Genomic DNA, 60,948 nt, shown 5'->3' with positions numbered 1-60,948 from the left:
TGCCTTCAAAATCCTCTGCCGTCAGAGCAAAGCTTAGTCATTTCTCTTAATTTGCCAGTAGGGACATGGCCGATGCCAGAGAAGACAGCCTGTCATTTCAAGGATTCAGGTGATGGCTCTGACACTGGGATCCAGACACCACTGTCATTTAGGCTTGTTTTCCCCTCTGAGCAATAACAAACAGCTTCATTTATTAGGAGCAACAGCTATTTCAGCTGTCTTGTCTCTTGTGCAAAGGCTGGCCAGAAGGCAGTCTTAAGAAATAACATATTGCTTTTCTAAAGAACAGGAACTCAGAGTGGCTGATGTGGGGCAACAGGGAGAATACTGGATTCTAATCCCAACTGTTGGCTGAGGTTTTCTGGAATTCAGTGTCCTTTTCTAGAGGAGCAAAGATTTAAACTAGATGAAGGCTAAGTCCTTTCCAGTCCTTGCCCTCCTCTAAGCCTTCCCCCCGACCACTTTTAGGGGATAAAAATGGTTCTGGATAATGACACATTTATAAGCAAGTGTTTGAATAAAAGAAGACACCCAGTTCCTTCTGATACTGACTTTATTTGGCAAACTTCACTGGGCTTATTTATTTTTTGGGACAAAATTTTTTTTTTAAAGGGAATGAGGGAGTTCCCATTGTGACTCAATGGGTTAAGAACCTGACATAGTCTCTGTGAGGATATAGGTTTGGTCCCTGGCCTTACTCGGAAGATTAAGGATCTGGTGTTGGACGAAATCTGTGGTATAGGTCGCAGACGCGGCTGGGACTCAGTGTTACTGTGACTGTTGGGTAGATCGGCAGCTGCAGCTCTAATTTGACCCCTAGCCTGGGAATTTTCAAATGCTGCGGGTGTGGCTATAAAAAGAAAAAAAAAAAGAAAAAGTGTTGGGGAGGGAGTTCCCTGGTAGCCTAGCAGTTAAGGACTTGGCCTTGTCACTGCTGTGGCTTGGGCTCAATCCTTGGCCAGGAACTTCCACATGCTATGGGATGCGGCCAAAAAGAAAAAAAATTTGCCCACTTCCCTCCTTTGTTTCTTCTCTATCAGACGAGATGGGGTGAAAAGTTTTGATTTTTGTTCATAGAATAACACTGTCATACGTGGTTATCTCATGTAATGTCCCCACTTTAGGGATGGGAAAACTGATGCCCAAAGGGATGCGACTTACTAAGGTCCATGCTCTGGGCTGCGAGCTGTCCATGCCTTCCTCTGGGCTGTTTGTCCAGCTAACAGCATTTTCTCCATGTTTGTGGGTTTACACTGAGAGGAACCTGTAGAGGGCGTGATGAGCAAAGCAGGTTTCTCAAAGTGGGGAGCCGGGGAAGAATGGGGCTCCTCGGATTGAGCCCACGTGCCCCTGTGTTTTTGTGCAACCCTCAGTCATGTAGGGCATTCACAACAGACCTGTTTGTTCATGTAATAATGAAGGAAAACACGGCAGCTAGGACAGCACCCATCTCTGAACTTTAATTAGATGTGGTGACGCGCTGGCCATGAGGACCACAAAGTTGTTAGTTTAATCATTTCAAAGGCTGCTCTGTTTTATTGTGGCATAAAATTGGGAAGTCTCCTATTAGCATGTACCATTAAGTGTAATGAATAAATTGCTCTGGGCCAAGGAGAACTTTTCCCTTCTTCCTGCATCCAGCCGGGTCCCCCCCTCCCCATCTGTGAACTGCAGGTTTTCAAACTCTCTGAATCCCTTTGAGGAAAAGGGAGGGTTGGGCTCTTTGAAAAACAGTGTGGAAAAGATAATCGGCAAGTATATCCGCATCGGTCTGCAGTCTCAGGGCCGGCTACTGGTTGGGGTCAACCTGTCCTACCTGTGTGACTTGAGGCTGGTGGGACAAGAAAGCAGACTCTGAGGCCTCGTGGCATAGGTGGGCTCATCTCTTGATCAAATGAATGAAGCCATAACAACCACCACCCTTCCTGCTTCCTAGTCACCTGTGGAAAAAGCCCAAATCTTTCGGCCAGGGACACAAAAGCTTTGCAATCCAGTTACCTAAAAAACACACCCTCAAACAGCACCCTTTCTTGCCTTTGGAAATTTGTTCACCCTGCACCCTTTGCCTGGAATCCTCGCCCATCTGCTTCAAACTTTTGCAGAATCCCGTGCATCCTCTGAAGCTGTTGGTCCACCCTGCCAGGCCTTCCTTTATCTGTCCTGGCTGCAGAGCCCTCTCAGGACCCCATGCTTGCAGGAGGTCAGGACCTGCTTCACTTTGGGGATGTTTTCCGTTGGTGGTTTCTGTATCTCAGACCCCTGGGACTGAGCTCTGGGGGCGGGGGCTGAAGGTCGTTTCAGTCTGTCTCTGCAGACTGTGGGTTCCCTCGCTCAGTGCCCACCTGGAGCCCAGCTGATGGCCACAGAGGTTTGCTGGGACATTTGTTCATCTGGACTGTGAGCCTAGCCCATCACTGTGATCCTACCTGCAGAACTCACCTGGGAATAAAGGATTTCACCTGGAGGCTAATCCCTCCTGAGAAACACAGAGGCCCTCACGCACAGGGGCCGGCCAGGAGGATGGCATCCTTCAAATATGGAGAATGTAAGGAATGTTTTCTTCATTATAAAAGTTGGAGTTCCCATCGTGGCTCAGTGGAAATGAATTTGACTGGTATCCATGAGGTTGCAGGTTCAATTCCTGGCCTTGCTCAGTTAACTCTGGTTAAGGACCCAGAGTTGCCAAGAGCTGTGGTGTAGGTTGCAAACGTGGCTTGGATCCTTAGTTGCTGTGGCTGTGGCGTAGGCCATTGGCTACAGATCCAATTCAACCCCTAGCCTGGGAACCTCCATATGCTGCAGGTGTGGCCCTAAAAAGAAAAAAAAAGTCAAATCAATTATAGAAAATGTGGAAAAAATATAAAAGGCAAAATTACAGGGGACAAAAGGTGGCTCATATTCCTGTCACCCAGAGGCAGGTCACTCTTCCTCAGAGGCTCAGCCACATCTGCTGGGCAGGGGGAGCTGAGTTCAGCCCAGAGCAGAGGGGTGGCCTCAATGACCCATTGGGTCCAGGTGAACCAGGAACCAGCTCACTTAGACTGGATTTCTGTGGTCTTTATTTTTTTGTCTTTTTTGCTATTTCTTGGGCCGCTGCCACGGCATATGGAAGTTCCCAGGCTAGGGGTCGAATCAGAGCTGTAGCCACCGGCCTATGCCAGAGCCACAGCAACTCGGGATCCGAGCCACGTCTACAACCTACACCACAGCTCACGGCAACGCCGGATCGTTAACCCACTGAGCAAGGGCAGGGACTGAAACCGAAACCTAGTCGGATTCGTTAACCACGGCAACACGACGGGAACTCCCTGTGGTCTTTATTTTTGATAATGCTTTCAGCAAGGCCTAACTTCTAATTGCATGGAAAAATATTTCACCAGTTGAACAATGATCTTCAACTCTGTCCAGCATAATTTTTTTTTTTTTGTCTTTTTAGGGCTGAACCTACAGCATATGGAAGTTCCCAGGCTAGGATTCGAACCATAGCTGTAGCCTCTGGCCTACACCACAGCCACGGCAATGCCAGATCTGAGCCTCTTTTGTGAGCTACACCACCATTCACAGCAACGCTGGATCCTTAACCCACTGAGCGAGGCCAGAGATCAAACCTGCGTCCTCATGGATACTACTCATATTCGTTTCTGCTGAGCCACGAAGGGAACTCCTGTCATAATTTGATATGAGGATTGCTTTTTGTGTGTGGGAAAATACACATAACAAACTTTACCATTTTAACCCTTTTTTTTTTTTTGTCTTTTTGCCATTTCTAGGGCCACTCCCGTGGCATATGGAGGTTCCCAGGCTAGGGGTCCAATCGGAGCTGTAGCCACCGGCCTACGCCAGAGCCACAGCAACGCGGGATCCGAGCCGCGTCTATGACCTACACCACAGCTCACGGCAACGCTGGATCCTTAATCCACTGAGCAAGGGCAGGGATTGAACCCACACCCTCATGGTTCCTAGTCGGATTCGCTAACCACTGAGCCACGATGGGAACTCCCCCGTTTTAACCCATTTTAAGGGTACAGTTTGGTGGCACTGAGTACAGCCATAATGTTGTACAACCATCATCACCATTCATCTCTAGAACTTTTGAATCGTCCCAAACTGTAACTCTGTCCATTAAACACTAACTCCCTGTTTCTCCTTCCCCCAGCCCCTGACAAGCCCCTTTCTATTGTCTGTCTCTATGAATGTGAATATTTTAGGCACTTCATTTCAGTTGTATCATATAGTATTTGTCCTTTTGGACATTTAGGTTGCTTATCCCTTTTGGCTGTTATGAATAATGCTGCTATGGACATGGGTGTACACATATCTGTTCCATCCCTGCTTTCAATTCATATATATACATATGTGTGTGTGTGTGTTTCTGTGTACATATATACACAGCAGAATATATATATATATATATATATATAGAGAGAGAGAGAGATCTATCTAGAAGTATAATTGCTGGGAATATAGTAATGCTATATTTAATTTTTGAGGAACCATCATATTTCTCTCTACAACAGTTGTGTCATTTTACATTCCTACTAGCAACACACGAGGGTTCCAGTTTCTCCCCAGCCTCTTCAACAATTACTATTTCGGGGAGAGCAGTCATCCTAATGGGTGTGAAGTGATACCTTATTATGGTTTTGACATTCAATTCTCTGATGACTAGTGCCGCCGAGCATCTCCTCATGTGTGTATCGGCCGTTTGTACATCTTCCTGGAGAAACGTCTACTCAAGCCCTTTGCCTGAGTTTTAATGGGGTTGTTTGTTTGAAGATTGCTTTTTCAGGCATGAAATCCTCTCTCCTCCACCCACTGCTCCCAGGCTTGACAACCTCCCACCAAACAGCCTCCCGGGAACACTCCTGACTCTAAACACCTCATCATCATCATCATCAGGAAGAGAATGCCGGGATGAAGAACAGTCTCATGACACTTGCCTTTGGAGAAACACCACTAATAACCAGGTATGGATGGGGATGAGTCTGGGAGCTGTCACCGGGAATTTTAAGAAGGGGACTTTCTGCTTGTTGGGTCTATTTTCATTATTCTGCATATTTTTTGTGTTTTGTTCTTCCCTCATGAGAATGGTATGCAATACTTTATTTTTATTTTTTTTTAAGTTTTATTGAAGTGTAGTTAACTTGCAAGGCTGTGATCATTTCTGCTGTACAACAAAATGACCCAGTCATACACATACACATGCCTATTCTCAGATTCTTTTCCCACATAGATCATCACAGAATACTGGGTAGGGTTCTCTGTGCTATACAGCAAGTCCTGTTTGGGCAATCATTCCAAATACCTCAGGGTGCACATGCCAGTCCCAAACCCCCAGTCCATCCCTCCCCCCATCCTCCACCTGTCCCCTTTGGTAACCATAAGTTTTTCAGTCTATGAGTCTGTTTCTGTTCTGCAAATAAGTTCATTTGTATCCTTTTTTAATTTTTATTTTTGTAAGATCTTAATTTTTTATATTATAGTTGATTTACAATGTTCTGCCAATTTCTGCTGTACAGCAAAGTGACCCAGTCATCCATATATGTACATTTTTTTTCTCACATTATCCACCATCATGTTCCATCGCATGGGATGAGATATAGTTCCTTGTGCTATACAGCAGGGTCTCATTGCTTATCCACTCCAAATGCAATAGTTTGCATCTACTAACCTCAAACTCTAAGTCCTGTATCCTTTTTTTTTTCTTATATTCCACATAGAGGTGATATCATATGATGTTTGTCTTTCACTGTCTAACTTCACTTTGTATGATAGTTTCTAGGTCCATCCATGATGCTGCAAATGGCATTATTTCATTCTTTTTTTATGGCTGAGTAATATTCCATTGCATATATCTAACGAGGATGATGTACAATACTTTATTTTTATTTTTTTTAAAAGCCCTCCAAATGCAATTTATTACATTAGGCTGTACAACAAAAGTTTGGCTTCTCTTAGCTCAATACTTTAAATAGACCAAATTCCACTGCTTGGGGATAAATAGGAGGAATAGAAAGTCATTTTGGCAAAGATTGCCTTTTTCCTTAAAAGTGAGAAGCATCCCTCCTATAAGAAGGGGTGAGAGGGGAAGGGAAAAGGGCCCTCCCACCTTCTGAGCATCTACCAAGATCAGAACTGAGCTGGGCTTTTCACACAAGATTTTCCTTCTTATCCTCTCCTCAGTCATATCAGGTAGGTTGTCATCTGAGTTCACACACAGGGACTAGGAAGCTTGGAGAGATGACTCCAGCCAGTGACAGGCAGAGGTGGCAAGCGTGCCAGAAGCCTGAGTCTTTCTGGGACAGTGAGGGCTCCTGCTGCGGGTGCTAGGACCACACCTGATGCTGGTTTCAGGAACCTGTTGCAAGAAGAAAATATCTTTCCCTCTAAGTCTGCTCTTCGCAATCCCTCCCTCTCTGCTAGATCTTTCCACGTAACCTCCAACATGTTTAATCTTCTGCTACCTCAAATTCTCGTGTCCCTTCCAGGATCGGCCTTTGCTCCCAGCCTTCCCTCTGGTCTCCCAACCCCACCCCTGCTCCTCTGCTGCCTCCACACCACTGCCTGTACTCTTGGGTCCCATCCCTCATCCCCACATATTCTTAAATTCTGCCCTCTGAACACTCCATCCTGCTGCTCCCACGACCTTCCTCACTGATTTATTCCCCCCCTAGGGTTAACCCACTTACCACCATAAATAATCTATCACCGTTTTTACTCCTTATGTAAATTTGGATTCAGTCTCCTCTCCAATCCTCAATGTCTTGGCTTAGCTCAGGCTTTCCTTACCTCCCATCTGAGGACCTGCATTAATTTTTTTGTCAAGGCCCACCCCTCTCCCCAAGCAGCCTGAACTCTGTTCTGCTGCCAGGACTCTCCATCCTCTACACCAGCGTTTCTCAACCTTGGCGCTCTTGACATCTAAGCCCCGATAATTACTTATCGTGGGGGCCTGTCCTATGCACTGGAAGATGTTTAGCAACACCTCTGGCCTGTTCTCAAGTAGATGCTACTTGTATTCTCCCAGTTGTGACAGCCAAAAATGTCTTCGGTCATTGCCATATGTCTCCCAAGAGGGAAGAAAATTATCCTTGCTTGAAAATCACTGCCCTGTACCACCTGACTACCTCTCCCCTTAGCTAAACCCTTCCATGGCTTATAGAATATGTCCAGCTGATAGGAACTTTCATAGGGTACATCTTGAATTCTTCTCAGGATGGTGTTTCCATAGAGCCCTCACACACACCCTACCCCTTAGTCATCTTTTTTTTTTTTCCTCTTTCTTTTTTGGCCTCCACACAGCATATAGAGTTTCCAGGCCAGGGATCAGATCCAAGCTGCAGTTTTGACCTATGCAGGAGCTGCAACAACATTGGATCCTTTAACCTACAGTGTTGGGCCACTGCCTTCCATTGGACCTGCATCCCGGTGCTACAGAGACAATGCTGATCCCATTTGCGTCACAGCAGGAACTCCTGGTTATTCTTTTTTTAAAAAAATTAACTAATTAATTCAAAGTTTTATTGGAATATAGTTCCTTTACAGTGTGGTATTAGTTTCAGGTGTACAGCAAAGAGATTCAGTTATACATATACATATATGTTCATTCTCTTGCAGATTCTTTTCCATTATAGTTTACTACAGAATCAGTAGAATTCCCTGTTCTATACAGTAGGTCCTTGTTGATTATCTCTTTTATATACAGTAGTGTGTATATGTTAATCCCAAACTCCTAATTTATCCCTCCCCCCAACATTTTCCCTTTGATAATCATAAGTTTGTTTTCAAAATCTGTGAGTCTGGAGTTCCCGTCGTGGTGCAGTGGTTAATGAATCCAACTAGGAACCATGAGGTTGCGGGTTTGGTCCCTGCCCTTGCTCAGTGGGTTAAGGATCCGGTGTTGCCGTGAGCTGTGGTGTAGGTTGCAGACGCAGCTTGGATCCTGCGTTGCTGTGGCTCTGGTGTAGGCCGGCGGCTACAGCTCCGATTGGACCCCTAGCCTGGGAACCTCCATGTGCCACACGGGAGTGGCCCTAGAAATAGCAAAAAGACCAAAAAAAAAAAAAACTGTGAGTCTATTTCTGTTTCATAATAAGAATTGGATCATTTTTATTAGCTTCCACATATAAGGAATATCATATATTTGTCTTTGACTTACTTCACTTAGTATAATCTCTAGGTCTGTCCATGTTGTTGCAAATGGCATTATTTCATTCTTTTTTATGGCTGAGTAATATTCCATGGTATATATATACCTTTTTTTTTTTTTTTTGCTTTTTATGGCTGCACCCGTGGCATATGGAGGTTCCCAGGTTAGGGGATCTAATTGGAGCTACAGCTGCCAGCCTACACCACAGCTGCAGCAATGCCAGATCTGAGCCATGTCTGCAGCTTACACTGTAGCTCACGGCAATGCTGGATCCTCAACCACTGAGCAAGGCCAGGGATCGAACCTGCAACCTCATGGTACCTCATGAGTTCCTGCAACCTCATTCGTTTCCACTGTGCAACGACAGGAACTCCCAGTACCACTTCTCCTTTATGTATTCATCTACTGATGGACATTTAGGTTGCTTTCAGATCTTGGCTATTATAAATAGTGCTGCAATGAACACTGTATGCACATATTTTTTCAAATTATGGTTTTCTCTGGTTATATGCCCAGGAGTGGGATTGCTGGGTCATATTGATCTATTTTTAGATTTTTAGGGAACCTCCTTACTCTTTTCCACAGTGGTTGTACCAATTTAAATTCTCACCAGCAGTGTAGCAGTGTTGTATTTTCTCCACCCCCTCTTGTTAATAGAATTTTGATAATAGCCATTCTGACCAGTGTGAGGTGATACCTCACTGTTGTTTTGATTTGCATTTATCTTATAGTTAGTGATATTGAGCATCTTTTTTTTTTTTTTTTTGTCTTTTTGCTATTTCTTTGGGCCGCTCCCGTGGCATATGGAGGTTCCCAGGCTAGGGGTCCAATCGGAGCTGTAGCCACTGGCCTACGCCAGAGACACAGCAACGCTGGATCTGAGCCGCGTCTGCAACCTACACCACACCTCACAGCAACGCCGGATCGTTAACCCACTGAGCAAGGGGGGCAGGGACCGAACCCGCAACCTCATGGTTCCTAGTCGGATTCGTTAACCACGGCAACACGACGGGAACTCCCTGAGCATCTTTTTATGTGCTTTTTGTCCATCTGTCTGTCTGTCTTAGAGAAATATATATGTAGATCTTCTGCCTATTTTTTTGATTTTTTTTTTTTTGATACAGAGCTGCGTGAACTGTTTGTGTATTTTGGAGATTAATCCCTTGTTGGTTGCTTCATTTGCAAATATTTTCTTCCATTCTGTGGGTTGTCTTTTCACTTCATTTATGGTTTTCTTTGCTGTGCAAAAGGTTTTAAGTTAAAATTGGTCCCATTTGTTTATTGCTGTTTTTATTTTCATTACTCTAGGAGGTGGATCCAAAAAATGTATTTCTGTGATTTATGTAAAGAGTATTTTGCCTATGTTTTCCTCCAAGAGTTTTATAGTGTCTGGGCTTACATTTAGATCTTTGGTCCATTTCGAGTTTATTTTTGTGTGTGGTATTAGAGAGTGTTCTAATTTCATTCTTTTACATGTAGCTGTCCAGTTTTCCCAGCACCACTTACTGAAGAAACTGTCTTTTCCATTGTATATTCTTGACACTTTTGTTATAGATTAATTAACTGTAGGGGCTTGGGTTTATTTCTGGGCTTTTTCCCCTGGTTATCTGGACTATTTGTCACATGCTGGATGTGCCATGGTCTCTGGTGTCTTTGAGCTTTTGCAAATGCTATTTGTTCTACCCAGAGTGCCCGAATGCCTGCTCATCTTACCAGGCTTAGTCCAAGGGTCGCCTCCTTGGGGAAGCCTTCCTTCCATGGCCCTGGCAGGCTGGGTGGCTCCTTTGTGTGGCCCCATCTCATACATGCCTCATGCTTGAATATGACCATTCGTGTGTTTGAGTTCCCCTCAGACAAATTCACTTCTGTATACAGACCCCTGGCCAGGGTCTGCCACTTAGTGAAAGCTCAGTTTGCTCAGTGAATGCTGGACCTCCAAGGAAAACAACCAGGACAGTGCAGGAAAGTGATGTGTCCACAGATGCAACCAAGGAGGGGCCTGTGGAATGGAGTGAACCTGCTTATAGACCCTAAAGGTCTGAGGGCTTGGCCCACAGGCAAGGGCGGGTATGGTAGGGGAGAAAGAGCCCATTGGGGGAGGGTCCAGGGAGCCAGGTTTAAATGCAGTAAATAGAAACATGAAAAAAAAATAGAACTTTGTCTATTAAAGTAGCTGTTCTGATGATCAATTAGATGCAATTCAGGGAACGTATGTTTGTTTGTTTGTTTGTTTTGCTTTTTAGGGCCACACGCATGGCATGTGGAAGTTCCCAGGCTAGGGGTCGCACTGGAGCTACAGCTGCCAGCCTACACCACAGCCACAGCAACTCAGGACCCAAACCACGTCTGTGACCTACACCACAGCTCACGGCAACGCCGAGATCCTGAACCCACTGAGCAAGGCCAGGGATTGAACCTGCACTCTCATGGTTCCTAGTCAGGTTTGTTAACCACTGAGCCATGACGGGAACTCCAGGGAATGTATGTTTATTTAAATGAAACATAAACTAACACAGAGTTGCAACTAGAGATGCTCATACTCAGTGAAGTAAGTCAAAAAGAGAAAGACAAATATCATATTATATCACTTACATGTGGAATTTAAATTACGACAGAAACGAACTTAGCTACGAAACAGAAACAGACCCACAGACAAGGGGAAGAGAGTTGTGGTTGCCCGGGGTCGGGGGAGGGTGGTTAGGAGAGGGAAGGGATTAGCACATGTGAGCTATCATACACTAAGGGGATAAACACAATATCCTATGGTATAGCACAGAGACCTATATTCAATGTCCTATGATAAACCACAATAGGAAAGAATATAAAAAGTGTCTATTTATGTATAACTGAATCACTTTGCTGTAGAGTAGAAATTGACACAACCTTGTGAGTCAACTACACTTCAATAAAAAAAAACACAGTTATAAAAAAAGCATTGCCCCCTCAACTGTAGCAGTTCCCTGATCTTTTTATACATATAGACAAAGATACGTGTATGTACGCATGTGAACACGCATGCACATAGAGATGTATGGCTGAAAATTTCTCTCATCCACACTGTTCTCTCTTGTGTCTCCTTATCTCTACTGGGGAGTTTTTTGTTTTTTTGTTTTTTTAATATATAAAACAGAGTAAATCAGCAGAGGCTTAGGTGGCGGCTGCATTTCAGTCCTGTTAGGATTCACTGTGCCCGTGAGCAAAAGACATGCCTGCTTGCCTTTGAGATGCACTGCTGAGGAATAACGCTAACCTTCCTCCTTCAGAGAACAGCCAGGGCTGTGGGAATGAGCTGGGAACCTCAGCCACACATCTGGAGCTCAGGGCCCCATGGCCTTCTTTTCCTCCTAGGCTACAGAGCAGGTGGTGGGAATAGTGTAGGGCCTCCTGGGGAATGAGAGATGTGGGGAGACAGGCAGGGACAGGTGCCCTGGGTGCCCATCCCAGGCTGACACGGTGGGTACTGAAGGGCCATTTGATGGTAGAAACTCAACTTTGGACCATCTTTTGTGTGTGTGTGATTCTGATTGACAAATAGACTGTTGTCCTAAAACTAATGAGTGCAATCATCTTAGGTATATTAGCCTGCTTAAAATATCATATATATTTTTCTCCCTCAGCAAATAAAGATGAACCCTATCTTTTAAATTGGCTACTTGGGGAGTTCCCGTTGAGGCGCAGCAGAAATGAATCCGACTAGGAACCATGAGGTGGCGGGTTCGATCCTTGGCCTCACTGGATTAAGGATCCGGCGTTGCCGTGAGCTGTGGTGTGGGTTGTGGACGCGGCTCAGACCCCACATTGCTGTGGCTCTGGCGAAGGCTGGCGGCTATGGCTCCAATTGGACCCCTAGCCTGGGAACTTCCATATGCCGCGGGAGTGGCCCTAGAAAAGGCAAAAAAGAAAAAAGATGAAATAAATAAATAAATAAATGGGCTATTTGGCATGTGTTTTAATGACGTATGGAATCACTGTCTATGGACAGACATCTGCATTGTTTACAATGATCCGTTATTGTAAACAAAGCTGCTCTGAGATTTATTGAATGTATAGCTTCAGCCACACACAGTCTTCTCTGTGTATGTGGCATTGACCCTGGTGAATAGGTTTACACACTTTGAAGTTTGGTTGTTGGTTTTTGGTTTTTGTTTTGATTTTTTACGGCTGCACCTGCGGCATATGGAAGCTCCCAGGCTGGGGTTCCAATTGGAGCTGCAGCTGCCGGCCTTCACCACAGCCACAGCAATGCAAGGTCTGAGCCACACCTGCGACCTATGCTACAGCTTGTGGTGATCCCGGATCCTTAACCCACTGAGCGGGGCCAGGGACCGACTCCACATCCTCACAGATGCTAGTCAGGTTCTTAACCCTCTGAGCCACCATGGGAACTCCAGTTTTCAATTTTGATACCCGCTGCTCTACCAATTTATATTCCCATCAAGCTTGAGTGAGACCACCCGGCATCCTTGCCACAATTGGTGTTCCCACCTTTCTTATTCTGCCAATCTACCAAGGGACCTCGCTGTGTGGGCCTGACATTCCCACCCCTGAAGTGGACCCTGCAGGGTCCTAACTTCATCTCTTGAGGGGGCGGCAGAGGGGTGTCCTCCCTGGTGGGGAGGCTAGATCTCGTGACCTTCAGTTCCCTGGGTTCTTTCTGTGTTTAATCACCAGACTGGAGAAGCCTGCGTGGGAGGGAGGGCGCAGAGCTCTGTGAACCCTGAGGCAAGCTGGCCCTTCTGGTTTCCCGGGGGGCTGATGTTTACAGAGCTGTGGGTGCTGAATCAGGCTTTTACTTTCACCAATAATAGATCTTGCTTCTGGGGGCTGACTGGGGTCATTTTGCTTTCTCTGTAGGAGAGAGTATGTTCCTTTGCAAAAGAGGGGCTCAGTGAGCAGGAAGATCAGACGTCCTATAGCTGGATCCTCACAAACACTCTTTTATTATTTTTTTCACTTTGTTTTTTTGGTTGGGCCTGCGGCCTGTGGAAGTCCCCGGGGCCAGGGAGGCAACTCATCCTCCAGCAGTGTCAATGCGGGATCCTTAACCCACTGAACCACCAAGGGACACCTATTTCTTAATTTTTAAAGATTGAAGCATAGGTGATTTACAATATTGTGTTACTTTCAGGTGTACAGCAAATGATTTGGGTGTATATATGTATGCATATATATTTATATATGTAAAACCAAATATATGTATATATTTTTTTATTCTTTTCCATTATAGGTTATTAGAAGATGTTGACTATAGTTCCTGTGCTATACAGTAAATCCTCATTGTTTATCTATTTTATATGCAGTAGTGCATATCTGTTGCCCACAGACACTCAGTCTGGGGACCAGTCCCTCCTGTATGGCCTGGTTACCATATTAAAACCCACGTCCTGTCCAGAGGACCAAAGAACAGGATGGAAGTGGTCTGCCAACTGTTTTCCCCGTGGGTACCAAAGGGCTCTCCATGAAACATGGAAACCCGGCCGTTCTTCACCTCCTGCAGTGTGGCTCTGACTGTGTCTCTCTCCTCCTCCAAAACCTTCAGTGGCTCCCTACTGCCTGCGGAAGGACATCCCACTCCTCAGGGAGCATCCCAGCCCTCCCCCACAGAGCCCACGCTCCTCCCCCGGGGTTCCAGTCCTCTCTCCTTGCTCTGGCCCTGACTTTCCTTAACTCACTGCCCCTGCTTTTCCGGATCCTGCTCATCTTTTAAAGCCAGCTTTTCTCTGAAACTCAGGCACTATCCCTTAAAATGCACCCATGTGTGTCAACTTTACCCTGAGGAAGCTTCTCTCAGTGACCTCACTTCCCTGGACCCCTCACAATCCTTATTCTGCACCCATCCAAACACAGCCACACATCCATCTACAGTAGGTGCATCCAAGCACACAGTGCTCGGGTGGGATTAACAGGCTGGCATAGGATCTAGCGTAGCAAGGGATCTACAGTTTAGAGTTTGAATCCAGGTTCGTCTGCTTATCGGGTGACCTTGGGGAAATTAGTTAGCTGACCAAGGCCTCAGTTTTTCTATCTGTAAAATGGGGGCAATTATTCCCACTCACAGGATTACTTGGTAATCAGTGGTCCTCAGTCATGTGTGTGTGTGTGTGTGTGTGTGTGTACTCCCTAGGTGACATTTGGCACTGTGTTGAGACATTTTTGGTTGTCACAACTTGGGAGGGATGCTACTGGTTGATATCCAGTGGGTAGAGGGCAGGGATGCTCTAAGCACCCTATGATACCCAGGACAGCTTCCCACAGCAAGGAATCCTTTGGCCCCAAGTGTCGAGAGTGGTGAGGCTGAGAAGCTTGGTGTAGACAAAGTAATGTGTGGATGAAATAGGTGTCTGGGCTTTCTGGTTCACAGTGGGTGCTTCATGGGTGGCCATTCTTTCTTTCTCCCTGCTGAGCGTCAGCTCTTTATGGGCATGAAATGCATCTGAGTCATTGCTGTGCTGTCCACAGACCCCAGCCCAGGGCCTAGCCCAGGGTGGCTGAATGTCAGGACTGGGAAGGAAGGAAAGACGGTAAAGAGGGGATCCTCTTAATCTTGCAGCTTCTACAGAAAGGCAGTTGAAGTCCCTGAATTTGGGGATGTGGCGGCTCCAGGGGAGGAAGAGGGAGAGGGTTCTCCACGTGGAATGTTATTTGGAAGGGAGGCTGGTGGTTGAAGAGATGGGCTAGGAGCAGTGCGGAGACCCCCTCCAAGCAGTGCCTGTGCCTCTTGGGCCAGTGTCACTTAATGGACCGGACGGTTTTTGTGTCTAGCTCTGAATCACAGTGCTGCAGTGCAGAGGTACGTGGCATGATTCAGGCTGAAGGGCTTGACGACGGCAAGCCACCCAAATGACTATTTCAGTAATAACACTACGCACTTTTATGTCTTCCTTTCATCACAGCTCTCAAAGCACTGTGCAAACATTAATTAAGGCTCTCGGCCTCGGATGAGCACGGTGTGTAAATATCACTCTCCCCACCCGGCTGAGAGGGTAAACTGAGCCAGGGGAGGGCAGGTGGCTTAGTCCTTGTTGAGGCTCCACCTCGGAGAAGCTGAGGTTTAACAGCCTCCCTGCCCCTCCTACCATTACTTCTTTCTCCCCTTCCCAGGCCCTCTTGGTGATGCCATGAGTAGAAATGATTTATCTTCCACGGGGGCACCAGGACGCTAACTCCCAGGCAGACATGCCTGGCACAGGCAGCCCCTCATGCCCAGATATGCCCCTGGACTGCTGCGTGTACCCACTTCTGGGAGGGGACAGTGAGGGGACAGAGGCTGATGTCAGAAGGGAATTGAACATTGTTTTTAGGAAGGACCGCATGGGGGTAACTTTATCTTTCCTTGGACATTTTCCAAAATGTTAACACGTGCATTGGGTTAAGCAGATAAGAGTGTTCCTTGTGTTATTCTTGCCATTGTTCTGTGAATTTGAAATTACTTCCAAATAAAAAGTTTCAAAGGAAAAAGAACGGATGCCTTTTCTAGAGACAGAGCTCTTTTCTGGAACCGCAGTGGCCAAGGCAGAGAGAGTCCAAAATAAACACTGGAGGAAAAGAGAAAAGTGGAAAATGCGTTCTTAAAATCAAAAAACAAAAAACCAAACCAAACAAACACACTGGCAGAAGGAAGCCCCTTCCGCTGCGCGCGCAGGCTTGCCTGTATGTCTGGTGCCCTCTGTCCTCGCACGTCGGGGCGCTGCAGGGGCGCGCGTGCCCCTCCCCGCTACCGCGCCGACACTGCCCCTGGCGGTGACTCACGCGAGGCATCCCTTAAATACCGGGAGCGCCCGGCGAGCCGCACTCATGCTGCAGCCTTGAGCCGTCCCTCGTCTTCCACTCCGGCTCCCTCTGGTCGACGGCAGGCGGGCGGGCGCCGAGCTGCTGGTAAGTAGGCGGGCCGGCCTCCTGCCTCCTCCCTCCCTCCCACCGGCCTGGAAGGACCCGGCTATCCCGTCCCTTCTTTTCTGCTGACCCCGCTCCCCAGGGATGAGAGTCCAGAAGGGGCAGGGCTGGCCCGGTGCCTGGGGATGCTTTAGGAACCCAGCCAGTGGAGCCTGTGTTGGAGGGGCGCGTGGCCCCACCCCATGCTGCCCAGGCGCCTGCGGCCACAGCCCCTCTCTGCGGATTCTGGACCAGCCTCTGGAACCTCTGGCCCTGACGCAGCCCTGATGTCGACCTGGGATGCGAAGAAGTTTTAGACCTGCAGGATGCATTGCAAGTTGACTAAATTATCACAGCAGTTACCCAGGAGTTTACCTCTTTCAGGATACCACCTCCACTGGGAGAAGAGTCTCTCTTTTTAAGATTCAGGTTCTTTGAACCAAGGTTCTCTGCCCCAGCATTTACTACAGCAGCCACTAGTGAGTGGCCTGTCTTGCGTTTAGGTCTGTCCAGGACAAATGGAGGTTTCCTGGGTTAGAGAGCTGTACTCTCTTCATAGACTGACTTAGAGTTGCTACAAATGCAGCTTTAGCAGCTGTGCCGGTGCCTGGGTTGGATTTGCAGTTTGGAATTCAGCTGTGGGCTCGGGGTTGTTTCAGATTCTAAGTTTGTGTGTGGCTTGGGCGGCCCCATTCTGGCAGCTTTCCCCTCTGGCCAATTAGACCATGGGGCTTGGCTGCCTTAGCTGCTGGCCGTGGACAGGCAGAGTCAGGGCCGGAGATGGCTTCACCATGAGGGGAATTTGCATTTAAAACTGTGACCATTGTACCTTGACCAGCTCCCCAGCTCAAAGGCAGAGACAGGAGCAGGGCCAAGGAACCAATTGTGGAAAAGCCGAACTTTTCTAGAGTTTCTAACCCATGCCAAGGGTGAGAGAGCCCATCTACCTCCAGGGTCAAAGGTGTGGCCTCAGGGCAGGTTGCAACTCTCTCCTGTGACACAACATCATTCAGGCTGAAGGTGCTGGATGTCTGTCTGTCACACTCCAGCTTCTCCTTTAGGATCGCATCACAGTATTTCAGCCAGTGTTGGTGCCACAGATTTCTGCCATTTAGAAATTCTCTAATGCCTGTCACTTCTTACATTCTGCCTTGATTGAACATCTAGGGTACCTCCAGGACCAGGCAGTCCCATTTGCCTGTGGTCTTGAGTCAGCAGGGCAGATTCTGCAGAGAGGAGACAAGTACGTGATCGAGGTCAGGGCCAGGGGACGGGTTCTAAAGAGACTTTGCAGAAAGGAGACAGCAGGCTCTCCCAGGGCTGGGCACACTACCTGGACAGTGTGCCTCATGATAGGGTTCAGGGGATCATCAGTGGGGCTCAATAAATGGAGGGCATGGTGGGGCGCAAGTGGGGGTAGATCCAGATGTGGAGGAGGAAGGGGACCTGAGAGAGAAGCTATTCCAACTTGGTCCTGCCGCCGTTCCCTGACAAACACTCCGAGGGCTGTGATTACACATGGCAATTTGCATCCCTAAATCCTGGCCTCAAAAGCTTGACTTCAGCTGCGGGTTTCACTGTCCCCTTGGGCTTCTGGGACCTAAGATTTAGGAATCTCTTTCAAGATGCTTTGATGGGGCGGGGGGGCTGATCCTTTTCTATCTGAGTTGGGCCCCCCAGGTGTGGTCCTGAGAAGGGGGCTGTAGCCCATGGCTTTAAAGTAAGAGCCCCAAGTGGGGGCATCTCCCTGCTCTGCTGGCAAGTTTGTCAGTATCTCCTGCCATTTCCGCCCAGCTAATTACAGCCCTGTTCTGGCCTCTGCAGGAAACCCTACCTCCCCAAACCCTGGGGTTGGAAAGGACTTGCTTTTTCTTACTCATTTTCTTTTTTAAACAAATGAACCCTATTTTGACTTCGATGGGCCCAGGAAAGATGGAGTCAACCATGGGGCATAGGCGGGGTTAAGGGGGGTGGCCCCGCTTCTCTTGGGGCTTCAGGATGTGTTTCAGGTAGAGCTTTCCTCATGGGGAGAGCCCTGAACCGGGCTGGATGTTGAAATGCTGGGATCAGCCGCTTCTGTGACCTCTTCCGTTCCTTCCCTTCACTCCTTCAGGCAGCTCAGGTGCAATTGAGAAATCATGAGCATCAGAGCAGCCTCGAGGTAGAACATCCCTGAAACCATGCATGCTGGGATTTGGGAGAGGCACTCGAGCTTGACTTATCATGCTGGGCAGCTGGAGGGCGGATTGTAGATGAGCCCTTATTTTAGGATGGAGAGAGGGAAGCCACCTCTTCCCCGCTTCCAGGCAGTGCCAGACATATGGTTGACAAGGTCCTAAAGCCTCATGATAGGGTTCAGGGGCTCCCCAAGCTCTATGGTTAGGTAGAGGCCTGATCTGGGTATCTGGAATCTTCTGCTGACTGTCTGCAATGCCAGTCCTCCCTCTGGACCCCTTCGTTTTTCCAGCTACAAAAGGATCAGATGGTTGGACCAGGATTTCTAAGGTCCTGGGCCTCAAGTGCTGCTCAGGGAGCAGCCTCTGCTGCTGCTCAACTTAGCACAAACCCCAGATGTCTGACAAGGATGGAGAAAAGGCCACTGAAGGAAATAGTGATAGAGGGGCTGGACCAGGTCTATGGCCTGACCTTCAGCTTCCTCGATCCAGGGTACAGTCTTGCTGCCTTGACAGTAAATGACATGGGTCAGGAACGTGGTGTCCCAGGTGGTCTAGGCCTCAACTGATGCTTCCCAGGGTGGGCTGTGGACTCCTGCATCTGAGTCACTTGAGGAATGTGTTCAACATGCAGGGTCCTGGGCCACCCCCCGCCCCCACCCCTCCCCAACTCTCAACCCCGGGGATCAGAATCTCTGTGAGTGGAGCCTCCAAGATTCTGATTTTGTTTAATAGCAGGATGAATAATACTTGTTTGGGGTTAAGACCAAGTCCGAGTGCTTTACATGCATTAACTCATTGAATCCTCACTGCTGCAGCGCTGTGAGGTCAGTTTTATTAAGCAAGCTTCCCAGGCACTTCCAGGTGATGTTTAGGTACTGATGGTTGGCAGGTGGCGGACGGTGGTTACCCCTTTTCAGCGAGTGGGGGAGGTCGGGATGCACTGAGCCTCTCAGTCAGACAATGAACTTGGGACCCATTGGACCGCAGACAGAGTGGAGCTTGATTGAGGCAGACACAGGCCGTGTGTGGGGGAGACACCACAGTGCCGGCCTGGCATCTCCCTCGGTGGATGGGGCAGCATCTCAGTGCAGAGGAGGCCCACTCTGTGTGCGGACAGCACAGGTCAGGGCGGGAGAACTGCTGTCTGGGCCTTGGTTTCCCCGGGTGCGCTGGGAGGGGCTGGGACCAGAGGCTCCCTAAGGCCCCTCTCAGCTTCCCCATCCATGAAATGGCTATTGGCCACGCGAAGATGAGCTGATGAATAAGCGGGGGTTGCTCTGCCTGGAAAACTTTTGAAGCAAGATGGGCCTGAGACCATGGGGATGAGGTCCTCAAGCCGCGGTATGGAGGTGACACTGCTGGCGGTTCCATATGACCTACAGGGAATAGTGGCGATGGCGGGGCTTCAGGCCAAATCTCCTTTCTGTCTCTGGTAAGATGTCAGTGCTACCGAGGGCACTTGGGAGTCTTTACGGGAGGGGAAACTGAGGCCTGGAGAATTTACCTAAACTCACACTCCAGCTTAGCATTCAGACAGTGTAGCACCTTTGTCTCCGAGGTGCCTTCCAGAAGCTTTGCTCTGTGGCATTGAAGTAAGAAGGCGTCTCCTCCCAGGAAACCTCATGTTTAGGGACTGGGAATGATGGTATTAAACCCAAAGACCCAACCCACCAACCGACAAAGCCCAGGGCTTCGAGGCTAATTATGTGTTTGCCCGTGAGTCACAGGCAGTTCTTGCCAAAGAGACCCAGAGTCAGAGTGCCTGGTCCGAGTGCTTCCAGTCCTGGGGAGGGACTGCATCAGAGTGTCCAGGTGAGCTGTCTGTCTGTCCTGCTGTGTGTCTGCCGGCTCGATGAATTCTCTGGGCCAGCGACAGACGCCAGGCTGCTCCCTCTCCCAGGACAGGGGCTGGACCAAGTCGCCACAGTGACTGAGGACGCGTCAGACCGCCTGGAGGAGGAGGGTGTAATTAGGGCAGCTTCGTGGATCTTTAACTGGCATTTGTCACGGCTGCCAAGCGGCACTAGGCAGCGTGGGCTATTAGGCTGCTGTGTGCTGGGCTCCTGAGGGCCTCGGGCCACTGTATATGCCTGCCACACTTGCTAGAAGTTCAAGGGCCCGGCTGGCTCCCCAGCCCTGCTCCTGCAGCCCTTCCCTCCCCAACAGGCTCTGCAACTAGTCTTGAGGGGGGCTCTCTGGAGGGCCTTTCGAGCCATCAGTGCCAGCTGTGGCAGTGACAAGTGCTGGAAAGTAGGAAACCAGTGCATGTGGTGCTGGGATGGGCTCTGCAGGCATGAGAATATATAAAAAGGAAAATCTGCAAATTCTTGCAATATTTGTCAAGCTGAGTGTGGTCCATTTGAAACAACAGTGGCTCTGTTCCCATAAGGGATTCATCTTCTTCCTTCTCCTCTTTCCAGGCCATGAGGCACACTCCCCTGGCCCTGGGCCCTGCCTGGGGCTGGCTTGATGCCCCCTCCCCAGCTGGGGAGTGCAAACTCAGAGAGGCCTGAGATGGGTCTTCAGAGGGTATTTTGTCCCACACCCTCATGATAGAAGGGGGAACTTGACAGAGACTGTCCTGGGATTGCCAGGTCATGGGCACTTTCGTCTCTAATACTTGGGTACCACATCATTGGGAAGCATTCTGGCATTGGAATATACATTAAAAATAAGTCCTAAATGGCTCATCACCAGGAGCCATCCTTCAGCTTTGGTAAGTCCATCCAGGGGTTAGATCTCTCTCGCGCACATAAATCAAGGGGGTGGGCGAATGCCCACACCTGTCGCCACAAACCCCCTGGGAACACAGGCACCATTGTCCAGGTAGGTGGATCTCATATCCTTGCTCCAGGACTCAGCCTTAGACTCCTAAAATCCTAGGGATGGACAGGACATCAGTTGTCATCTAATCTGATAGCCTGACAGGTAGAGGAAGCCTCTCTCCAGCTTCCTTACCAAGTAGTTGCTCAGTTTCAGATGCTCATTTCTGACATCATAAATTTCAGTGATGAGGAGCTTACTACCTCAGGCGGCTGTCCATTCTGATTTGGACACGCTCTCTTTGGTGGTGAACCGAAGCTTCTGTACACTAGTTTTGACCTTGGGAGCCACACTGAGTAAGGCTGCTTTCTTTATCCCAGAGCCGGCCTTCCTCTGTGCTAAGACCACACTTGCAGGCTCTTCACATCTTCTCTCCTTCTGGCTGTTCATCTACAGTTCCTTCAATGGATGCGCAGATGCTCTGGTTTCTGCATCTGGTTACCATACTCTTCCTCTTCTCTAGAAGGCCTTCAAGAGACCCGTTTGTCATTGACTTTCTTGAAATTCAGGGTGAAACTGAGAATAGCATTATGGATGTAGACCCATAAGTGTGGTGTGGAGTAAGACTATCACCTCCCCTCTCTTTATTTTTCTTTCTTCCTTCCTTCCTTCCTTCCTTCTTTCCTTTTTTCCTTCTTTCCTTTCTTCTTTCCTCCTTCCCTTTCTTTCTTTATTTCTTCGTTCTTTCTTTTATTTCTTTCATTCTTTCTTTCTTTCTTTCTTTCTTCTTTCTTTCTTTCTTTTATTTCTTTCTTTCTTTCTTTCTTTCTTTCTTTCTTTCTTCTTTCTTTCTTTCTTTCTTTCTTCTTTCTTTTTCTTTCCTTCCTTCCTTCTTTCCTTCTTCCTTTCCTTCTTTCTTCCTTTCTCTCTCTCTTTCTTTCTTTTTCTTCCTTCCTTCCTTCCTTCTTTTTAGTTTTTTTGTTTTCTGCAGCACCTAGGTGTTCTCAAGGCTGGGGGTCAAATCAGAGCTATAGCTGCTGCCCTGTACCACAGCCACAGCAATGCCAGATCTGAGCCGCATCATCGTCAACCTACACCACGGCTCATGGCAACACCGGATCCTTAACCCACTGATTGAGGCCAGGGATCGAACCTGTATCCTCTTGGATTCTAGTTGGGTTCATTACTACTGAGCCAAAATGGGAACTCCCACACTATCACCTCTTTTGTTCCACACTTGATACTTCTATTAATGCAATCTAAGATCACATTAGCTTGTGGGAGCAGTCTCCTTTCTTTGTTACCATCAATAAAAAGCCCTAAGTCTTTCTCTGGGGATGGATGGTAAGTCACTTTTTCTGTGTCCCCTATCTGGGCTGTTCATTTTATGCTCTCAAGTTCAGGATCTGACATTTGTCTATACAAGTTCATCCTTTTAGATGTGTGCATAGCTTAATCTGGTCCCCTTCCTTTGCATTCAGACTCCATTGGTCAAGTTGTCATTTTTCTTTCATTTCTCCGCAGTTCTACATTCTTACTCGAGTCTTTGATGTGAAAGTACAGCAGGTCAGGACTTGGATGGACCATGAATAAGGGAACGATCAAGATCTGGGTGGGTCGGGGGTGAACTTGGGTTCTTTCCTCAGAGTAAGCTTGTTGGGGAGGCAGGGAAAGGGTGCATTGAGTTGAGACCAGGTTGGGCAGCCTGGATGATTCTGGGTTATGGGCCAGACTCAGGACACCCTGGGTTCAGAAGAACAAAGAGAGGCCAGAGCAGTACCTTCTCCACCCAGCCAGTTTGTGTCTTATAAGCCATCATTGGACATTCCTTCCTCTGACTCAGGACTTTTGCTCATTAAAAGGAGAGACACTGAATTAACACTCAAGTTCTCATCTAGGAATCTGGAGATCCGGGCTTTAAGCTCTGAGCCTCAGTTTTCCTGCTTTCTGCATCCCTATAAAATGACAGGAAAGTATGACCAGACGTTCTTAACCCTTCGGAGTTAGGGACCCCTTTGAAGTTACGGATGCTCTATATGTACACAGAAATCCTGAGTCCCTTAGGTAAGAATGCCAGGAGAAAAAGCACTTAGAGGCCTTCCTGCATCCAGGGGTCCACAAGGGCTGTGATGCGGATGAGCATGACACCTGCTCACACATTTGCTCAGCGCTGCACAGAACACCCTCACAGCTCTTCTCCCATGTGCTCAGGAGGAAGTTACCACCCTCACTTAACAAATGAGGAAGCTCAGCCTGGAGGCCTCAAGCTTGATTCGAGATCAAACAGCTAGTTCATGGTCCTTACATGATCTGTTAGGGCCCAGTCCCCACCTGACACCCCATGTCCCCACCATCTATACGTTTTATAGACCTGACCTCAAACACCAATGCTTTCATGACTTTGGCTCCATGCCCAGATCAGCACCGTGTCTGTGGGCGCATGGGGACCTACCATCTTTCAGTTCCACGTACATCCTCAGTGTCCTGGGACTTACCCCAGGTCCCCAGGTCACTCAATGTTTCTTCTGAGAACTGGGACTAGTACCCAGAAGGCAGATCCCAGACATGGGCCGACCCACATCAGTGCCTTCCAGTGAGACAGGAAGTGGTGCAGCTAATTTCCTTTCATTGGAAAGGTGCTTTGGATTAAACCTAGATGAAGCATCCATGAAAGGGTTAACATGGGGCGGCGGGGGGCGGTGGGGGGGGGCGCTGCAGGTTGGTGGTGGCAGCGATGGACCTGGGCTGGCCAGAGAGGAGAAGCTGAGCTTCCCTGCAGTCTTTCCCACCAGATCTCAGTGGGGTCCCACCTCTGCTGGCTGCTGCTGCTGCTCCGCCCAGCAGGCCTCCGTGTTGGTGGCTTTAGCATCTTCCCCCAGGTTCTGTCCCTGTGTATTTCTCCTTTCCTAGCTGTTCCTCCCAAGGAAGCTGTGTTCAATCAGCAAGTCCAGGTGCTATGAGGGACACAGGGATGGATAAGATATTGTTCATGGAGTTCCTGCTGTGGCTCAGTGGTTAACGAATCCAACTAAGAACCATGAGGTGGCGGGTTTGATCCCTGGCCTCGCTCAGTGGGTTAAGGATCCAGTGTTGCCATGAGCTGTGATGTAGGTCACAGATGCGGCTTGGATCTGGCATTGCTGTGGCTCTGGCATAGACTGGTGGCTACAGCTCTGATTCGACCCCTAGCCTGGGAATCTCCATATGCCGGGAGTGGGAGGGTGGGGTGGGGGGGAGCGGCCCTAGAAAAGGCAAAAAAAAAAAAGAGAGAGAGAGAGACTGTTCCTGACTTGAGGGACTCATAGGGCTGGGACATGATGCCCTCGCCAAGCCTATTGGCTCCTGAAGGAGATGGATGGGAACACAGTGCATGCCGTCTGTGGCTGCTGTGGCCTGGGCCACGGAGGCGGTTGGGAAGACCACCTGCACGGGAGGGTAACTAATGCACACTCATGGAAGCCAGGAAAGCCTCCCAGAGGTGATTGCCTTTGCGCTAGACTTAGGCATGTGGGAGAGCTTTGGATGAGGATGACAAGCCCTTGAGGTGGCAAGAATGGCTTGGGCAAAAGCAGAGAAGTAGGCAGGCATGGGGGAAGGCAAAGGGGCTCGCAGAGAAGACCGCAGGGAGCATGAGGTGAGTAGGTGGTGATGGGCTTCAAAGGCAAGCCAGGGTCTGGTGCCGAAGGCTGGCGTTGGCTTACAGACAGTGGCAGTGTCCGTGAGGCAGCCCTGACCGTGTGCTCTCTCTCCTTTTTCAGAGGCCATGCCACTGAAACATTATCTCCTTTTGCTGGTGGGCTGCCAAGTCTGGGCTGTGGGCTTGGCCTACTATGGCTGCCCTAGTGAATGTACCTGCTCCAGGGCCTCCCAGGTGGAGTGCATCGGGGCACGCATCGTGGCAGTGCCCACCCCGCTGCCCTGGAACGCCATGAGCCTGCAGATCCTCAACACGCACATCACCGAGCTCAACGAGTCTCCGTTCCTCAACATCTCAGCCCTGATCGCCCTGAGGATTGAGAAGAACGAGCTGTCCCACATCATGCCCGGGGCCTTCCGCAACCTGGGCTCGCTGCGCTACCTCAGCCTCGCCAACAACAAGCTTCAGGTCCTGCCCATTGGCCTCTTCCAGGGCCTGGACAACCTCGAGTCCCTCCTTCTGTCCAGCAACCAGCTGGTGCAGATCCAGCCGGCCCACTTCTCCCAGTTCAGCAACCTCAAGGAGCTGCAGCTGCACGGCAATCACCTGGAGTACATCCCCGATGGGGTCTTTGACCACCTGGTGGGTCTCACCAAGCTCAACCTGGGCAAGAATAGCCTCACCCACCTCTCGCCCAGGGTCTTCCAGCGCCTGGGGAACCTCCAGGTCCTCCGGCTGTATGAGAACCGGCTCTCGGACCTCCCCATGGGCTGTTTTGATGGGCTTGGCAACCTCCAGGAGCTGGCCCTGCAGCAGAACCAGATTGGCATGCTGCCCCCCGGCCTCTTCCACAACAACCGGAACCTCCAGAGGCTCTACCTGTCCAACAACCACATCTCCCAGCTGCCCCCCGGCATCTTCATGCAGCTGCCCCAGCTCAACCGGCTCACGCTCTTCGGGAATTCCCTGAAGGAGCTCTCCCCGGGCATCTTTGGACCCATGCACAACCTGCGAGAGCTTTGGCTTTACGACAACCACATCACCTCCCTCCCGGACAATGTCTTCAGCAGCCTTCGCCAGTTGCAGGTCCTGATCCTCAGCCGCAACCAGATCAGCTACATCTCCCCCGGTGCCTTCAATGGGCTGGTGGAGCTGCAGGAGCTGTCGCTCCATACCAACGCGCTGCAGGAGCTGGACGGGAGCGTCTTCCGCATGTTAACCAACCTGCAGAACATCTCCCTGCAGAACAACCGCCTCAGACAGCTCCCGGGGAACATCTTCGCCAATGTCAACGACCTCATGACAATCCAGCTGCAGAACAACCAGCTGGAGAACCTGCCCTTGGGCATCTTCGATCACCTGGGGAAGCTGTGCGAGCTGCGGCTCTATGACAACCCCTGGAGGTGTGACTCAGACATCCTTCCGCTCCACAATTGGCTTCTGCTTAACAGGGCCCGGCTGGGGACGGACACCCTCCCGGTGTGTTTCAGCCCAGCCAGTGTCCGAGGCCAGTCCCTCATCATCATCAGCATCAGTGTCGCTATCCCCAGTGTCCAGGGCCCAGTGACCCCCGAGGTTCCCAGCCACTCAGAGACATCACAGTACCTGGACACATCCAGCTACACTGACACCACCTCTGTCTCCTCCGCCACTGACTTCACCAGCACCGTGTCGGACTACACTGATCTGACCACCATCGGGGTCACGGATGCCCAGAGCATGACCCCAGCCCAGAGAGGGCTGGCCATTGCCGCCATTGTCATTGGCATCATTGCCCTGGCCTGTTCCCTGGCTGCCTGCATCTGCTGCTGCTGCTGCAAGAAGAGGAGCCATGCCGTTCTGATGCAGATGAAGGCACCCAATGAGTGTTAGAGAGGCAGGCTGGAGGCAGGGCTGGGGAATGGTGGGACCACCAGAGAATCCAGGACTTCATTACTCCATCCCTCGGCCCATAGAGCCATCCCTTGTTCTTCTCTCTGGTCCCCGAGCAAAAGACACCCCCACCTTTTCCTGACCTGCCTGGTTCTCCTTTAGAAGAGGTTCTTGCAGAATCTCCTTACCATTAGGAAGATTGGACTGGCCTTGGCTAAAACCTTGCAGGGTTTCCAATTCACACCCCTGGGCTTCCTCCAAGAAGGCCCCTCCTCCAAAGCCTCACCAGCTCTCCTCCAAGAACCACCTTCCCTGTTCCCGCACCCCTGCTGGTCTCTATAGACACAATTATGACACACCTGCCCACTTTGTGGGAATAGTTCTCCACCGGGACCACCCCTCTCCTAAGTATGATGTAAATTGACCTCCCCTCTTTCTTCCTCTTGTTTGTGGCATAGCTCTACCCTGTCCCATCAAATAAAAGGTCTCCTTTCATTTCTTGCTCCTGAAGGCAAGGGGACGTCTCTCCTCAAAGAAGGCTTCAAACCATTCAGCTGATCTCTTAAGAACTGCCAAATGCCCCAGCTTTCAGGATGCTACGAAAGAGAGAAGGGAAAAAAGAGGCTGCTCAGCTCCTGGAAGTAGTGCCATCATCAACGTCTCTCTTGCGTTTTTTTTTTTTTTTTTTTTTAATCTGGAAAAGGAAGACAGGCACTGGTACAACAGGTTCAGCCTCTTAGAGAATGATATTCCTAAACTGCAGCAGATTTGATTTGTAAATTTTAGTCCTTTAAGGAATAAAGTTGTGTAGAAATTCTGACCCCCTAAAAACATTACAATCAGTCTATTGGTACTGGGTGGAGAAAGCAAGGGGGATCCTTGTGTTCACTCCCAGAGTTTTTCTCTTTTAACTTTGGTTGGTTTTTTTTTTTTTTTTTCCATTATAGCTGGTTTACAGTGTTCTGTCAATTTTCTAGTGTACAGCAGGGTGACCCAGTCACACATACACATGTACATTCCTTTTAACTTTGTATGGCAGAAAAGTGGGAGCACAATAGTGTATGGTTTGATGGATTTGCGCAAACTGTACACAGCCATGTAATCGGCACCCTGTTTAAGAAACAAGACATCACCAGGATCCTCCATCCCAACCTTTTACTGGAGAAGACTGGAGTTTGTGGAGGTGGCATGGACTTACGTGGGAACTGGCTCCCCATGAGTCAGGATGGGCCCCTCCCTTCCCTTCCTACCCTGACGCCCCAGCCAGCCTTTGAAAAGGCCCAGCTGCCAAGGCTGGAGGAGCAGACATGCGTACATTCTGGCCTGGACAGGGGGTTGAATTGAATACCAGACCTTTAGGTCCTCAGACTGCCCAGGTCAGAAGCATCTCAACTAGAGAGGTCCATGCAACCACACACCAGAGCCTTGCAACAAGCTGTCTGTTGCTCACTGGAGAGTCATCTGCCTGGGCCTTTTATGGGCATGATGTGTCTATATCTGTTTTTGATTTTCACTCTCCATTTGGGGGAAGTGAAATAGCTCAGAGATGAGATCGTTTAATTGGACAGCCAAGTGTAAGGGAACCCGGCAAACCCTCTAATGTCATGGTAAAACATCACAATCAGCTAGAAACTGAATGTCAGCATTCTCAGATGCAGCAGGCAGCAGCATCAGGGTATGTAGAGAGTTCACCCTGGATCAAGGCCCTCTCCGCAGCTCCTCCCTGGCTGTGGTCCAGGTCCACGTGTTGAGTTGTTTGGTCCAGAGTTGCAGTCACACGAACACCTGCCCTTGCCTCCCTTCCTGCTGCATATCTATTTACCCTGGTAAAGAAAGTACACCAATGACAATGCATGTCTTTAGACAACTGGTCTACCAGTTCAGATGTAGAAACAGTGAGATGGGGAATTTTAGGTGTCTGTGTCTGTCCAGGAAAGAGCTTCAGCCAACACATAGGAATTTGGAAATCTCCTGTCAATCCTGACTGACCCTTACTAGTCCCTCTGGCCCTGGAAACAAATAACAAATCCCCGGGGCCTTAACACCCGTGATGTTGATGGTCCTGCACAAAGAGTCCAAAACGGTTGTGTGTAAGAACTTGTGGATTTTGTAGTTTTTACTCTCTGTCCCAAGGAATCTGGGAGAGAAGGGGCCTGTTAGGGGCGAAAGGCATCATCTCCCCAAGGGAAATCTGGGTCTGTCTCCAAAACGTTTTCAAAATATTTATAGCAGCTGGCGGACATGTACCAAGGCTTGCCAGGATCCAAAAGGAATTGAGCCCAGAGCTTCATGGGTATCATTCCACAGGGGGTGTCCTCTCTCCTTGATCCAGAGGCCCAAAGGTGAGCCTGGCCTGCTCTCCAGACAGGAAGCATGGTTTGGCCCTGCATTCCTCAAGGTGCTGCTTGTGGGGAGGCTCCTGCATCACATTGTGTGAGGGGACAGGGGGGCCAAGGGTGGCAGAGAGAGGAGGAAGGAGTCCTCTTCATCCTGTGTGCCCTGCCAATCTGAACCCAGAACTCCTGGGTATCGATGGCCTTGGCCAGGACCTTGGAAAGGCTTCTTTTCTGGCCTAGGGTACCAACATGTGTCTCCAGCCAAAGGCTAGTTGGAGGGCAGCTGTCCTCAGATGACTCACCCCAGGAGCACCCTGGGTGGGGGTGGGGGACCCTTTACCTCATCTTCTGAGCTGGCCTGTTCCTTTCTCCCATCAGAATGGGCCAGAGAGAACCGCTGGGCTGCCTCTTCTTTGGCAGGCCTTTTGGTCTCTCTGAACCACATTGTTTGGGCAGGAGCCAGAAAAGGTGGGTGGAGTTTCCTTGCCCATAGGATGATGTGCTTGCCCATTTCTTATGGCTGGAGTTAGCTCTTTGGTCCCCAAGAAGTTGAGTTCATTTTCCCCTTTTGCTCACTGGCTTCTAGCTCTCCTTGCTTCCACTGGGAGTGGAAGGTCAGTGTTGGAGGAAAGATAATAAAAGCCAGTTTAGGGAGTTCCCTGGTGGCTCAGCAGGTTAAGGATCTGGCGTTGTCACTGCTGTGGCTCAGGTTTGATCCCTAGCCCTGGAACTTCTCATGCCATGGGTGCAGCTAAAAAAAAAAAAGAACCACTGTTTTTAAAAAATGCTTGTTGTGCATAGATGACCTTCAAAGCACTTAGCAGGCATGTTCTTTTTAACGCTTACAACCCCTTTGTGCATGAGTGGTACCATTACCTATCCCCTTGTGAGAGGGTTGAAAACCTCTTGTTCTTCTGCAACGTTGTTCAATAGGCTGTGGGTTTTTGTCTCTCTTCAAACTTTGTACAAGACCTTGTGGCCTGTCCTGGGCTTTCATCATTAAAGCAAAGATAATGCGAGTTATTTTCTGTTGCTCCCCATATCTGTAGCCATTGGAACCTCACCTGGTACTGTGTGGATCCAGAGCTTCCTAAACATAGGAAACCAATTAAACTCATCCATCCATTAAAGAAAACCTAGCTTCTCTCCGGGGAACTGTTGGGTTATATATATCTTGTTCCTCCTCATTAGAAATGAAAGGCACCACACAGTGCTCAGACCTCTTCGGGGCAACAACACGATTGTCACCATCTTTCAGCTGTCATTGTCGTGCAGCGCCAGGAAATATTTCCAAACTCAGGAAGCTTATGGAGGACAAACAGCTAGAGAGAGCTAGATAACGAAAGTTGCTAAACAGACGTGGGCATTAGGCCAGCCTTTAGCTATGAATTACGAAGAACTGAACCAGGGTTGCTGGGGAGGCGGTGGTGGTCTTGGGGAGGAGGCTGTTGCTGTGGTTCAGAGAGGGTGGGTGGGGGGACTCCTCCAGGCTAACCTCCTCCCCTCCGAGGTTTGGCCAGCACCTAAGGAGAGATTGTTCTCACCAGCCCGTTGTTGCCTTCGTGCTGCTGTCAAAAAGTAGGTCGATTTTGCCTCATTTAGAGAATCATTGCAAATGGTCCCAGGTGCTAGGTGACGCATTTAGAGCTTTCTAGGCCCCCTGGGGTTTTATAGTGTGTGAGCCCTGGTGGGCCAGGTCGGGGGTCCGTCTTTGCTGGATGCTGCTTGTAACAGATTTGGTGTACAGAATCAACAATAAATGGTATACACAGGACATATGTAAGCTCTGTGTGTGTCTTGCCTGGGGGATTTCACTGTTGAGGAAATTCTTGTCACAGGAGTGCAAGGCACACCTGGACAGCCTCTGGCAGAGACCAGATTATGGGCTGGGAAAGGACTTTAGAAAGTGAGAGGGGCCCCAAAAATGAAATAACCAGTGATGTCTATAGGTTACAGGCCTATAACCTATAAGGTTTCAAAAGGGGCCTTAAGAATATTCAGGTTCAACCCATTTTATAGATGAAGAAGTTAAGATCAAGACATAGGGAAAAACTGGAGTTCCCGCTGTGGTACATCAGGTTAAGGATAGCCATTGTCTCTTTGGTGGCTCGGGTTGCTGCTGGGGCGCAGGTTCGATACCCGGCCTGGTGCAGTGGGTTAAGGATTCAATGTTGCCATGGATTTGATGACCCAGAAATTTCCATATGCTCTGAATGTAGCCAAAAAAAAAAAAAAGGCATAGGGAAAATTGGGAGTTCCCTCGTGGCCTAGAAGTTAAGGATTCAGTGTTTGACTGTTGTGGCTCTGGTTACAGCTGTAGCTTGGGTTGGATCCCTGGCCCAGGAACTTTAGAATGCTGTAGGTGGGCCAAAAGAAAATTTAAAAAGGCAGGGAAAATGAATTTCCCATAGTCACTGAGTGAACTAGTGGCTGAGCTTGGGTGACAACCAGGCCTCCAGACTCCTGGGCTGGAGTTCCTTCTCTGTCACAGAGAGGCATCGACATTTACTCAGCATTCTTTAACCTGCACACGCACACACATGCACACACACTGTGATAAACACACACACACACATGCACACACACTGTGATAAACACACACACACATGCACACACACACACAAGCGTAGGTGAGTAGGACCCTTACAATGCTTAGTACCAGGATCAGTGAGCCCTGCGCTCTCAGAAGACACCACGTGAAGGAAGGTGACCCTTCAAGTGTCCCTTCAGGCACCTAGGGTTCAAGGGCTGCCACTGCTGCTGGCACAGGTCCAGTGCTTTCGAGATAAGTGAATTTTCTGTTACTTCTTCATCCCACTGCTGTGCCCAGGATGGGGTGGGGTGGGGCTTCAAACCATATTTTCCTGGGCTCCCTTAGCTCTTCACTCCCTTCTACCAGGTGTAAGCCTGTCCCAGGAGGCCAGACCTAGCCAGGGTCAGTAGTGTGGGGGTTGTTTTGTGGGGCTGGACCCCATCAATCACTGGGGCAGGGTCTTGCTGACCTTCCCTAACTGATGAAACCATCCACGCAGACAGGTGTCTGGAATTCTGGATAACAGGAAAGGTGTGAGAGCCTTCCTTCCAACTCCCAGAATATCCCTGGAGTTCTTAATGCAAATCTCCCCTCTGCACAAGCGCATACACGTAGGCCCAGGGGCCTGCCAGAGGGATGTGTCTGTGGTTTGATTTCACATGAGTATGTATGAACACACACACACACACTCTCTCTCTCTCTTTCTCTCTCTCTCCACTTCATTCTGCAACCCCTGGATGGACACCATAGGAGCCAGAGAGCCACTCCCTCCTCAAGTAATCCTTTCATCCTTGGGTAAATCCCAGTAGTGAAAGCATTCCTCTCCATACTGGGCCAAAATTCACTTCCCTACCTCATTTCCCCCTTTTAACTCAGCAAGGATATAGAAAGTGAAATAAGCATTAACTAAAGAAACACACACGACAAGACAACAAACACATGCCCGTCTTAGAACGCCTCCGGGTGCTGAGAGATGCAGAGTGGGCCTGTGGCCAGCTGCCCAGCTGAGGGCAGCCTACCCTTGCACAGGAGGGGCTGTGAGTGTGGACCCCTGATCCCAGTGCTTACCCCAGACCAGCCCACTGGGAATTTTCTAGGGTCTAGCAGGTGCCCTTGGGGTCCTCAAGGTGCCAAGCCTATAACATTAGCTGGGTTTTGGCCCCAGTGGAGATCTGTCCATGGGACTAGTTCAGGGTCATTTTGTAATCTTCAGGGGCCTTGCCTAGATTCTGTCCTGCTGTCCTGTGACCCTGGTGACATTCCGGGAAGGCTCAGGCCACGTGAGGGGAGGAACCACTGCCTGGAACTTTGATCAGCGCCAGGGCTGCTGGGTTCACGCTGACCACAGACCACGCCAGAGGCTCTTCTGTGCCTGGGGAAGAGCCAGGACGGCTGGTCCCCCCACCGCCCATCAGCCCCTCATGGTAGGTCTCTTGGGGTCACTCCAGGGCTCGGGGGTCTGTGCTCACTGGGGAGTTGTCTGGCCTGGGGTTCGGGGCAGGGGATGGACTGGCCACTGCTCCCAGGTTTCAAAGCATGTCCCCAATTCCAGGCAGGGTGCACCTTCTGTGTCTCCTTGTCCGGGCAGGAGAAGCCCCTCAGGTGCTCAGCCAGGTGGTACTGGGTGGGGCAGGAGGTAGGTTGCAGTAGGGAGATTCTGAGATGAAGGCGATCTGGACCCTGTGCTCAGAGAACTACGAGCGAACGGTGGGCGGAAACAATGTGACCATATGCCTAGGTTTTCCTTGTTCCACCCTTATTTATGTCATCATCCTGGCGTGATTATCTAAAGCTCCCCTTTTATTTCCGGAAGTGTTCAGTATAGTGATAAAGTTTAGTGACTCTAGGAATAAAACCTGTGTGTAGCTACCTTTTATTGAACATTTATTATCTGTGAGGCACTATATTAAACACTTTATTATTTACCATTGAATTTAGCATATTTCTCATCCAATTGAGTGCTAATTTTAGCACTGAGGGTTGGGGTTATAACCATGCCCTGGGAAAAGGAGGCTTAGAAAGATGGAGTGATCTGCCCAATCCCACCCAGCCAGGAGGTGGTGTGTCAGAATTTGAACCCAGGGCCTAGCACTGACAGCCCCAATCCACAAAACAAAATGAAAAGACCCTAGATACAGGCTCACGAGAGCCACCAACACGTTCGGATCAGTTCAGCACCCAGGGCCTGAGCCGCGCTCTGTGTCTCAGCCCCTGGCCAGGTGTTTGGATACACAGTCAGGTAAGGGACGCCGTGGTCACAGGACCCCCACCCCCAAGGGCTCCTAATCAGATGGTGCAATTGACTAGAAGGCCAAGCAGAAGGACCTATGAGTTTAACAGAAGATCGGACCTCCTGCTGGAGCCAAAGGAGCTCCAGGGACGGCTTCCCAAGGGATGTGTGATTTGAACCAGTCTGGAGGGTAGGTAGAATGGGGACAGGCAGCAATAAAGTTAGGCACAGGCCTTTGAAAGTGGAGGGGACTGTGTCTGAGAGGGCTGGAGGTGGGGTCCACGGGGAGTTTTGAAGAAAGTACAGTATCCAGTTCACAATCTCCTCTTATTTCGGAATGTTAGTTATCTTCGAGCAGCGCTGCAGCCCATAGACAGGTTCCCTGGAACCTCTGCAATGTAATTGCCAGAAAGGAAAGGAATCAAGTGCTTGGAACTGTGCTGTGTGTTTGACATGATTTTTTTAGAGTAACTTTCAACCTTATTACAACAGTAATACCTGTTTGTTAACTGAAAAACGAGTAACTATATGATTAAGCAAAAGGAACACATTAAAATCACCTGCAATGAATTCTATTCTTCAGAGGCAACCCCTGCAAATGTTTTGTGTATAATCTGAAGCTATCCGGGGGCCCATCTAAGGTTACTTCATTAACATCGATTTAGGCTTGAGTTGAAAGGGGTTTGTTATGAATAACAAAGATTTTCCTCCCTTAGCAACACCCAGTGACAACCCAGCATATTCCTTTGGGGAGCTCTGTGCCAGCAACTAGGATGAAGACCAAACATATGTTTCTTTTAGGGCCGCACCTGAGGCATATGGACCTTCCCAGGCTAGGGGTCAAATCTGAACTGTAGCTGCCAGCCTACACCACAGCCACGGCCACACCAGATCTGAGCCACCTCTGTGACCTATACCACAACTCACGGCAATGCCAGATCCTTAACCCACTGAGCGAGGCCAGGGATCAAACCTGTGTCCTCATGGATACTAGTCCGGTTCGTTACCACTGAGCTGTGATGGGAACTCCAAAACATACATTTCTTATTGTATCATAGTATCGAAAACCCATGGCCAGTTATCTCATTTAATTGCCACCATAACCCTAATGTGCTGGGATTGCAGGTGGGATTCTTATTATCATGATTGTTCTCAATTTACAAATGCAGAAACCGGGATTCCGAGGGGTTAACTCACTGCTTAGGACGCCCTGGGCAGCAGGGTGGGGAGGGTAGCCTGGCTGCAGAGGGGCCAAGGTGGGAGCCCAGCCTGGGTGCCACTGATTTGGCCACTCGGCTTAGTTCCCTGGTTGAGAAGAAAAGAGCCTGGCATCTTGGGGACAGGGGATCTGGACACATCTTGGAAGCCCTTCTTCCTGCTTCCAGATGGACTGGAGCCCAGGGGACAAAATTTGGCCTTGCTGGTGAGATGGTCCCTGGTGTAGACACACCATGTCAAGAGGCAAGTGCCCTGGGGATTGGGGGCAGGGCTCTGAGCTCCCGCCACCCTCCGGGAGGAGTGAGGGTTGTCTCGGTGGCGGGTGACGGAGGGCTCGCGGTACACACTGAAATGTGCCGACCTAGAAGCAATTTGAGAAGAGGAAGGAGTCCATTTGCAACCAGTCGCCTCCCCGTTTCCGCCCAAAGCCAAACTTCCTTGGCTTGCTGAAGGCATGGAACATTTCTGTGGGCATTTGCTGGTCTCTGCACTAATGCAGAGATGGTTTCTCAGATGACAAGTAGGAATCTTTTGGCTGTTGCCCTGTCTGGTGCCAGCCTCCACAGTGCCGAGGCAGGGATGCTTCTCCAGCACCCCTAGCGACCTGCCCTTGAGGGTCCCCTAGCGACCTGCCCTTGAGGGTCCCCTGGTGACCTGCTCTGGAGGTGGCTTGGCGAAGGGGCCCAAGTCCTGGGCATCCTGACCAGAGCCATTAGAATCTGAGCTCTGCTCAACCAAGGGCAAAACAGTGACTCGTTTCCACTGGCCATGAAGAAAGAACCAGAAAGGGCTGGAGAGAGGCATCTCACTGGCCTGTAAATGAAATGCGTAGATGATCTCATCAGTTTTTCCTTAGCTGACTCCTGTGCCTACTTCAGAACAGAGCTGGCACTGGCCTGGACTCTTGTGGCTGAGTGTGCTGTGTGTGTCCGGATCTGGGTTTGGAGCTTTTGAAGCATTTTCTCATTCAATCCTCAGAACCAGCCCATGGGGAAGGTAGTATTGAAGCTTGCTGTTTTGAAGATGAGGAAACTGAAGCATAGAGAGGTTAAATAATTCAGCCAAGGCCACACAGCTAGTAAGGGATGGAGACAAGACTTGAAATCAGATGGTCTGACTTCAGAGCACAAAATTTAGCCATTCTAGAGAGATGTGATTTATTATATATTGTTTCTTTTTTAGGGCCACACCTGAGGCATACGGAGGTGCCCAGGCTAGGGGTCGAATCAGAGCTGCAGCTGCTGCAGCAACATCAGATCCAAGCTGTATCTGTGACCTACACCACAGCTCATAGCAACGCCGGATCCTTAACCCACTGATGGAGGCCAAGGATCAAACCCAAGTCCTCATGGATACTCTCGGGTTCTTAACCTGCTGAGCCACAAAGAGCATTCCATAGAGTGGTGTGTGAATGAGTCTTGGGTTGGGAGTGGATCATTTGGAAATTATCGGGGTTCCACACCCTTACCCTGAGTATCTTCCTTCTTCCCCAGGAGACTGGGGCAAAAGGGGTCTTGCTCTGAATTTCAAAGGCACTGTTCTGGCCCTCCTCCCACTGCGACGCCCCCCAAGGGGTGAAAAGTCTGCAGGATCAAAGGGCCATGCCCATCTGGAGGCCGTGTCCCCATTTTAAACCATTCTCCAGGTCCTCAGGACCCAGAGCTTGTGTGGATTGACCCTCCCAGGTCCATCTTCCCTAGGCTGACCCTGTGACAGACGTGTGTACCCTTTAGCTTGTGGGGTACTGGGGGGCAACTGTGGGGTCTCTACCTACAGTAGTGGAGAGAGTCTGGTGGGAAGAGAAGGGGACAGGCAGTACGCGAGGTCCCTTGTCTCCGTTCACCTTGGGTCCTGCAAATGCGAGGACAGGTCTGCCTGTTCCAGAAGCCTCCTGGCATCACTGCGAGCACTTTACTGAGCGCTCAGGCCATCAGGACTGACCTTGGCCCTGAACTTCCCAGCTGTGTGCCCTTGGACCTGTTGCTCTGGGAGCCCCAGATTCCCAGCGCTGGGAATTTCTCAATTTGCTCTGAGGGTCAAGATGAAGGTGTGAGAACTTTAGAAGCCGGCAGGTGGGACTCACTCCCTAGCTCAGCCCCCACATCAGAGAGGTGCCCCCGCCTTCCCACCCACCACTGCCTGGGCGTCGGCTGATTTGTCCACACTTGCTTTTCTGGGCCACCAGATGAGTTTTGACTCAAGTCCTGAATACTCTCGTTATGCTCTTCACTGGAAAATTCTAAACATATTATTTTCAAGTGACAGTGGCTTAAAGTGAGAGGCACAGCGTGGGGGAGAGGACGCCTCCTCGGGTGGCTGGGCAGGTAAGGCGCAGTCTCCCCACCAGCTTTTTCTTTCCGCTTTGTTCAGCTCTCCCAGCAGGAGTGACTGGGGAAAGCAGAAAGTCTGGATTCTAACCCAAGCCCCTCTGTAAACACCAGGGGTCCTGGCCTCGCTCTCTCAGTGAGGCTGGCCAGATGGTCCCTAGGGCCCTCCTGCCCATTCTAGTGGGATTTCTTCCAGAAACTACCTTTGAAAGCCGAGGACACTAGCAGGAAGGGGACTGGTACATTGATAACACTAGGACACATTACAAATAAGAATTGCTTATCTCCCTCTCTCTCTCTCTCTCTCTTTTTTTTTATTTTGCTTTTTAGGGATGCACCTATGACATATGGAAGTTCCCAGGCAGGGGGTCAAATTGGAGCTGCAGCTGCCAGCCTACACCACAGCCATAGCAACACCAGATCTGAGCCACATCTGCAACCTACACCACAGCTCAAGGCAACACCAGATCCTTAATCTCCTGAAAGAGGCCAGGGATCAAAACCACATGCTCATGGATACTAGTCGGGTTTGTAACCACTGAGCCACAAAGGGAACTCCAAGAATTGCTTCCCTCTTGGAGTTCCCTGGTAGCCTAGCAGTTAAGGATTCAGTATAGTCACTGCTATGGCTCCAGTTTGATCCCAGGCCTGGGAATTTCCACATGCTGCAGGTGTGCCCCCCCCCAAGAAATTGCTCCCCTCTTACTCTCAGGGAGAGGAGGGCTCAAGTGTGCGCTCACACCTGGCTGCAGTCACTCACGTCAGCCTGGAACCGTTTCAGGGAAAGGCAGTTCTGCCTCTCCAGCTGCTCATCGCAGCTGTGGAGGGTTCAGTTCAACAAACTCTAGCCAAGCCCACCATGAGTCAGCACTGTGCGGGAGGCTGAGCCTAGAGAGGGCTACAGCCACCTCAAAAAAGGACAGCCATGAGAATCCATGATTTAGTGATGATGCTAGGTGCTGAGCTAGAGAAGCATACTGCCAGGTGCCTCCTTCCTGGGGTCAGGAAAGGCTTCAGTCAGGATCCTAGGGGCAGCCCAGGCAGCAGGTGTTGGGCAGACTATGCCTCATCCTTCTTCAGCCAGGACCTTCTGCTTCTTATCTGTATTCTAAGCATATAATCTCAAGGGAAAAGTCTCACACTGAAGCTGAACGCTGTGATGCTGGTCTAGGGGTGGTAGGACCAGGAGGCTTGTCCCTTTCTCTCTTGAGTCCTTAGTGGCAGGCAGGTGCCATCACTGTTAGACCTCCTCAATCACCCTGTAAAATCCATCTCCGGTGGCTTATCTATGCGGCCATCAGATGAGCCTCAAGGGAGGTATGAATTATCTCAGGAGGAAATTGGTCCTTCTCTATTGATTAGGCAGAAGTCCTAAGACAACTGAGAGTTATTGAGTGTCTGAATGGGAAGAGGGTATGGGGGGATTTTGTAAGCTCGGAGTTTGCATGTGGAGCCCTTTGGCCCCAAACTGAGTCTTGCAATGGAGGAGGTAGCCAGCAGAGGGCAGCAGAGAGGCAGCCAGCAAAGGGTGCTTGGGGCCGATTCCCCAGCAGTTTCTGCAGAGGACAGGTACATGGAAAAAAATTATGATTACATCGCATGAGGATTTTTCTCTTTCTTTTAGTCTTTCCTTCTTTATTTCGGCCTTTCCTTATTCCTGTATGTCTTTCTAATTTATTTCAAGCTAAATGCATTCTATCTAAATGGCATTTTTCTCTTCCTAATTTTTTTTTTTTTGTCTTTTTGCCATTTCTTGGGCCGCTCCCACGGCATATGGAGGTTCCCAGGCCAGGGGTCCAATCGGAGCTGTAGCCACCAGCCTACGCCAGAGCCACAGCAACGCGGGATCCGAGCCGTGTCTGCAACCTACACCACAGCTCACGGCAACGCCAGATCGTTAACCCGCTGAGCAAGGGCAGGGACCGAACCCGCAACCGCATGGTTCCTTAGTCGGATTCGTTAACCACTGCGCCATGACGGGAACTCCTCTTCCTAATTTTTGATACTCAAACAACCTTTCTGTTATGACGGCGGTTTGCAACCTCTAACAATAGTTAACATGGTTTATTCATTGCTCAAACTATGTCAGACACTGTTCTAAAACCTTTACCTATATTTAGTCACTTAATTCTCACAATTACCCTAACATGGTAGTGCTATTATTATCCTCATTTTACAGATAAGGAAATTGAAGCACATGGCCAAAGGTCACAGAGCTAGAATGTGATGGAGCAGGGATTCCACCTTGAACTACTACAATGTAAATGATGATGTGGGTGGGAGCAGTAGTGACCTGAGGGGCGCAGACCCCCTAAGGGGGCAATTAAGCCCCCTGTTGTCTTTTCATATGGGAATATAAACCCAATGCCCCCAAATCATCCTGAAATCTCAAAACATTTAATATGACATTTCTCAATTCCTCCATGCTTGCTAATGGTTCATATACAAAAAAGACTCTGAGTGCTAATATGCTTGTAAGTTGCGTCACCAATTCTTGTCCTGTGGGTGGATGCTGGCATTTTTTTTTTAAAAATAGTATTTAGCGTGGAGTTCTCGTCATGGCCCAGCAGAAATGAATCTGACTAGGAACCATGAGCACGTGGTTTCCACATCTGGCCTTGCTCAGTGGGTTAAGGATCTGGTGCTGCCGTGAGCTGTGGTATAGGTTGCAGACGAGTCTCAGATCTGGCGCTGCTGTAGCTCTGATTAGACCCCTAGCTGGGAACCTCTGTATGCCACGGGTGCTGCCCTAAATAGCAAAAAAAATTATAATAATAATAATATTTAGTGAACTAAAAACCCAATCCCCTTTCCTTATTTAAAACAACCCCCCCCCCAACAAAAAACTATAAGTCTATGGAATCCCTGCCTCTGGGACCTTCCTGTACCACGTAATGTTGGAAAGTTCCGTGGGCTCCATGGTGGTGGCAGAGCTTTGGCAGCAGTACTGAGGAGAAGGCAGACACATTTCAAGATAAGAGCCTGTCTTATCCCTGCAGCTGCTCTCAGCCTCGGTGGTGCCAAAAGCAGATGGTAAGATCTCCTCATAGTTAGGCTCTGAAATGTGCTGAGATTTGGATGTTCAGGAAGAGTTATGGTTTAGAAGTTTCCAACTCAGGAATAATCTGTCCACATTTTACGTATTATCTTAAACATTCCATGGCAACTGTGGTCTCCTTTCACACTCTTCTTCCACACCTTTTAGTCTTATTCCCATCTCTTTCTCCGATCTGGAAAGAGCATGGCAAGTCTAGGAGACCAGAGTCTTGGTCCTGTCACTGGCCTGCAAGGTGGGTGTGGGCAGGTCACGTGACAGCCTGGCTGTCAGGAGGCCAGAACTCAGGTCACACTGACCTTGCAGGCTGATGAGAGGTGGTATGAAAACAGCTCTTAGCAACATAAACTGGCTTCCCGCCTCCTGGCTCATTGAACCGCCATGCTGGCCAGTCCGTGCTGCCCTTGATGAAGGTGCCCCTTCTGTGTTCTCTTCCCACTCGGATCTAGGAGATGCTGCGAGGTGCCTGGCTCTGCGGGGCCTGCCTCCTGCTCGTGGCCAGGCCCGCCCAGCCCTGCCCCGTGGGGTGTGACTGCTTCATCCGCGAGGTGTTCTGCTCCGAGGAGGAGCTGGCCGCCATCCCGCCGGACATCCCGCCACACGCCACAGACATCATCTTTGTGGAGACCTCGTTCACCACGGTGGGAGCCAGGGCCTTCAGTGGCAGCCCCAACCTGACCAAAGTGGTCTTCCTCAACACCCAGGTGTGCCACTTCGGGCCAGATGCCTTCGGGGGGCTGCCCAGGCTCCAGGACCTCGAGATCACCGGCGGTGCCTTCTCCAACCTCAGCTCCAACATCTTCTCCAACCTGGCTTCCCTCATCAAGTTCACCCTCAACTTCAACAAGCTGGAAGCTCTGCCCGAGGGCCTCTTCGGGCACATGGATGCCCTGGAGTCCCTCCAGCTGCAGGGCAACCAGCTCCAGACCCTACCCAGCCATCTCTTCCAGCCTCTGAGACATCTGAAGACTCTCAACCTCGCTCAGAACCTCCTGGCCCAGCTGCCCGAGGAACTGTTCCACCCGCTTGGCAGCCTGGAAACCCTGAGGCTGAGCAACAATGTGCTGGCCAGCCTGCCCGAGGGGGTGTTCGGCAAGCTGAGCAGCTTACAGGAACTCTTCCTGGATGGCAACTCCATCTCCGAGCTGCCCCCGGAAGTGTTCGCGCAGCTCCCCCACCTGGAGAAGCTGTGGCTGCAGCGCAATGCCATCCGGCAGCTGCCCCCGGCCATTTTCTCCTCCCTGGGCAACCTGACCTTCCTGAACTTGCAGGGAAATGCCTTGAAGATGCTGCCCACCGGCCTCTTCGCCCATTCCCCGGGCCTGCTCAGCCTGTCCCTGTCCCACAACCAGCTGGAGACGGTCCCCGAGGGAGCCTTCGCCAACCTGTCCAGCCTGGGTTCCCTCACACTGTCACACAATGCCCTCACCCATCTCCCCACTGGCGTCTTCAGGGGCCTCGACGGGCTGGTCAAGCTCTACCTGGGCTATAACAACCTGACGGCCCTGCACCCGGCCCTCTTCCAGAATCTGTCCAAGCTGGAGCTGCTCAGCCTCTCCAGGAACCTCCTGACCACACTGCCAGAGGGCATCTTCAACACCAACTACAACCTGTTCAACCTCGCCCTGCACGGCAACCCCTGGCAGTGCGACTGTCACCTAGCCTACCTCTTCAACTGGCTGCACCACTTCAGTGACCGGCTCTTCAACATCCAGACCTACTGCGCGGGCCCCGCCTACCTGAAGGGCCAGGTGGTGCCCGCCCTGGTGGAGGAGCAGCTAGTCTGTCCCGTCACCCGGGACCACCTGGGCTTCCAGGCCCCGGGGCCGGAAGACAGGGAACCAGGGGATGGCTGGGATCTGGCAGCGGTGGATAGGGCAGCACGGAGGCGGTGCACCTACAGCAATCCCGAGGGCACCGTGGTGCTAGCTTGTGACGAGGCCAAATGTCGCTGGCTGAACGTCCAGCTGTCTTCCAGGCAGGCCTCAGGCTCCCCGGGACTGATGGTCAATGCCTGTCAGGAGTGGGACTTGAAGTCGAGCTGCGGCTCTGTGAGGGTAACTGTGTCAATTGAGGCTCGGGCAGGGGAGCCCTAGGCACAGAGCCTGTGCCACCAGGAGCCTGGGCAGACAGTCTCCGGGCCTCACCAGGCAGGAGATGGCAGAGGGAAGGCCGAAGCTCTGGTTCTTCAGGTGGAGGGGATGGAGTGCCATCTCTAAGGTGGAGCAGGTGGAGGTGGCCGGCTCCAGCACCCCGCGTCTCCGCCTCCTCCTCGTCTGTCATCACCCCATCTCTGAGTCTGAGACCCAACAGGCCTTCCTTAAACTTGGCAAAGCACCTGTTAAAGCCGTGTTGTGGTCCGGAGAATAAAATAACACCACTCCCTGGTGGTTTTTTTTATTATTTAGTACCCAACGCAGTCTCCTCCTGACCCTGAGATGCTATGCCGCCAGTGCTCCAGTCCCGCAAAGCAGAGGCCACCCTTTTTCAATATGCAGTTCAAGAGCCACTGTCTGTTTCTATTGTTTTGTCTGGAAATATGTTTTTAAATGATACAGAGAAAAAAGAGAGATGTGCTGGAAATAGAGGTGACCAGAAAGATAAGGGGCAGAGGTCTGACTTGGTGTTGAGGGGGTCTCAGGCTGTTAGCATCCACCTCCCAGGCATCCGGGAGAAATCAGGATTACAGGGGCCTCGGGAGGGTGAAGGCAGTGGCGTTGCCGGTTCAGCTGACAGGAGGGCTGCTCCCTGAGGGGTGGGGCTTGGGCTGGGATGGCCGCCCTGCAGCTCTAAGCGTCTGCCTCCCTGGGCTGCTCACTCACTGAAATGTTTCCCCCATGGTTCTCGGAACACCACCCTCTACTCCAAGCCCGGCCACTCTCTGTTTTCCCCAGCCACCTCCTCCTCACTGGTCCCCTCAGGGTTGGCATCTTTCAGGCTCCCTGGGGAATCACCACAGAGGCTCTTTGGGTTCAGATAACATCTCTACGCTGATGACCTTGAATTTCTATCTGGGGCTCAGGTTTTCAGCTGCACAATGAGATACCTGCCTGCTCAGTAGCTTAGGGTTCTATCATCACAGCCATGGACACGTGTACTCCAGGCTCTGTCCCCAGCTCCTCCTGCATCCCAGCCCAGCAAGTCACCAAGCCCAGGAGCTAGGAGAGGTCTCTGGCCTCTTCTCCCTGTCATCGTCATGGCCAACAAGCCATTGAGTGCTTCTCAGTCTTCCTCTGTCCATGTCCTGCTTCCCATTCCCAGCCCAGGGAAGCTTTGTCTCCCTGGACTGACACATGGCCCAGCCCCCTTCCTGCTCTCCCTGGCTGCAGTGTGGACTGGCTTGGGTGAAGTGCTGGGGAGCAGGAGGGAGAGATAAATCAGGTGTTATAGCAGGCTCTCCAGGGGCTCGTGGTCTGGTGGGGAGATCAGACCAGGGCTAGTGGGATGCAAACACAAGCAGGACGGGGTGGGTATGGGCAAGTGCTAGGGGGCTTGGGGGGGGCCTGGGCCAGCTGGGGCCTCGGGAAGCTGTGTTTGATCCCTGGGCCTTGAGATTGTGCAAGAAGAGTGTGAGCCAAGAGATGGAGACAGCAAGCGGGGGAGGTCAGGGCCATGGCCTCTGGAGCAGGCTGCTCGTGGGAGAGGAGAGGAGGAGATAAATGAGGCTGCAAAGCCAGCTGGAGCCAGATCCTGAAGGGCCTCAAAGGACCTAGTGAGGAGTTTGCGTTTTCTTCTTTCTTTCTTTGTGGGTTGAACTCATGGCATATGGAAGTTCCTGGGCCACAGATCAAGCCTGAGCCACAGCACCAACAATGCTGAACCTTTAACCACTGGGCCACCGGGGAACTCCCCATTTGCATTTTCATTAAGAATGCTGGGCTGTTACTGAAGGACTTTATGCAGAGGGGGGTCATGCTTCTGCCTGTGAAATTTGAGAAGAGAAAGAGGTGGCGGGAACAGTGAGGTCTCTGGCCTGGCTTGAGCTGAGAGCCATGGGAGCCAGGATGCCAAGGACACAATGAAAAATTGTCAGCAACTGAACGGCAAATAGTAAACAGATGAAAAGACTGAAATGAGAGGATTTCCCATCATGGCTCAGTAGAAATGAATTTGACTAGCATCCATGAGGACACAGGTTCAATCCCTGCCCTTGCTCAGTGCATTAAGGATCCAGTGCTGCCTTGAGCTGTAGTGCAGGTTGCAGACATGGCTTGGATCCCACATTGCTGTGGCTGTGGTGTAGGTTGGCAGCTACAGCTTTGATTGGACCCCTCGCCTGGGAACCTCCATAAGCCGAGGTGTGACCCTAAAAAGACAGAAAAGATTGAAATGTGAAACGCAAATTCAAACAATATAGGTGTCACTTGGACCTTATTAATGCCACAAAACAGAGAGCTGGATCATACCCAGTGTGGGCACAGGGGAGGCTCTGTTTATCACTGGGCCTGGCCTGGGAACCAGCCACTCCTCCGAGGACACTCCAGCAGGCCTGAGTCAAAGAAAGGGTTTGGTGAGGGGGTTAGGGGTCAGGTGGGTGGGGCTGGAAGATGGGGGAGAGGGAGAAACTTAGAAACTAAGGGTGCCTCCTAGTCGTTTCTCTGGGTGGCAAGGAGGACAGTGAAATCACTGACCAAGGGCAGGGCAGTTTGATGGGGAGGGAGGAACAAGATGCCAGTTTTAGAAAAGGAAGTAGGAGTTCCCACTGTGGTACGATGGGATTGGCAGCCTCTTGGGAGCACTGGGACACAGGTTAAATCCCCAGCCCAGCATCATAGGTTAAGGATCCAGCATTGCCCCAGCTGCAGCTTAGGTTGCAACTGCATCTTGGATCTGATTCCTGGCCCAGGAATTCCAAATGCTGCAGGATGGCCAAAAAAGAAAAAAAGAAAAAAGGAAGCACATCTTCTTCATGTCCAGTGATGCCCTTTTAAAAAAACATGCTTCCAGGAGTTCCCATCGTGGTGCAGTGGTTAACGAATCCGACTAGGAACCATGAGGTTGTGGGTTCGATCCCTGGCCTTGCTCAGTGGGTTAAGGATCCGGCGTTGCCGTGAGCTGTGATGTGGGTCGCAGACGAGGCTCGGATCTTGCGTTGTTGTGGCTCTGGCGTAGGCCAGTGACTACAGCTCCGATTAGACCCCTGGCCTGGGAACCTCCATATGCCGCGGGAGCGGCTCAAGAAAAGACAATAAATAAATAAATAAATGTATGTATGTATGTAAAAAGACATGCTTCCTCAGGGTGAAACCAGTTACATTCTAAGGCGATTGAAGGTAGTTTGACAGATTTGCCAAAGGAACAGGCTCTTCCAAATTCATCTGGATCAGTTCCCAAAAACATCTTGTTTAAGATGAATCCTGAACAGGTTGGGGGAACATTGCCTCCCCAGAAGGAAGGAGGCCCTGAGTACCCAAGGGTCCTGTAATGCCGACCCCTAAGGCTTATGCTTTCACTGCCCAGGCCCAAGGCTGGGCTGCTGGCTCCCAGCTGGTTGTGACACCCACTCTCTGGAGAAAGTGTTGTCATGTCCACTGCTTAAGAGGTGCTTCCCAAGTCTCCATCAAATGAATGCCTGTCCGAGCTACAGCTTGTAGTCCAAATAATCCTCCTGTCTTCTACCAGGGATAAAGGAACATGATAATTGAGCAGACATTTCTCTTAATCATATCCCCCCTCCCCGAATACAATTCTTTAAGTTAAAATATAATAATTTTTCTCTGCTGAATGGTCCTGGGGAAAGAGCTCTGCATCCTCTGGGCAAGCTGCCTGCCAGCCCTTTCGTTTTGGGTGGATTTTTTTTTTTTTTTGCTTTTTAGGGATGCACCTGAGACATATGGAGGTTCCCAGGCTTGAGGTTGAATTGGAGTTGTAGCGGCTGGCCTACACCACAGCCACAGCAACGCAGGATCTGAGCCGTGTCTGCGGTCTACACCACAGCTCATGGCAACGCCAGATCCTTAACCCAGTGAGGCCAGGGATCGAACCTGAGTCCTCATGGAAGGTAATCGGATTTGCTTCCACTGAGCCATGACAGGACTCCCCAGCTTGCTGGCCCTTTCAAATTGGTGAGGCGAGACAACAGTCTCTGTGCTCCTGGGGTAGGGGTGCCACGTTTACAAACAAGCACACATATGTCGCATGAGACATACTTATAGTAAAAAATATGTAGTTTATCTGAAATCCAAATTTACCTGGGTGTTGTACCTGGCGACCCAACCACCTGATTAAGGTAGGGAAACAATGGGGGTGGAGCTAGGGGCTGGGGGTTCTCTTCAGGAGGCCAGGCCCCAGCCTGAGGTAGTGCAAGTCCTGACCCCTGAGGGCCGCAAGGGGGCGCTGAGCATTCCCCCCCCCAACCCACAGACTGAGGTTAACAGACAGTGGCAGCTCTGGGTGTGCCTTGCACCTGGGATCCTCTGTCCTGCTGCCCATCTCTTTTTGAGGTGGTCCCAGTCTGGTGCAGCCATAGAGCTCTTGATGGGTTCTGGAAAGAAATCGGGGCATCTGGAGCCCCCTTCCTTGACACTTGACCTCTGGTAAGTCATGGCTCCTCTCTGGGCTTCATTATACAACATGGAGGTTGGTTCTCAATGCTGACTGAACCCTAGAATCACCTGGGAGAGGTTCAAAAAACAGGTACCTGGGCCCCACTTCCAGAGATGTTCAGTTGGCCCAGGGAGACCTAGACATCAGATTTAAACACACACACGCACACACACGCATGCACACACACACACACAAAGTGATTTTAATATACCCCAAGTGATTTTAATTCTCAACCAGGCTTGAAAACTCATGGCTCGATTTTGTCCAGCTCGAGGTCTTATCGCTATCGGTAGCTACCCCAGGGCTATGAAGCAAATGCTCACGCTTTTGGACCCATGTGGTGCTCCGGAGGAATTCATGAATGAAACAAGCCATGACACTGTGGCCCAAAATATCTCGTAGGAATTTTTTGTCCCCCTTGTTAATGTATTTTATTTTATTATCCTTAGTACTCTCAGATTTTGGAGAAACACTAAGCTGGATGCATGCTGCCTTGTTTTCTTGCCGTATGAGGTGGCTAGCTTTCTCCAAAGCACCTCTTTCCAGCAGATGGGACTCCTTGTCCTAATGCCTGGAATGTTCCACAGCTCTTCAGTGATTGCCCCCTGCTTGCCAGCAAGGTAACCATGGGCAAGTTATTAAAACCTGCACCTCAGTTTTCTCAGCCCTACTATTTACCATGGGGATAAACACCTACCTGCTAATGTTATTGGTGAAGATAAAATATTCACTCATATAAGTAACCCAAAACAATGAGCTGTAGTAAGTTCTTAAAAACCATTATCTAGGAGTTCCCTTTGTGCCTCAGTGTAACAAACCCAACTAGTATTCATGAGGACTCAGGTTCAATCCCTGGCCTCGCTCAGTGGGTTAAGGATCCGGTGTTGCCATGAGCTGCAGTGTAAGTCGAAGACGTGGCCCTGATCCAGCGTTGCTATGGCTGTGGTGTAGGCCGGCAGCTGTAGCTCCTGTTTGACCCCTAGCCTGGGAACCTCCATATGCCACAGGAGCAGCCCTAAAAAGAAAAAATTATCTATTATTATTTTTGTTTATTTATTTAGAGAAGTGTGAGTGGGGGGTGGGGAGGCAAGAACTGGCCAATTGCTTAGCCATTGCGTTTGTTTCACCTGCATCCATTGGTGTTTCTGGAAGGATGTTAACACTCCTGTTTCTATATCAAAATTGTACTATTGGGAGGACTGGAAATGCCATTTACAAAACTGTTCAGTGCTAACAGTGTATACTGGAAAACGAACGATGCTGCCAAAGATTAGACAATTTAGCACAATACTAGTCCAGTAATGAATTCTTTCTCACACTGTGTTTTCAGTTTGCCTCCCTCTCTTGCACCTACACACAGTTCAACATCTCACAAACCCGCAGAGGTTCTGATTCTGGGGCTCAGGGCGCCCCCATGTGGCGCACTGGGAGAACGGCTTTCCTGGAAGTCATCACAGGGGAGCTCCTGCAGGAAGAACGGAGCACAGGAACTTGGTGGTGGGGGTCGCTTCCCAGCAGGCAGCTCCTTCCTAGGCTTCTGTCTCCTGCGACCCTGGAATCTGCCAGGTGCACTTGGTGCCTGCACCAGGGGAGTGGCCTGTGCGGAGGCTCAGGTCCACGCGGGCACCACCACCGTGTGCCATTTAGACTCAACGGGCGTTCAGATTTGCCTCTGTGATGCAACATGTGCTGAATTGGGGGTGGGGAGGTGGTAGGGGAAACAATCCTGTGGCACAATCCTCCCACGACTTCCAAACAGACTGCCAAACCCTGCTTTGTGGAATTTTAACATTCCGGGGTTGTTCAGGATTTGGGAAAAATTTCCCCTTGGCGGTGCCTAACCCTATTTCAAGAAGTTGAATAGAGAGGGAAAGCACTTCTCTTAAATTCTTCCTTTACTCATTATCAAAGTAGCTGAGAGTCTCTTACTCCTTCAACCAAGACTTTACACACAGAAATGGATAGTATTTTATTATAAACTATCCTTTATTTCTAATTTATTACAGCCAGAACATTTAATTTTTATATTCTCTGTGAAATCTGATGATATCACCTGTGACAATTATTTCAGGGTGTTAAGAATGATTTGCTTTGAAAGGGGTGATGAGTCTGTCAAGCCATGAGATTCACTGTTTCAAAGTAACAGAAGGAGCAAAAACTAGATGTCAAGGTCTCCAGAGAAGCAGAACCAGTGGGATATACAGAGAATGTACAAGAGATTTATTACAGGAATTGGCTCAAGCAATTATGGAGGCTGAGAAATCCCACGATTTGCTGTCTGCAAGCTTTGGAGCCTGAAGGCTGGAGAACCAGGAGCCCTGGATGGCCAGGGTGGGAGAAGATTAATGCCCTAATTAAAGCAAAAGAGCAAACGGGCCCTCCCACCTTTTTGTTCTGCTCAGGCCTCAGTGGGTTGGGTGGAGCCCACCTGCATTGACGCGGGCCATCTTTACTCAGTCTGGAAATTCAAATGCTAATCTCTCTGGAAACATCCTCACAGACACACCCAGAACCAATGTTTTACCAGCTCTCTGGGCATCCCTTAGTCCAGCCAAGTTGACACATAAATTGAACCTTCACTGTCTCCATGAATGGAGGCCTCGAGGTTATTACCTGGCACTTTTCCCCCATGAGGTGAGGCTATGGGTTTCTCCCTGGGGCCCCGTTTCCCACACCTCTTACTTCCCCCTGCAGAGATGCTTTGTATAGGGAAGCAGAGATTCAAGGTGCCTTTGGAGAGAGAGAAAAGATTAGGGTACCTCCGAGTGGTGCTGCAGGTTAGGGATCTGATGTTTTCACTGCTGCAGTTTATTTATTTATTTATTTGTCTTTGTGCCATTTCTCGGGCTGCTCCCGCGGCATATGGAGGTTCCCAGGCTAGGGGTCTAATCGGAGCTGTAGCCTCTGGCCTATACCACAGCCACAGCAACGCAGGATCTGAGCTGCGTCTGGGACCTACACCACAGCTCATGGCAACGCCGGATCGTCAACCCACCGAGCAAGGGCAGGGATCGAACCCGCAACCTCATGGTTCCTAGTCGGATTTGTTAACCGCTGCGCCACAATGGGAACTCCCTCACTGCTGCAGTTTAGGTCACTGCTGTGGTTCTGGTTTGATCCCTGGCCTGGAAACTTCTGCATACCATAGTCTTGGCCAAAAAAAGGGGGGGGTATGTGGTGAGGGATCAACTCTGCTTCACCTTTGTCCTGTGATTATGAGCAAGTCACTCCTACTGCCCAGCCCTCTGAATCTTCATCTGGTGACTGGAGGCTGACTGAGGGCACTGAGGTTCTCTTCAGGTGGGTGTGTGGAGAGTCTCATCTCCTGTCCCAACTCTCCATGATGTGCTCACCTGGCCTGGGGGATGCCAGGCACCTGGGGGGCTTCACTAGTGTCTTTGGTAGGGGCTGAAGGTACCACTGGTGGGGGATAGGGATTGCACAGGAGTCTTATTCATAGAAATGGGTTGAAGGTGAGAGGGGTGGGGTGAGATGGCTTCAGGTCTGAAGAGCCTAGGAGCCGAGTGGACTCCCAGCCTGGCCAGTCCCAGTCCCGTTATGCAGCACTGATTCCCATGGGGCCAGGGCCTGGGTCCAAACTCCTGACAGTTCTGTGCTCCTGCCAAATTGCCCTCAACCAAGAAGCTGATCTTTTCTCAGAATCAGATTTCACCTCTGCCTTGAGGAATCATGGGTTTGGGAAATTCACAGATTTCGGCGTGGATACCAGTTCAATCATGTCTTTAGAGAGGATGTGCTTTCTTCTCTTGCCAAGTTTGAGGAATCTCTCCCTGCAGATGCCAAGGTGGTGAGCCTGTCTCAAAAGACTTCTGCAGCTCCACAGAAGCTCTAGCCCATGAGATTCTTTCTGAAGTGGTCCCTGAGGATTTCCCAGTGGGAGGGGTTGTTAGCATCTCGTGGCCACCCTTTGTGCAACAACTGAGAGGGACAGCAGGCTGAGCTGGAGCTGCAGCCTCCCCAGGTGCATCAGGCACCAGCCCCACTGACCACCCCACAACCCCCAGCCTCCCACCTCCCTGCAGCTGACTATGCTCAGCCTCTAACCGCATCCTCTTCGGCCTCCTCTGTGCGAACTCCAGCCCTCAAGCCACACCTAGTGACCACCCCTGCGACAGAATTTCATCCACCCTGGTGTCCTTTTATTTTATTTTATTATTTTGCTTTTTAAGGCTGCACTTGCAGCACATGGAAGTTCCCAGGCTAGGGGTCGAATCAGAGCTACAGCTGCTGGTCTACACCACAGCCACAGCAATGCCAGGTCTGAGCCACGTCTGCGACCTTCACTGCAGCTCACGGCAATGATGGATCCCTGACCCGCTGAGGAGGCCAGGGATCGAACCTGCATCCTCATGGATACTAGTCAGATTTGTTTCCACTGCACCACAATGGGAACTCCTAACTCTGGTGTCCTTTTAGCAGTCATGACTCTTAGGTAAATTTTATTGGAGTCTAACTGACTTACAATGGGTGTGAGTTCCATGTGTACAGCAAAGTCAGTTATAGATACACATTTATTCATTCTTTTCAGATTCTTTTCTTATATAGGTTATTACCAAATGTTGGGTAGATTTCGCTGTGCTATACAGTAGGACCTTGTTATTGATATATTTTATATACAATGGTGCATGTATGTTAATCCCAACCTCCTAATTTCACAGCCACGGCTCTTAAACTTTAGCCCTCCTGTTCCTTTGCCGCCTTGCCCAGAAAACCAGTCTCTGGGGTCTTCTGGGCCCTTGTGGGATAGGATTCTCTCTGCCTAAATTTTCTCTTTTTTAAAATTTTTTTTTTATTTTTCATTTTTAATTAATTAATTAATTTTTATGGCTACACCCGTGGCATACAGAAGTTTCCAGGCCAGGGACTGAATCTGGGCCACAGCTGCGACCCTCACTGGATCCTTTAACCCAGTGCGCCAGCTGGAGATCAAACCCAAGCCTCCACAGTGACCTGAACTGCTGCAGTGGGATTCTTAACCTACTGTGCCACAGCGGGACTCCTCTCTGCCTAGATTTTAGTCCCTCTCTGGTAGGGGGCACATTGCCACCCTGTGGCGCTGAGCCCATCCCAGAAGGAAAGTCCCATTCACCATTCCCTGCATATCCTGGGAAGGCCTGAAGCCAAGGTCTCCCACTCGCCCATCCACCTTTCCCACAACAGATCCCCATGTGCTCTTGTCACCCCTGTTCTCAGCAGCACAGGAAACACGCAGGCAGCTCACTGAGCCCTTGATCCCCCACCGCCCCTCCCAGGGCTTCAGGTAGGTGATCACTGACACACCTGCTACACTGTGTTCTCACGCCTGTCCCTGAAGTCTGCCTCTTTTGTGGCTCTTTACCAGCTGTGCCATCAGTCACGGTGCCGAGAGCCCTCTCCCTCCCCTAACCCCTGCATGGGGTCCCCAGGGCTGAGAAAGCTGCTGGGGAGAGAGCGAGGCCACAACAGAATTCCTCCCACATGAGAAAGCTCACCCAGTTACCCTGAAGCCACCATGGGCACATACCTCTTCCTGCCCACCAGAGTGGACACATGACTTCTTGGGAGAGGAAAGGGCACCTCTGGGTCAGACTGGGAGGCGGAATGGGGAGACTGGTATTCAATCCCTGGACAGATTCTAGTTTTGCTCTGAAATCGGTGTGTCAGCCACCATTCTTTGTGGGGTTTTTAAAAATATTTTTTAAAGTTTTATTGAAGTATAGTTGATGTACCACGTCGTGATAAGTTTTGCTGCACAACAAAGTGATTCAGTTATAAATGTACACCCATCCATTCTTTTTCAGATTCTTCCCCCACATAGACCATCACAGACTATCAGCTAGATTTCTCTGGCTATACAGCAATTCCCTGTTATCAGCCCGTTCTTTGGGGTGTGATATTTTTTGATGTCTGTGAAGTTGGTAAACTTGTGAAGACTCTTAGAACCTTGAAACCTGCATCTATGGAATTAGCATATCCCAATAAATGGCAGGCCAGAGACTTAACAATAAAAATAAGTATTATTAGAGCCAGTGCCTGTTCCCCCACATAGGTCTTCTATCTAAATTGAGATGGAAGAACTCATTCATACAAAATTTCACTAGCCAAGCTCTACACTCTACAAATTGGAGCTCTAAACCAGGAAAAAAAATAATGTCTCTCGAGCAACCCAAATAAGTTTCCAGTGCTTGGATGAAAACGAGTGCATGTGCTGAAAGGAACATTCCTGCAATCAGCGTCTGGTCACTTTTATGTTAGATACAAGTCCACCAAGTGTGGTCATATGGTTTCCAGACAGCAATCGATTAAAGGCAAAAATCGGTAGTTGGGAGGCAGGTCCTTCTGAAGACTTGCTAACAAGGAAGAATGAGGTAGGAAAACAGCAGACTCAGACATGAATTCCCAAAGAAGGGTGGTGTGCCATTTAGTGGAGGCACTTCAGTAGCCCTGAGGCCAACGCATTATTCCAGGGCGGACCTGGAAGTGACAATGACCCCCGGAGTGGATAATGATGGCTCAAGCTGCCTGGAAAAGTCCACGTTATGTCCAATGCGGGTTTGGTGTATGGTCCCCTGAAAGTAGAGCCTGGGGCAAGAGCTTGGATGCGGTTTAGTTGGAAGGTGAATCCTGGAGGCAGCGAAGATGGAAAAACCAACACACGATGACTGTGGAAGCTGCTCCAGGGACTGCGCTGACTCCAGAAGGCCCGCCTGAGAAGCATCCAGAACAGAAAAGCTCTAGGAGGCGGAGCATTTATCCACCTGCTCCCGCCCCACTTCCGGGAAGTGGGCACGAGGCTGGCGGGGGAAGGGCAGGCGAAGGCGGAAGTTGCGCAAAGAAATGGGCTGGATGAGGGTCTCTGCGGCGGCGAGCTCTCTTTCACAGCAGCAGCCGCGGACGCGAATGGCTGTAACCATTAAGCGGTTTATCAGTTAAGGGACCGCTTACTCAAGTGATCCAGAAGACGAGCCACTCCAGAATGGTCTTTCGAGAGAGGTCTGGGCTCACAGCGTTCATATGGATGTTGAAAGAGCCCGTGTGCTGCTGAATGTGCTACTATAGAGGCAAGAACTTTTTTTTTTTTTTTTTTGGCTGCACCTGCGTCCCACGCATGTTCCGGACGCTTCAGTGCTGCTTCTATTTGCCGCCTCCTTCCACATCGTCTCTGGAGCCGCGATGCCTTCATTCTTCCCACAGACGTTTCCTAGAGTCTTGGGTCAGGCTCCCCAGAAGCAGAACTCGAGGTGAGGGTCCAGATGCTGGTGATTTCTCATCAGGAAGTGATCCCCGGAGAGCCTGGTAAGAGAGCGGGAGGAGAAGATGGAACAGGGTGGGAAGGCTTGCTGTACACGATTTGAGATGGAGACCCGCCCCAGCGCCATCCTGCAGGAAAGCTCTGGCTTGTAGATTATTTCCCAGTTTGCTCTAACAGGTCGCGGTGGTGGAAGGGCAGCTCTGCAGAGTCATAGGTGCTTTGGTCAGGGGTGAAAGCACCCAGAGGCTGGGGAAGGGTGCACAGGACCAGTGCAAGGGGCCCAGGGAATCTGGGAGCATCATCCAGTGTCCTGCATTTGGGTCCTCCTCTGGGCCACCTGCACTGGGTTAAGGTGTGGTTTTGCTGTATTCATTCTCTGTCCACTCCATAAAGAGCTGGTTTGGGTGACTCTGGTCCCCAAGTTCGCTAGACCCTAGCCCCCAGGGTCCTTCATTGGGCTCGGTGATCATGTGTAAACACACCTTCCCGGGTGGTCACTGAAGCTCGATGTGGAGGTACGTGTACAAGCATACACGTTTTAGCTGTCATTTTGTCATTTCTTATATTTTATCTAGAGATGTATGATTAAAATTCTATCATAAGGTTGTTGATTAGACAAATTGTTTTATTAGAGAGTAGGGTAGAATCCTAGGAGTGTTTTACTTAGGTAAATTCAATCCTAAGATCTCAGGAGAAAGGTTGAAGGTAGTGCCAGACAGAGAGACAAAGTGGGGCAGGTAGGTGATTTTAAAAAAAATTGAAGTGTAGTTGATTTACAGTGTTTAAGGTGTACAGCAAAGTGATGTATATGTGTCTCTGATATATACATATATCTGAATATATTTGTTGTATGTATTCTTTATCTGATTCCTTTCCATTATAGGTTATTACCACATAATTACCATTGAATATAGTTCCCTGCACTATACAATAGGTCCTTATTGTTTAATCTATTTTATATATAGTGTGTATTGGTTAATCCCCACATTCCCAATTTATCCCTCCCTTCACTTTCCCCTTTGATGGCCGCAAGTTTGTTTTCTATGTCTGCATTTCTATGTCTTGTTTCTATTTTGTAATAGAATAATTTTGTATTTCTATCAATTTTTTTAGATTCCACATATAAATGATATCATACGTGTTTGTCTTTCTCTTACTTAGTATTGATAATTTCTGGGTCTATCCATATTGCTGCAAATGGCATGATTTCATTCATTTTTATGGCTGAGTAGTATTCCATTGTATATCTGTACCACATCTTCTTAATCCATTCATCTGTTGATGGTTGCTTATGTGTCTTGGCTGTTGTAAATTGTACTTCTGTGAACCCTGGCGTGCGTACAACTTTTCAAATTAGGCGTACAACTTTTCAAATTAGGCGTTTTCGTCCTTTCTGGATACCTACCCTAGGTTGATGTTTTTAGGGTGGTGAGAGAGTCAGGGCAAGTTAAGCTGAAGAACAAAAGGCAAGAATAAAAGGTAATTGCCACTTGAGGACAGGACAAAAGAAATGTAAAGAGCTGAGCAGCATTATCCTCTGGCCGTGGCCCACCCATAGAGCGCAGAGAGCAAAGGCCAGCTTTTTTCATCGGGGTAAGGTTATCTGGTGAGGGAAGCTGCAGCTGTTTGGGCTGAGTGGTGATGTAGAATTAGAATCTAGGACCAGATGGACCACGTGGATGGTGGCTATGGCTCTGCTCTCTGGAGCCCATCTTGGGAGGAGGGGCTTTTTGAGTGATGAGAGTTTCCCTTCCTGTCTCCAGCATCCATAAAGTATATTGGCAGGACACGGGACCTCTCAAAGCTGTGTGCTCCCGGCTGACCCATTCTGTGTCTGGGAAGGATGCTGCGCCCCAAAGAATGCTTGGGGCCGGGGTCGGGTCACTGGCGGAAGCCTGAATGCCAAGCAGTCATTAGAGGAGATTGATGGAGGGGAGCGCCTTGCGGGGGGAGGCCTGCTGCAGTTTCATTGCGGTTATTTATGGCCTAGCTGGGGCGTCAGAAACGGGTTGACAGCTTGCCGTAAGCTGACCTGGCTGGCGCACAGCCCGCAGCCTTCTGCCTGCCCATCCCTCAACTTGAGGAATGTCAGCCTCAAAGACAGTGACCAGACGCGGGAGGTGTGGAAGGAAGGATTCCAGAATGCATCCTAACCCTGAGACCTCTTTATCCGGAGAGAGAGGGGGAGTGTGTGTGTGTGTGTGTGTGTGAGAGAGAGAGAGAGAGAGAGAGAGAGGGAGAGAGAGAGAGAGGGAGAGAGTGTTTGGGACACATGCTGTACCCCCTAAATATTTATATAAATGGATATTTGTAAAATAGACATAGCACAGCTAACTGGAGTCTTCTTTCTCAGTGCAGGGGAAGGGAACACAAATAATCCCAAATAGCACGTACTCCAAAAATGGTTCTTTGTGATTGCCTTGGGGAATATATACTAAAGGGTTTTTTATGTGTTTGTCTTCTTGGTTTGTTTTTGCTCTGTGTGTGTGTGTGTGTGTGTGTGTGTGTGTGTGTGTGTGTGTGTCTTTTACCAACAGAAGTCCCAGTCTAATCCTATTTAATTTTTCTGAGCTTTGTTTTCTTAACCAACACCGGGGGTCAAGGAGGTCCAGAAATGTCCTGGAGAGTCTAGGGGCTCACTGAGGTGCTCAGCCCTCTGGATGGTTCAGTCCACCGCAGGGACAGACAGCAGGCTCTGCCAAAGGGATTAGCAGCATCCTGGCTGACAGTGGCCTGGGCCGGGCAAGGGGCAGTGGTGTGTAGGCAGAAGCCCAGGCCGGAGTCCTGGTGAGGCCGCTTCCTTGCCTCGGCATCCCTGCTGGGCCTGCCTCTGCGACCTTGTGGAGACCAGAAAGGAGGCAGGAGAAAGATGCTTTGAAAACTTTGAAAACTCCTGGTGAGGTTCATCTCATGAAATTTCTCTGCCTGGAGGGCCCTCTGGGAAGGGAGTGCTCCCCCACAGAGGTCTAGCCTGGGCAGCAGAGCAGCGATTCTGGATTCTGTGTTTGGGGGCCTTTGGGAGGGCAGCTCCCTGGGGCACTTAGCCTTGGAGAGTGGGGGCCCTGCAGAACCCCAGGAAGGAGCAGGGAGGAAATGGGGCTCCCTGAGAGGAAGGCTGCCTCTGGTCGGAGGACATGCTGGAATCACTGTGTAAGAAGTAGAAATAGGAGTTCCCACTGTGGCTCAGTAGGTTAAGGACCTGACGTCTCTGTGAGGCCAGCACACACACAGGGCACAGTGGGGACAGTCTCCGCCATTCCGTAGGTCCTTACCTGGGGTGACCTGAAAGCCCACACCCACTGTGGATGCTGGCTCTGGGTCCAGGGCTCTCCCTGTGTCCCTGCTTCCTCACTGTGTGTTGGCTCAGGTCCCAGGGCAGATGTTGAGGTGGGGACAGAGAGAATATGAGAGGACCAGGCAGAGGGCTCTCCTTTTTCTGACCTGGTCCCTGAAGCCATGAAGCATCACTGTGCTTTATCGGTCAGGGCCGTTGCAAGTCCCTCCCAGATCCAAGAGGAGGGGACATAGACCCCTCACAGTGGAAGGTGTGTCCGTCACATGGGCAGGAGATGCTATGGGTGGCCTAAATACACGGGAGTGGCCGTCTTTGGAGAATATGATCTGCTATGCCTGCCCATCCAGGAAGGAGCCAGGGTCAGAGGCTAAGAGGAAGCCTTCTGGAGGCAGTGATGCTTGAACAGAGGCTTAAAGGCTGGAGAAGATAAGATATGTGGGAGGGGAGGGAAGGAGAGACTCCAGGTGGAGGGGCAAGGTCCACTGAGGGAGGGCCCAGGAGTGGAAGCCTGGTGAGTTGGGGGCAACCACAAGCCCTTCTGTGATGCTGGGGCGGTTTGTATGGGGCTGGGTGTGCTGGGAGGTGGGGCTGAAGAGTGGAGGGGCTTAGCCTGCAGTTCATGAGCAGGGGTTGTCAGTTCTTCTAAGAATCAGGCCCTCTCCCAGGAAAAATACCCATTGGACTTTGTACACCATTTCAGGGACCCGGGTCAAGGCCCCCAGCCCCAGTGGACCTCAGAGGGATCCCTTCCTGTCTTGTGTTCTGTGGAGCCAGCTTGGGCCCTGAACTTGCCAGCGGTCTCTCTCTGCAGGTGTGTAATCTTAGGTGGCCCCAGGAGCATGTGTCAGACTCAACCCAAATGCCTCACTCAGCCACTTGGCATCACCAAGCCCAGGCTGGCCCTCCTGGCTCAGAGAGAGCCTGTGGGGATGTATGCTCTCTGTTCTACAGGTGGGAAACCAAGGCCCAGAGAGCATTGTTCACTCGCCCAAAGTCACACAGCCATCAGGATAGGGATGATGACGTGGGTCTGACAGCCTCTCCGGGCCAGCCCATTTCCCCCGTGGCATCCTTTCTCCTGACACAGGGCCCTGCATATCCCTGCGCCACGTGACACCACCTTGCCCTGCCCCACCCAGGAGGCTCAGCTCTGGGACCGTGTGTCTCAGGCATGAGTCAGCTTTTGCCTCTGCTGGGAGAACCTCCAACAGAGCCATACCAAGTCTTCCACACCCGCCTGTCCGGCCCTCCAAGCCTCTGTCTCCAGTGCTTGCTGGATACCTTTCCAGGGAGGCCCCTCATGCTTAAATCTGCACTCACCTCTGCTCACCCCAGCTGCCTCTCCAGTCCTGTTCTAGGGATTTCCTGTCTTGGGCTTTCAAGTAGGCGTGGCCCATAGCAGATGGCTGGGGAGAAGCCGGGGTATTTCTTTCACACTTTCTGCTCTAGGAAGCATCTCCAGCGGGGCCTGGGTCTCCTCCCTGGCCCCAGCTCCCACTATCCGGGCTTGCTCTGGTTTCTGCTGGGCTGGGTTGCTCCTGGCCTCTTAGCTCTACCTAATGCTGCCACCCCTCTTCCTCCCTCCTGCTCTAGGTGGCGCCAGTGGCCTTGTCCCATTGCTAACCTCTGTGCTGCCTCTGCATCTTCTTCGGCCTCTCAGCTTTCACATCACTATGCAACCAATCCCCTGTATTAAATTTCCTCTGTTTGGGATACCCATGGGCTTCCTGCTGCCCAGCTAGACCCCTTCCTTTCCCAGAGGATGGCACCAAGTCAGTGTTCAGTCCCTGACCTCAGTGACCCCCACCCAACTAGTCTCTGAGTCAGAAGACTATGCTTCTGGAAACCTCTTGTGCCCAGACCCCCACCCCACCCCACCCCCTTCCCCACTCCCTTCTGCTGCAGCCTTGAACTTCAGGTCCTTATCACCTCTGGCCTGGATGACCCCAGCAGCCTCCCACCAGGGCACCCTACCAGGCTACCCTCCCCACAGTGGCCCAGGGGCTTTAGACAGAGCCCAAGGGCCTACACTTTAGATCTAACCTTTCTCATCTGGTCCCATGCCGCCTACCAGCCCTGGCCATCCTCCACACCCCCATTCTCCCCTGTGCCCCCCACACCCACACCCACAGCAGACTAATCATTTCCCAGACATACCACGCGTGGCTCCCTCTACCCTGGGCTCACCTATTCCCTCTGCCCAGACCAGCCACTCTTTTCTACTGGTGAATGTTTATTGATTCTTTAAGACCTACAGCAGGTGCTGCCTCCTCTAGGGTGAAACACATCCCTCCTCGTCTGCCTTCCATGGCCCTGGATCAGTCCCCTAAGGGCTTTTCTCATGTGGGACATGAGTTTCTCAGGGCTGGGACCCTGTCCAAGCCCTCCTTGTACCCAGGCACCTCGCCCTTACATGAGGTCAGTCGGTCTTTTTTTGGCTGGCTTGGAAAGTGCTGTTGGGATCAGCTGGCCTCCTAATCCCTTGGCCATGGTGCCTGCCCAGGTCCCTTTCCTGTTTGAACCACCAGCCAGAGTCAGGGGCCTCTCCTCCCAGGACACCAAGACTGTACATTTCATTGTCATTCTCAGTGATCTTGGTTAATGTTTAAGTTCAGGTTCTTTGTTTTCTGTAAAGCCCATAACAGGGTGGTGGAGCTGGGAATTGTAAAAGTCCATAAGAGGAAAACTTGACTCAACAATTACAAATTGAAGATTCCCCCTCACCCCTCCCCAGCGTTTGGGTGGGGGACGAATGGAAAGGAAGACGATGTTGAAATGTAGCCCTTCGAAATGCTATATAACCTTATACAGAACTGTGTGTGATTCTCTTACACAGGCCCTCAAGCTAGAGCTTTGCACATCAGCAATTTGCTGGACTCTAGACTCAGCCTTCCTGAAACTCCCATCAGTGTCTGTTTCCTGCATCACACCTCAGATGGCTTCCCGTGGGATCCTGGATAGAACCCAAACTCATCAACTTTAAATTCAACTCCCCCTTCCCCCTCTCCGGGTAGCTTCGGCTGCCTCTTTTCCAGCCAGACATCCTGTTTACAGCTCCCAGACAGGACACAAGTTGGGGGTCTCACCTTTTGAGGACAGGGCAGAGGAGTGGTTCAGAGTGTGAGGTCCAAATTTGAACATGTTCAGGCTCCCTCATGCTCGGGCTGTGATGGACCATGCAGCCTCCAGGAAGCCCACTCTGATTTCCCCTCCCTACACCATGCATCCCTCCAGTGTCCACCCGCTCCAAATGCCATCCCTCCTCCCACCCACTCCAAATGCCATCCCTCCTCCCGCTCCCCCGAACAGCACAACCTCCTTGTGTTACCTATTTCGTGGTCATTTATTCGTGTGTTTTTCTGTTCTCTCCACCCGGACTCTCTGTGCCTCTTAGAGTGCCTGCATGAATAATGACCAAAAAAAGACAGAAACCCACCAGGAGCTGCAGCCAGAGCTGACCATCCAGCCCACTTTGGGGACTTTGTGCTCAGTGCACCCCACCTCTAAGACAGGTGCCTATGGGGTGGGCCTCTGATCTGTCTCTCTTCCCTGAGAAGTCAGAGGAATAATTGTGAACAAAAAATGGGTATGACTCTTGACAAACCTAGGCTCAGTGGCTGACACCCAACTCTCAAAGCCAGCCCCTCCCTGTGTCATCTCTGCAGGCCACCTCCCACTGTGTTCTC

At 50.4% G+C, this 60,948-nt stretch overlaps 2 protein-coding genes across 2 annotated transcripts; both read left to right on the top strand.

Annotated features, from left to right (window-relative positions):
- The first annotated feature begins 15,943 nt into the window (after window positions 1-15,943).
- Window positions 15,944-26,973, top strand: LRRC15 (leucine rich repeat containing 15). Its single transcript, XM_047755541.1, has 2 exons — window positions 15,944-16,024; window positions 24,720-26,973. Exon 2 carries the CDS (start codon window positions 24,725-24,727, stop codon window positions 26,468-26,470), a length of 1,746 nt encoding a protein of 581 aa, XP_047611497.1. The 5' UTR covers window positions 15,944-16,024; window positions 24,720-24,724; the 3' UTR covers window positions 26,471-26,973.
- A 13,648-nt stretch (window positions 26,974-40,621) lies between these two features.
- Window positions 40,622-42,526, top strand: CPN2 (carboxypeptidase N subunit 2). The gene has a single exon (XM_047755529.1). The coding sequence runs from the start codon at window positions 40,622-40,624 to the stop codon at window positions 42,263-42,265; it is 1,644 nt and encodes a 547-aa protein (XP_047611485.1). The 3' UTR covers window positions 42,266-42,526.
- The last annotated feature ends 18,422 nt before the right edge of the window (window positions 42,527-60,948 follow it).

Source organism: Phacochoerus africanus, chromosome 1 (assembly GCF_016906955.1).
Source record: "Phacochoerus africanus isolate WHEZ1 chromosome 1, ROS_Pafr_v1, whole genome shotgun sequence".
NCBI lineage: Eukaryota > Metazoa > Chordata > Mammalia > Artiodactyla > Suidae > Phacochoerus > Phacochoerus africanus.
Note: the sequence above shows the minus strand (reverse complement) of the source record. Positions and strands in the feature narration are given on the sequence as shown.

What these genes read in the sequence shown, in the direction of transcription:
- LRRC15 (XM_047755541.1), top strand. Translation starts at nt 24,725, where the DNA reads ATGCCACTGAAACATTATCTCCTTTTGCTGGTGGGCTGCCAAGTCTGG.
- CPN2 (XM_047755529.1), top strand. Translation starts at nt 40,622, where the DNA reads ATGCTGCGAGGTGCCTGGCTCTGCGGGGCCTGCCTCCTGCTCGTGGCC.